Source organism: Pomacea canaliculata, linkage group LG12 (assembly GCF_003073045.1).
Source record: "Pomacea canaliculata isolate SZHN2017 linkage group LG12, ASM307304v1, whole genome shotgun sequence".
In the NCBI taxonomy this organism is placed as follows: domain Eukaryota; kingdom Metazoa; phylum Mollusca; class Gastropoda; order Architaenioglossa; family Ampullariidae; genus Pomacea; species Pomacea canaliculata.
In genome coordinates, this window is record NC_037601.1 from 4,927,367 (window position 1) to 4,997,578 (window position 70,212).

At 40.1% G+C, this 70,212-nt stretch overlaps 7 protein-coding genes and 2 long non-coding RNA genes across 12 annotated transcripts in view; 4 read left to right on the forward strand and 5 right to left on the reverse strand.

Annotated features, from left to right (window-relative positions):
- Positions 1-3,685: 3,685 nt before the first annotated feature.
- On the reverse strand, positions 3,686-14,112 carry LOC112577324 (general transcription factor II-I repeat domain-containing protein 2-like). Its single transcript, XM_025260380.1, has 3 exons — positions 14,052-14,112; positions 13,805-13,928; positions 3,686-4,385 (listed from the first exon to the last, which is right to left on the reverse strand). Exons 1-3 carry the CDS (start codon positions 14,110-14,112, stop codon positions 3,686-3,688), a joined length of 885 nt encoding a protein of 294 aa, XP_025116165.1.
- A 2,913-nt stretch (positions 14,113-17,025) lies between these two features.
- LOC112577214 lies at positions 17,026-19,358 on the forward strand. Its single transcript, XM_025260226.1, has 3 exons — positions 17,026-17,222; positions 18,496-18,618; positions 19,078-19,358. Exons 1-3 carry the CDS (start codon positions 17,151-17,153, stop codon positions 19,219-19,221), a joined length of 339 nt encoding a protein of 112 aa, XP_025116011.1. The 5' UTR covers positions 17,026-17,150; the 3' UTR covers positions 19,222-19,358.
- A 3,860-nt stretch (positions 19,359-23,218) lies between these two features.
- On the forward strand, positions 23,219-27,119 carry LOC112577226. Its single transcript, XM_025260255.1, has 4 exons — positions 23,219-23,360; positions 25,482-25,603; positions 26,048-26,170; positions 26,412-27,119. The coding sequence occupies exons 1-4, from the start codon at positions 23,309-23,311 to the stop codon at positions 26,562-26,564; spliced, it is 450 nt and encodes a 149-aa protein (XP_025116040.1). The 5' UTR covers positions 23,219-23,308; the 3' UTR covers positions 26,565-27,119.
- On the reverse strand, positions 23,891-25,215 carry LOC112577227. The gene is made up of 3 exons (XR_003102028.1): positions 24,928-25,215; positions 24,511-24,598; positions 23,891-24,096 (listed from the first exon to the last, which is right to left on the reverse strand). It is a non-coding gene; the product is annotated as an uncharacterized LOC112577227 (long non-coding RNA).
- A 2,120-nt stretch (positions 27,120-29,239) lies between the features above and the next one.
- On the forward strand, positions 29,240-33,392 carry LOC112577224. Its single transcript, XM_025260254.1, has 4 exons — positions 29,240-29,396; positions 30,503-30,627; positions 31,554-31,676; positions 32,147-33,392. Exons 1-4 carry the CDS (start codon positions 29,345-29,347, stop codon positions 32,306-32,308), a joined length of 462 nt encoding a protein of 153 aa, XP_025116039.1. The 5' UTR covers positions 29,240-29,344; the 3' UTR covers positions 32,309-33,392.
- A 1,421-nt stretch (positions 33,393-34,813) lies between these two features.
- Positions 34,814-44,106, forward strand: LOC112553293. Of its 4 annotated transcripts, none has more exons than XR_003097001.1 (5): positions 34,814-35,109; positions 36,738-36,959; positions 42,723-42,837; positions 43,007-43,373; positions 43,992-44,104. It is a non-coding gene; the product is annotated as an uncharacterized LOC112553293 (long non-coding RNA). The 4 variants fall into 4 exon arrangements; XR_003097003.1 differs by having other exon boundaries at positions 43,058-43,373; XR_003097002.1 differs by lacking the exons at positions 42,723-42,837; positions 43,007-43,373 and having other exon boundaries at positions 34,965-35,109; positions 43,992-44,106.
- On the reverse strand, positions 40,645-43,099 carry LOC112553292 (galactoside 2-alpha-L-fucosyltransferase 2-like). The gene is made up of 2 exons (XM_025220406.1): positions 42,974-43,099; positions 40,645-42,442 (listed from the first exon to the last, which is right to left on the reverse strand). Exons 1-2 carry the CDS (start codon positions 42,996-42,998, stop codon positions 41,265-41,267), a joined length of 1,203 nt encoding a protein of 400 aa, XP_025076191.1. The 5' UTR covers positions 42,999-43,099; the 3' UTR covers positions 40,645-41,264.
- Positions 43,556-47,382, reverse strand: LOC112553290 (beta-1,3-galactosyl-O-glycosyl-glycoprotein beta-1,6-N-acetylglucosaminyltransferase-like). Its single transcript, XM_025220405.1, has 7 exons — positions 47,366-47,382; positions 46,826-46,914; positions 46,260-46,686; positions 45,808-45,987; positions 45,224-45,381; positions 44,714-44,940; positions 43,556-44,319 (listed from the first exon to the last, which is right to left on the reverse strand). The coding sequence occupies exons 2-7, from the start codon at positions 46,852-46,854 to the stop codon at positions 43,982-43,984; spliced, it is 1,359 nt and encodes a 452-aa protein (XP_025076190.1). The 5' UTR covers positions 46,855-46,914; positions 47,366-47,382; the 3' UTR covers positions 43,556-43,981.
- A 12,015-nt stretch (positions 47,383-59,397) lies between these two features.
- The window catches only part of LOC112553234 (tenascin-like), a 14,871-nt gene continuing 4,056 nt past the window's right edge, over positions 59,398-70,212 (reverse strand). Inside the window, exons 6-12 of the mRNA XM_025220323.1 lie at positions 70,128-70,212; positions 69,416-69,562; positions 67,611-67,868; positions 66,704-66,819; positions 65,879-65,989; positions 64,523-64,687; positions 59,398-60,126 (exon numbers count right to left, since the gene is read on the reverse strand). The exon at positions 70,128-70,212 is cut by the window's right edge and continues 62 nt beyond it. Coding sequence (XP_025076108.1) covers positions 64,664-64,687; positions 65,879-65,989; positions 66,704-66,819; positions 67,611-67,868; positions 69,416-69,562; positions 70,128-70,212 — 741 coding nt within the window. The 3' untranslated portion in view covers positions 59,398-60,126; positions 64,523-64,663. The remainder of the gene's footprint in view (positions 60,127-64,522; positions 64,688-65,878; positions 65,990-66,703; positions 66,820-67,610; positions 67,869-69,415; positions 69,563-70,127) is intronic.

Sequence of the window (70,212 nt, forward strand, 5' to 3'; positions counted from 1 at the left end):
ATGCGAGTAACTTTAGAAGCATAAAGATGAAGAACATCGAAAGAAAGATAAAGAAAAGCAGCGATCTTGAACTGAGCCCGACAGTGTGATGGAAGCTAGTAAGTGTCTGATGCGCTCATAATTTGATCTTTGCAAAAACAAAATACAAGTCTAGCCACAGAATTGGAGTCGAATAATAACCAACCCTGGCAAGTTTCCACAAGTTTAGGAAGGTTGTACCACTTAGATGACACGAGACTGAATTGAGTAGGGTCCATTACGAGGCACACCCAAATATTTCATGGAATATTTTATGCTATCATCACCTAAACCCTAAATCACATTGCAGTTCACCAGGTTATGGTGTGATTCATCACCATTCGCCTCTAGTATCACTTCAGTCTTATCCGTGCTCTGATGTTCAGTCAAGAGAGACCATAAATACAACTGTCAACAGTGTGCTGAGTGAGAATGTTTGACAACTCCAGGTCCTCAGCATACTTTGGATAACAACAGCTGTGAGAAAAAACATTTGATAGTGACTGGATACACAACACAGATCTTTACACAGAAGCAAGTAGGAGGAAAGATGAAACAACACAATTATACCGCCACAGCAGGATGTAGACCAGTGGAGGGCAGCACCAGTCCAACCAAACAACTTACCAAGGTGCTCTAACAATTGTAAGAGAGAATATTTAGACGAAAGGCAATTTTAATACAATATTAATATAATAATATTTTAGTAATAATTTTTAATAATTTTTAACACAATTTTAATACAGGCAAAAAAATAAAAATAATAATAATGAACGAATGAGATAGAGATCGGATTAAGCCCCGGTTTACTTAGGAATGGTGTAAGAACAATCTGATTGAAAGCATGAAGAACTCAGGGTTGGGCAGCGAATGATTCACGATCCTGACAATAACAGACAGAAGGTTAACTAGACCTTGTTTGGTGAATGAGGTGGGGATTGAATCAAGACAATCTGTTTTAGATGGCGATTTGACAATCAGAGCATGGATTTCTCTGTCTGACATGGATTGAAGCTGATAGTTCAGATGGAGGTAGACAGATGTGAGAGGACATCTTTGCCAGTCTGCTACACGTTTGTGAAACTGTCACAGAAATCATCAGGAAGATTTTGATATGTTATTCGAAAGTGGAAGTCCTCCATGTTTTATTAATTTAGCAGAAAAATATACCTAAAATGATTGACCTAATAGATGACCTAAAACCCAAGGGAGACCTGTGGATTCCCCGTAAGTCCGTGCATGGTAGTGACTGTAACACTTGTTTCTCGAGAGGGTCATCAAGCACTTAGTGTAGTTCATCTCCACCCAGTCAATAGCAGGGTGTTGCTCTGCTGTTCTGTTGAAGTGAAAATACGAAACAGGGTATATCTACAGATACCTACGTTGTCTGCTAACTGGTCAGAAAGAGTTTTACATTCAAGCCCGGATCCCGCAAGTGACCATGTCCTTCTATTGCCTCCTCACTCGTGTGTGTGTGTGTTTGTGTGTGTGTGCGTGTGTGTGCGTGTGTGTGTGGTTTACTCTTTTACTTGCTCACAACCGCCTACCTTCAAACATTATTAATAAAGTACTATCATAATGTTGTACTGAGAGGTGGAACACCGTCACCATTGTCTTTGAACTGTTTCCTACAGCACCGAAGACGGACTCACCTCCTGGGTGAACAGCATGTTCACACCGGGACCCCACCCCAGTTCATAGGGGTACATACGGCCCAACCCCCTACAATGGGGACCACTGTGGTGGTGAGTTCTTTTCACAAATTTGACATTTTATCTTTATCTTGTTTACAGAAATCAAGAAGTTTTGTTACCTGCGTGTCTGGATCAATTAATTACTATAGAGAAAGTAATATAACTGTTTATAATACATTTTTCAACGAAATGCAAAAAGTAAACAAAAACACAGAAAAGTGCGTATGTTAAATGTCAAAACAACATACCCACAAACACAAGCGCGCGTGCACATAAACACACAGTATAAAAATACGAACAGTTAAACTCGGATTATTTTTCTTTCTCTTTGGCTACTTGGAAAAGGCAGCGAAAATTTGACCTCTTGAGTCCAGCAACCTCTGAACTTTCTTTTACTGTCATGCAGGTGACTCAGCCAGTGGTGACCCAAGTGGAGCCGACACCACGTGTCCTCTGGTGATGTCGGTGCTGACCGTCGTCCTCTGTTTCTCCGTCTGCGGCATGGCTGGCATCTTCGCGCGCTGGAAGGTACATCACGTGACTTTACGCCTACCAATGAAATCTCACAAACATTCTTTGTTTACGTGTTTTATTAGTTATCTGGGGGTGGCGTTAAAAGCTTTTGCTGTTGTTGTTGTTGTTGTTGTTGTTGTTGTTGTTAATGATGATGCTTTAGCTTTTCCTGTAATCGTCTATTGCAATCTAACCACTGCACTTGTATATGGTGTTGTTCTTACGGTATGTTTTCACACATCGTTATATATATATACACACACACATATATATTTAAGTGTAGAACTAGAGCTTGTTCTCTTTTTCCTCTTAGTCTCTTCTATATTTCCTTTTTTTATTACTTGTGTGAATAGTTGTTTCTCCTTCCGTCCTTTTTATTGTGTCCTTGTCTCCTACATGTCTTAAGTGCTGAGAGAACGCTAAACACACGTCGTTGTTGTTGTTGTTGTTGTTGTTGTTGATTGATTGATGATGATGATTGATTGATTGATGATGATGATGATGATGATGATGTGTTCATAGCTATTACAGTTTTATCGTGTTTATGAATCATGTTTGTGTTTACGTGTGCTGCGGACCACGGTGTCTTGTTACTATGCTGTAACCCAGGGGTGGGCAATTGTTTTGGCTCGGGGGCCACATTGTGTCGGCGGAAGTCAGCGGAGGGCCGCACCTTTTTAAAACTGCTCAGTTTATTAAATATTGTCATTTCTTTTCCATTATAGAAACATTAAATAACAATAAACAATAAAGACAGTTCATATCAATTTATTAATCTTATTCTTTAATCAGTTTAATGGGACAAATGCACCCTGTCACAATTTTTCACAATCCATTTAAAGTCTGGATTGAGGTTGCTGGTACATATCCTCAGCTCTGCCTCCAAGTTTGTGTCAGTCAGTGAGCCTCTGTATTTGTTCTTGTTAATTTTCATACACGAAAAGCTTTGCTCGCATATGTACGTGGACCCAAACAGTGAAAACATCTTCATTGCAAATTTCCTCAGGTGAGAAATTTGTCAGCAGACAAAGATTTGTAAAAATCCACTAGTTTCGCAGAACTGAACGCTTCCTTCATGGTGTGATCTGACTGCAAGTCGATCAGCTCCAACTGCAGCTCATCAGGTGCTGCACCCGGATCAGCAGTGAATGGATAAGCCAGAATATTAAATTCTCGCTCAGTGTTACTTAAATCTTGAAATCGTCTTTCCATTTCTTCCTCCAAGCTCTTCAAATAGCCCTTAACTTTGGTTGCTATATTCCCGGCCACTTTCTGTTTCCTAGCAAAGGGAAATGGCAGAACTTGCCTTCACCTGCTTGCTGAGCAAAGGGTCTCAGTTTTAACTTAAAAGCCTTCACATGTGTCCACATTTCATGAGCAAACAAACCCTTTCCCTGAAACGTCACATTCAGATCATTTAATTTCTCGAACATATCAACAGCAAACATGAAGTCGAACCTTCACTCTTCACACACCGTTTTGGTTTTGAATTCACAAGAAATTTCCTTCATGTCAAGGAAAACAAAGATTTCCTCCCTCAATGCCCAGACTCTTTTTAGCACTTTGCCCAGACTCAACCACCTAACATTGTTGTGGTAAAGAACGTCTTCATATTCTGTCTCCATATCCTCCAGCAGAGACTTAAACTGCCGGTGGTTGAGCGCTTTTAATTTAATAATATTCACAACACTTATCACAGGTTCAATCACGTGCTTAATATCCAATGCTGATTTGCACAAACTTTCTTGATGCAAAATACAGTGGAATGATAAAATATCACTGCCTGGATTTTCAGTTGTTAATTTGTCTTTCGAAAGTTTCACCATTCCTATGTTTTTGCCAGTGAATGATTTGGCTCCATGTGTGGTGATACTGGCCATCCTATCCCATGACAATCCTCTTTCTTCCACACAGTCCACTGCACACTCAAACAAGTCCTGACCAGTTGTTGTATTTTTCATTGATTCCATGCTTAACAATTCTTCTGTGATGGTAAAAGTATTGTCAGTTCCACGGATAAAGATGAGCAGTTGTGCGGTGTCTTCATTATCGGTGCTCTCATCTAATGCCAATGAATACCACAGAAAATCACGGCTTGCAGTGTCCAGCTGTTGTGTGAGTTCATCGTTGATGACCTCTATGCGCCGCACGACAGTCCGCCTTGATAATGAAATGTTTTCAAATGTATTTCTGATTTCTGGACACACGACACTTGCGCAATCGACCATGCACTTTTTTATGAACTCCACGTCTGAAAAGAGCTTGTTGCATTTTGCAATATTATATACTACCATGAAACTAGTCTCTATTGCACTATACTGGATGGTTGATTGTTTGGAAAATATAGTCTGTTGTTTCTTGAGCTTTGCAACATACTCCGCGGCTTTTCTTCTTGCATTCTTCTTCCGAAAATTTGCTGCCAAATTCGCGATGTTTCGTTTGATGGTGTCGCTTCAAATTAAACTCCTTGACAACAGCAATCGTTTCGCAACACAGTAAGCACACTACCTTATCGTCCGTTTTACAAAAGAAATATTTGTGTGTCCATTCTTGATTAAACACTCGACATTCCGTATCAACTTTACGTTTTTTTTTTAAGGATTCATGCAGGGCTTCTGCTAAGGCTAAATTCTTTAGAATTCTTTTCAGATTTTTAAGGGGTCCCTGTTCTTTGCCCAAATTTGAAGGGGACCCCATTGACGAAAATGGAAGGGGTCCTCCGAACTTTTAATGCGTACTGTACGCAATTTTTTGCGTAAGCAGAAGCCCTGATTCATGCTTCCACTTATGTCGGCAACGTGTACTGATATGGGGATTTCCGCACTGAGTACGCATGCGCGTTGCCGGCTCTCATGGTAAAACGCATAAAAGTGGGATCATAATTCGCGGCGGCACGAAACAAACCGAGTTTCGGTTGAAAACTGTCAAATTTTGTGAATATTAAAAAAAAATCTTATGTTTTGGCGGGCCGTATGAAATGGCGAGGCGGGCCGGATCCGGCCCGCGGGCCGTATTTTGCCCACCCCTGCTGTAACCTATAATGTGTTGTTAATCGCGATGCTTCTTGTTAACCTTTGTCTTGTTGACGTCTGCCATTGACCCCGTGCGTGTTCACATCTGTTCACAGGCTCGCCTGGACGTCCTGGGAAAGAAGTACGAGCAGGCCAGCCATTCTGTCAAGATCGCCTGGCTTTTCTTCGCCCTCGCCATCTCCTTTTGGCTCCTCCCCGGCATAGTAATTGGCATAGTAATCGCAACAATTTAGGATTAATAGCACAGCCAGCTCTTCATTCTCATCATTTCATGATCCACAGGCAACTGGCATGTCCGCATTTGGCAATGTGTGAACACTCACTAAACTATCACGAGGAAGAAAAGTCATCAATCTTTTCTAAATTGACATAAACAGATTACAAGCACTCAATGAGTTCACGGACATGTACAGAGCATCAATAGAAATAACTCTAGGCACACGAACAGAAGATAACTACTAAACAGAATATATTTTCTTAATGACTTTACGTAAACGAACAGAATATAGATACTAAACAGAAATAATGACTATATTGGAGCCAATCCTTCTCTTTGTATCTTCTTCCGTAGTCTTACAGTGTAGAATATTTTATCTGTTTGATTGACAGAGCGATGTAACAAAGTAACACTATTATGTTTATCTCATAACATTTGTAAAATAAAGTAATCACCGTGTGTAATGAAAGATATTTTTTTCAAGAGAGGTCGTTTTGAAAGCTTTAATCGGGTGGGTGTTCGGTAGTGTCGCCGTTGCCAGAAGCCCCGCCCTCAACATCTGTAGCTGATGTAGAAGTAGAGAAGTAGAGGTGAGCAGTGTGCACACTATTGACTGTCATGAAGCATATCCCAGTCAGGTGTGAAGGAATAACAAATACTCCCATTATACGACTAATAATAATATTAATGTCTACTTGTGTAGTGTCAACAGTGTTGTAGACTTTGACTTATGGTCTTGTCTTATTCATCCGCTTTTATCTTCTCTCTCTTTACTCTCTGTTCTATGTAACATAGCCCTGTGGATCGCAATAAATCGGGTGGCGACCGTTTATGTCGGGTATTTTGTTACCCAATTACATTAAATTAGGCTAACTCTAAGGGGTCCCTTTACAAAGTTGAAAAAAAAACCACCAAGAAATCAACTACTTTGTTCAACTGCCTTTCAGGCACACAAAGGACAAAGCACTGTAATGTCTAGTCAGAAACGGCGAGATGTCTGTGCCACGAAGAGTGCGCAAGCATCTGTGATGAGCTTATGCTCACTGTACTTAGGGTGCTTACTTTCTTTCCGTTTCTGAGATGATGATTTTAACCTCGCTGTCAACATCTTGGAAATAGAAGAAAAAAAAACTCAGTGCAAGGGAAGTAACTCTCACCTTGTAGCAGACGACAATAGACTGGGCTACGATGTCAGACACTATATTTAACTCAGTGCAAGGGAAGTAACTCTCACCTTGTAGCAGACGACAATAGACTGGGCTACGATGTCAGACACTACACTTACCCAATTTTGTATCTGTTCTTCGCCCAAATTTGAAGGGGTCCCCTGGGACACCATTGATGAAAATTGAAGGGGTCCTCCGAACTTTTAATGCGTACTGTACGCAATTTTTGGCGTAAGCAGAAGCCCTGTGTTAATTAATAAGCAATTTAGTGTGAGAGCACGCGGTAAATGATTTGGTAGAGGTATCGAGAGTGTGATAGGCAGAAGGACGGAATCACAACCTCTGATCTGCTCCTACCCAGAGCTCACGACAATCAATACTAAAACGTGAGTGGAAGATTCCTGTAATAAAAAACCGTCGTGACCTAACGACCTTTTAAAATACACGTAATGCCTAATTCAGCAAATTCAAGGAAGGGGAAGTAAGCAATCAAAAGATGTTGTCATGGCGGTTATCTACCTTGAGTCACAGCCGGGTCATCAGCCCGTGCCAGACGCTGCTGTCTTGGATGGAATCAAACAATCAACAGGTTCTGTCATGGAACGTTGAACTGACAGAAACTATATCCACCGATGTGTTGGCTAAACAACTGAGCATCTCCACATGTCCCAGTATTTTATCCACGGGTATACCTCGAGCTAAAGCAACCTCTGGGGTAGTTATCGGGCCGTTAGTCTAAGCTGCCTTCTGATAAGTTGTAAAACAGAGATTAGGGACACAAAGCATTTTTATATATTCCAGTGTGTCTGATAATGACGATGTCGTTGTTGTTATTATTATTTGCTCCAACAAAATTCAAAGGTCATTTCATCTGGAATTGTATTATACATTCAGTCTTAGCTACGGCAAATGTTATTTTTTCACAGATGAAATGTTGCAATATTCTGATGTTGAACTCATTTGTAATAAAGATCAAGATAAGAGACTATGAAAAAAAATGTACAAATGAATTGTAAGCCACACCTTTTCCACAAAAATGGATACGATATCATCAGCTTCTCTTTACAGATTGTGTGTATCAGTGTGTGTTTGTGTGTGTTTGTGTGTGTGTGTGTTGGGGGGGGGGGACTTTTTTTTGTGGCTTCTCATAAAGTAAACTCAAACCGCTGAACAATACTATTGCTTTTTCTCCTTTTTATCTATTACAGCGGATTTGAAAAGAAGTGAGAATGAATTTATATTAGAGATTTACTGCTACTCCTGCTAATTCTTTCCTTGAGAATGATGAAGAAAGAGAGAAGATTACTGTAGATGAAAAGAATTCCTTGCCATTGTGTGTATCGTGATATTAGCATGCTCAATGTGCATTCACCAATTAACGATCTCAAAATACAAATAAAATTTGAAAGGAAGATTTTAGAAAAAAAACTAAACTAAATCAATACCAAGCAACAAAATTAAAACAAGATAAGACAGTAAATACGAACAAAGTACTAAAAATCCAATCAGAAATAAGAAAATGAAATTGCTATAAGTAACAGCTTTACAAGAAATATTTACGAAAGAGAGCTGTTTAATAAATAGGATTTAATGATTTAAGAGATGTAAATCTTGAAGATGTCACTGAATGAAATCCACGACTGCCAGTGACAAAAAATGGGAAGCCGATGTACAACAACAACGTACACACGTTAACGACCTGTGAAGTCCGTAAACAGGTGTTACTAGAAAAAATCTCAGGAAAGATGGAAACAAAAGGACTGGGTTAAAAATTACGATTGACTTTCCATTCACTGACTTCAATGGGTAAGTTAAGTACGTCATCTACACCTGTGTAACAGACAAGCATGATGCATAAAATTGTTGATCATAACGCTTTTCCCAATAAAAGAGGAACATAGTGAGAATTCAAATATGAGCTGCTAGGGAAAGCAATGGTGAGAAACGATGGAATTTTCGTATTAATTTCTTTTCTCTGTTAAGGTAGGCTACCTCTGCCTGCATTTAATAAGAAGTCGCCTGAATAAAAGTAATATAGGGGATGGCTAGTGGAGAATAACTGGCAAGCCCCATCTCATTCAGCCGGAAGTACGTATCAACGGCATCAGGACTCGTTCTCGAGCGGGAAAGTCCGTAAACAGTGCCACTCCACCAGAAACTGCGGGACGGACGACAATATCGCCGGTCAAGAAGATCACGAGTGGACATTCCCACTCATAGCCCTCAATGTCCATCTTAAGCACGGTCAGCTGCTCCTAAACAAACAAGCAGCAACAACAACCAATAACACAGTGCTTCCTCACTGTTTGCAGTGGAGTAACGTACGACAGCGTTTATGTAGAACTTAATTGTAAGTTTTGAAATTAACAAAAATCATAAAGTCAGAAACACAACTGAGACTTTAGATTAAGAAACAGTACTGTAACATTCTTTTGAGTATTTTTTAAATGGTCCATTTACTATTTGATCATAAATTTTACTTTACTTGTTACTAAAAATTTGAATTTTAAATTGTCTGCCTTAAAAAATTGAGTTAAAACGCAAATGCCCGTGTGTTGCTGACATCAGTTGTAAGTGTTATAGATGGCGTCTGAGACACATCGTATCTTGTATTGCCTTACACATCAATATCGCACCAACACTCTTCTTCAAGTGACGTTATGTCTAACCTTTCTGTGACCCAGGAGGTCAAGGATTGTCTGCAGACGTCTCATCGGCCACCGTTGACCGCCGGGCGGTCAATACAATCGACTCTGGGTACAAAACGTCGTTCGTCCTTATCGCTGATGCAATGTTCGATTCTCTTGAAAGAAAACACACGGTCCCCACGCTTGTGATCATCAGTGTCCAGGCATGCTGCAACATGATGTCACAAAACTCTGACAATGCTCTCCGTGTTACCCACTGCATGTATGATGAAAGAAAGTCTGAGACTCTACAAAGTTGCTACTGTTTTGTTGGCATTTTCCTAAAATATATTATAAATTGTAATATATGAAAATAATAGAAATTATATATATAATAACTCATTTCTCAAATAATTTTTTTTGTGATTGTGATTTACCTGGGATCAAAGGAGTAGACGGCTGCATCCTATGGCTGCCATCGCATAGACATTCAAAGCGAAAGTCCATAGTTAATACTGCAAATAAAAGTGTCAGAGACAGAGGGTGTTTTTTCCCATTTTGTGTGTGTATAGAATACTATACTATAGATATACGCGCAAAGAAACACACAAAACACACACACACACTTTAGACTGCGAGCGTGCGTGTGAGTTGGTTTCCATGTGTGTTTGTGTGTATGTGAGAGAGAGACTGGGATCGTGGGTGCGCACTTGAATAAGAACTGTCAAAGAAAAACAGAGGCGTTGGAAGCAGAATTGATAAGATTATTATGAGCTTAGAGCTAGTGATTACATTCTTTGCATAATACGTTAACTATTTTTAAACTATTCTATAACCCTGTAAACCACAAGTGTAATATCCCCTGAAAAGAAAACTAACAGTTTTTAAATCTTGAATACAGACTAATATATTCAATTCATCTAATAGCAATGATAAAAATAAGTTGTTGGTCTGAAATAGGATTTTGTGGGTCTTGCCTTAAATGCCTGATAAAAATAAACGTCTTCTTACAGAAAATAAAATTGGAAGAGATTTTGTAATGTATACGCATTTATCCAAAAAATTATGTTAACATTACCTTGAACGAGTATAAATGAAACAAAATGACTTCAAAAATTATATAGATGGAAAAAGAAATACTTTGGCGGACATAGTTGTGGAGACTTTCTACATAATGTGAGAACTGGTGAAAAGCTTTTCTGATAAGTCAATAATTTCACGAAAATGGAAGGAAAACCATGTTTATTTTCTTCAGAGACTTACCCAAATGAGTACACTAAACAGTTGTTCTGCACAATTATCATCAAAGCAACAGGCCAGTTTTTCCCATTGCTCTTTTGTTTTTTGCAGTTACCTTATTCTTCCCCAGTCACTGAAACAACATTTTTCATCTTATGTAATTTTGTAAGACTAGTTTAGCTATCACAATCATTAAAGGTCACCAAAAAATCAAATTTCATGTGTAATGAGAGACAGGTAATACTTGTTGACTGATTATTCCTGAACCCGCTTTATTCATAACTCCTTGTGACGACTAACCTGTCTAAACTAAACTAAAGCATGTCTAGAAATGTTGTTTTCTGTATGCCCAAATCGATGATGTTGACACTTATTTACTATTTGTAATTCTCCCTGCGAGTCGTTGCTGACCACTGTGTCATTTGTGTCTACTTTGTCTCGTGAATATTGTATTGTATGATACCTTTCCAATATCACAGGCATGCCCCCACATGGCACCCTCGTGAGGACGCGTTTGACGGTCTCACTCTAGAACAGAAATAAATGTTTCGACAGAACGACGGGGCATCTTTGATGATTCATCTAACTATGACAAACCACCTGTATTTTTGTCATCTACGTCTTGTAATGTTGATTATCGTCTGTTCTGTCTGTCTGTCTGTCTGTTCTGTCTGTCTGTCTGTCTAGTCTGTCTTCAGGTCTTTTAAGATTTTTGTATGTTTGCCTGTATGACTGTCTTTCTTTCTGTCTGTGGCTAGGACTCTGAATATTATGTATATTTTCTTATCTCATTAGTCTCACTTATTGAAATCATTGAGGCTCTGGCTTTGTTCCTCACTTCATCGGTACATTCAAGATTCTTAATAAAAATATTATTACTCGTATGGATTACAACTTTCTTACTATTGTGTTACTGTAATACTGACCTCTCCATGTAGAGCAAATGTTACACTGTTTTTTTCAAAAGTAGAAAAGTCTGGCGTGTCATCGAGGGAGACGTTATGAACAACGTAATAAACAACAGACTCTAGTCCAAGATTATTATAAAACACAATGCTCAGCCATGTAAACTTCTTGAAAAATATTCATCGCCATTACTGCAAAGAAAAGCAAACAAAATTTCAGACTATTTTCTTACTTTTAGAATAGAACTACAAATCAAGAAAACTGTTGTGGTGAGATATAAGTGAGGTTTCTGAAAATAGTTAAATTATTAGTTTGCTTATTAAATTGTTTTTAAATTTAAACCTTACAGAATGTTTATAGGCTATGCGCATGACATAATTTTATCAAACTTATATTCGATAAAAAAAAAACAGGCAAACGAATACACTGTTTGTGCTAGAGAATATTTCTTGTATCCGTCCCTGCTCAAACTAGTATTCCCTCATGAAAAAAGACAATTTAAACCAGGTAAAACAAATTCATTATTGATTGTACTTCAGACTAAACCTGTAAAATATTACACAAGTGACTCTAGTGAATGTCAGGCAGAAAATTGCGTCCACAGACATGTTTAAATTTTGTCAAAGTCAGCAGGCAATGCAGGGGGTTACTGAAGAGGCCAAGTCGACAGTAACAAACAACACTTTTGTTTCTTAAAGCGCTTATTTGCTATTTTCTGTTGGTATTGTGGTATGTTGTAGTGGTGATGATGATGGATGATGGGATGATGGATGATGATGGATTGATGATTCCTAAAATCAATGACCATCTGACTCAACATATATCTATATCTCACACCTCCACTATAGTCACAATGTTTTTAACAGTACTGACAGCTTGGTCGAGGCAAGAAATATACTAGTTCGCAGTTAGTTCCAGATACTAAACAACCTACACGAATCACGCATTGTCCAAGCTGTCAGCATCCCACGCATGCTAGGAAAGAACCACTCCTTGAGGTCGGTAGACACACTAGGTCCTCAACCGCCATACTGCTACAGTACTCGAGACCACGTGCCGCCCCGGATTCTTTCACATCAGTACCCGAAAGGTCGCACCCACTGAGTTTCCCACGAAGTTCGCCACAGATGGAGGGATGAGGTGTATGGCCTCGTAGTTTTGGACTAACCTGTTGCCGTGTTAGATGATTGGATTCTGTGGGGACTGAATTAACACTTCTCTACGACATTCCGGCATCATGTGAAGAGGACAATGTACTCCCCAACTACGACCTGTAACTTGCATGTTACTCATTGCCATATGTATCTTTTATCTAACAGTCTATTCATTCTCTCTCAAAACATCATATTCCTCACGCAGAGAGTGACAACCATTTTCCCTCCCAGAGCCTCTTTGATATTATCAATCACATCATGCACGGCAGTCCAAAAACTACTACAAAGGTAAAAAGGTAGAAACATTCAATACCTTTTTGAAGCTGAAGGTTGTGTGGCTTCCGGATGGAGCAACCAGCTGCCAACACGTAGGGACGAAGTCTGACGAAAGTGAAAGAACTTCGCCAGCCCCACGGGTCGTTACTGCAGGATGACTGAGTCGCTCCTGGCAAGTAACCTTCCTTCCTGCTCCTCTACAAGTTATCAGTTCGCTTATCGTATAACAATTTACTGAATTACATCGAATCTGGAGCTATAAACAAGCCCTCCTTTTTGAAGAACTTGTAAAAACATGGATTCTGATCACTAAGTTGTTACTACACTTCTGCAAATGTGAACTTGTAGTAAAGATAATAATAATGATGATGATGCCATGATGATTTTGATTTATAAGAAGCCACTGACCACTGAACAAAGGTGTGTGCATGACGTCAAATTAATGGATACGCGAATGCGTACTGTGTATGACTCAACAGACGATTATGACGTCAAAAGTGCAGGCGAACCACAAAACAATGAATGCAATGAATAATAATAGAAATGAAAACAAAATGAATAATGATACCAAACAATGAGCAAATCTTGAAAGAGAAGCAAAACGCGACATGTCTGTGTGGCACCAAGAGCAGAAGTCATTTCGAGTAACAAAAACAATAACATTCTGATTCTGATTCAGATGGAGGAGAGCGTTTAAGAAAGTGAAATAAAATGGAATCTTTGCTCATTCAGTAAAAATTTGCTGCGAGACAGCTAGCCCATTTTGTCATCTTTCAAAATCTTAAATAACACTATGGATTGTAATACCTCTAATGACATTAAAAAAGGAGAAGAAGAAAAGAAGAAGAATCATCTTGGTAAATCTTAAATAACACTATGGACTGTAATACCTCTAATGACATTAAAAAAGGAGAAGAAGAAAAGAAGAAGAATCATCTCGGTAACACCTTATAAAGTCTCACTCTTCCATCAGGCTGCTCAGTTTTTCTTTAAGATTTGTGATCGCCATCTTTAATTCAGCTTTTGTAGGAGAATCTGGCACAGTTATAGAGCATGCAGGCTCAACTGCAATATCTGCTCGTTCTTCTGCAAACAGATGTATAAAAAAGATGCTTATAATGTACTGGACAATATCACCTATCATCTTATAAATATTTTCTTAATGAATGAAAACTAGCAAGAAGATATATATGATTTAAAAACAATTACCATGCAAGACTACAGCTTTCTGTGAAATCCTGGGCTGCTTTGCAGAGGTAGGTTTGGACATTCTGTCCATTGGTCGCTTTCTTGAAGAAGTTACCTACAAATACAGGTACATGGAAATGTGATTTACAGATTTTGCACCTATTAGCATAATAAAAAGGAGTTAACAGTAGCCAAAATATCCAATATATCTATATGTAGAATCTGTACAAACACACACACACACATTCAAACAGACCTCTTGCAGTGCATACTATGATCATCATTAGCCTTATGTGCCAGTTAGAGTGATCTCTCATGATAAATGTTAATTAAAAAAATAAAATATGACAGAAACAAAGGCCCATGAAATATGGTAAAAGTATGGCTTTGTAACTTGATATATTGAATATATTATCTATTAAAATAGCGTAAGTTATCCAACCTTAGACTTACAGTATAGAAATTTTTGTTGATCGATTGTAACAAAAGAAGAATATTATATTTTAGCTCATAACAATTGTAAAATAAAGAAAAACTGATTATTATGTGTGATTCTAGAGAGAAATATAAGATATATTTCTTCTCTAAGAGAGGTCGTTTTAAAAGTTTTAAAAACAGGTCAGAATATATTTATAAAAAATTGTATACACATTGCATCACATGTACATCAAATTGCATAAAAATAGAAAGAAACGGACAAGGGAGGTAATAAAGAGCAGATTAAAAAAGAAGACCGCGAATGATTATCTCCCGTTTTTCGAATCGTTCCTAGCTCGCGCAAAACTCATTAATACTCGTGTATATTGAAGTAAAAGCTATTGTTTATTTATTGTTCTGTTTTCATTTTTTGTGAACCTGGTACATCAGGACCTGAACGTTAAACCAGGATTAAAGAAGGTTTATCCCGTGGTTTAAAAAAAAGACAGACTAGTCGAGTAGCATGCCTGCCAACTCATGTGCTGCAAGGTTGTTATTATGGGCAGGGCCACACCTTTTCTTAACCAGTTTGCTCCCACAGCTAGTAGACAAACTCTCCTAAACGATAGTAAGAGATGAAAACATTACAATAATAAGAGTTAAAACTTGACAATACTGAGAGCTGATAGTTTAATACTAAGAGCTGATATTACAATAATGAGAGCTGAAAACATTGCAATAATGAAAATGAAATCATTTTAATTAAAAGATTTTAAAATGTTAAAATAATGACGGGTGAAAACATTAAAATACTAAGGGTTAAAATTTTACGATACTGAGAGTTGAAAATATTATATTTATGAGGGATGAAACATTACAGTACTGAGAGTTGAAACCATTACATTCATAAAGGTTGAAAATAGGAGTCAGGACCGAAACTTGTCAAATAAAAAAGAAATTAGTTTCTTTTTCTTTTCCAACTCTGCGCCTTCCTTCACTATAATTAAAATCCTAGACACTACAGGATGCAAGTCTTATTGAAATGCAGATATGAAGGTGAGGAAGAATTCAAGTCCCTCCCATGCGCTGCACCTGGGTGTATTTATAGTAACAGCCATGGAGGTCAGTGGACTGAAGGTGGTTAGTAGTACATGAGGTAGCACGACCTGATCATTTCAGTAAAGTGCGAGCTGTGTGTGTGTGTGGTGAGGTTTGTGTATGTGTGGTGAGGTCTGTGTCTATGTGTCCCTGCTACGGACATGTAGCTTATGGACATACCGGGTAACCTTAATAGGAGATAAAAACAGACCTGAGTAAACACTTCTTAAGGGACACATTGTTTAGTACCCCTTGCAATTCTCCACCCGGAAGGAAATAATGTACATCACCGGAAACTTTGTTATCTTATTGACTAATCTGCATATTATTTAGCCTTAGTTGTATTTAATACATGGAAACAAAAAAATCCAAGTAGTGCACTAGGGCTGTGTTCCTGTATATTTTATCTTGGCAGTACACTTTCTAGTTCTTCCTGTTACAATGCGACATGATTAGTGCTAGAATTACACTAAGGATGAATAGAGTGTAGTGATGTATTTTTAAGTTGTAGTAAATTATAAAATGTGGTGCAGGGGGAGTATTTTTAAACTTATATAGGGGGATATAATCTAGGTTTCTTTAGCGTGAAGTTCCGGGTGGTATATCAGGTGTATGCTCATAGACTCGAGAGGGGGAGCAAATTTAGGGCAACACCGGTTTAGAAGTGTATTGCGCAAGCACCGGGATAAAGATCCGGGAAGACACAACTGTGTGTACAACACTCACCTGTCTTGAGCGAACAGCAACAACATGGCCACCGCTGCTGACTGCAATCTTCCATAGAAGACAAAAGGTGAGAGAAGAGTCTGTAGTTTGTTGTTGATGGGTGATGATAATATTATTTGAAAATTGTGTTTATGAAATTTTCTAGTTTGATATTTTGTTTATACATCTTCTTTTTTTTTCTCTCTCTCTCTCACACACACATGTACGCAGATTAAAACATAAATACGTGCAAAGATACACAAAGCACATAAGTACATATCAGATATAACAGGGCTTCTGCTTACGCAAAAAATTGCGTACAGTACGCATTAAAAATTCGGAGGACCCTTCAAATGGGATCAAATTTGGGCAAAACAGGGACTTAAGAAGAAGGGTCCCTGGGACCCCAAAGAATTTAGCCTTAGCAGAAGCCCTGGATATACATACACAAAACCTAAGGCAGCTCTCTCTCTCACACACACATGGAAGAAAAGGAGATGAAAGAGGGAAGGTGGTTCTGAATTCCTGAATTCTACAATTATTTTTCCATATGCCTGTGATATAAGCCCTGCCCCAGATATCCACTATTATAAAGTAATGATATTATAATATAAGATTATGAGTTATGACGATGTTCCAGAAAAAGATGACATGACTGTATTAGAATAAATGTACATGTTTTGTTCATGAAGAAATGAGACAGCGTCTGAAAATAAGAACTCATGGAGCAAACATTAATATCACCCGGTCTTATTTTCGGGGAAACACGGTAGTATTAGAGAAAATCTTCGATTCCATTTTGCAGTTTTTACTAATGTTAAGAGTGTAAACATTGTGACCACTGTGTCTAACATTTGTTACAGTGTCGATGGCGGACACACAACCCCTCAGTACTACCCGATGCTACATACCCACATCGGAGGCGCACCCATCAACACACACTTCATCGTGAAGCCCCACCCCACAGTCATGGTGAGTTCTTGGAACAACTTCCATATCCTTTCATCATCGAACACAATAGCACCTTTGTGAAAATAACAGGATTGTATTTAATTTTTCTGGAGTTTATGGTAAAACTAATCTTTGTGCCACACACATCTGCATTAATTTTATGTAATTTAGAGGCGTTAGCTTAATTGTTTGCACTCACGGAACACTAATAAAATAAATTAAAACTAATGAAATTAAAATAAATTAAGCTCAAAGAATATGGATGACTTAAGGAACGAGTACTCGTGTGATATCTTGAGACAAGTCCCAATCTTAACGATCTTAATGAGAGGCTTTTAAAATTCAAACCCCTCTTCCCTTAAAAAGATTTTAACATATTACATAGGATTTGTGTTTTTACCCAATTCTGTAATGATAAAAATTTATTTGTGAACAATCATAATACTACTGTTGAAAAATTTATTGGGAAAATCTGAATTATTTGTACTGATAGGCAAACCGAAATAATTTTATTTACTGTTTCGCTGATCTTCAAAATTTAGACTGCATTTGACGAACTTTTTAACAACACCTGGAAACTATGCTAGGATTTATGATGCCAATAAAAAGAGCTATTGTGTTGTTGAAATCCTAGTTCTAAAATATTCTAATCCTGTAATCATCCTACAAATCCATCACAAATCCACGTTTCGCTTTACGTACCCGACCTGTCGGTGTTTTTGTCTCGATGATTAGCTAACAAAAGTAATGAGCTTAGAATTTTCTTTCCCTCGTTTCTTCCTTTTTAAATCAGCACAAAATAATAATTTACCAAATAAGAATTCAAGAAACATGCACATAAATAAAACTACAATACTCCGGTAAGAAGGTAGCAGGCTTGGGGTACAAACACAACCTGAGTCGTCTCAGTCCACAGTTGATCAGATGGTATGGTTTCCAATGTTTTTATTTCATTACTTTTATAATTTGTTTGTTGTCCTTAGAACATGGTAGAACTTTTAAATAAAGACAAAAACAATTACTAAGCTCAACATTTAACAACACTACGTTCACCATTTACATTTTTTTTTTTGCAAATGTTTTAGTTAGATATTATTTGATTATATTCTTTATTAAATTATTTCAATAATTTTTTTCCAATGAACCAGTTAAACCACAGTTTTAACTTTTGTTTTTAGGATAGCAAAACTGCGTTTGTCGCATCTAAAGACACACACATATTACTTGTAAAGCAAGAGGTAAACATGACCATCTGAATCCTGTAACCTATGAACTTCTGTTTTAATTTTGGCAGGTGACTCATCCTGTCGTGACTGTAAGGAAGCCGGCAACCACTTGTTCTCTGGTGATGCCGGCGCTCAGAACCATCTTCTGTTGCTTCGTCTGCGGCATTGCCGGCATCCTCGTCGCCTGTGAGGTACATCACGTGATTTACCCCCACCAATGAAATTTCACAAATATTATGTTTACATATGTTTTACTATTTTTCTGGTGGCGGCTTCGTGCACTTCGATTATTGCTTCTGTTGATGGTGTTGCTGTCATTGTTGTTGATTCTGCCGTTTGTTGCTGAGCACAAGGATGTTTTCACGTGTGTTGTTTAGGGTAACCACAGAATGTTTTACATGTGTTGCGAACCCCGCAATAACCCCGTGTTATTTGCTGTTACAACATGTTATTATGTCGTTAAAAATGACATATCCACGCAGTTTGTTAACCATGTATGTTTACACGTGCCGGGGTAGGTTGTCATGTGGGTTTAAGCTAGATATATTTTTACAAGTGTTTTTAACCACAGCATGCTTTACATCGCTTGTTAACTACTGAATGTCTGACGTCTGCTGCTGACCACAGTCCGTGTTCACATCTGTTCACAGGCCCGCCTGCGAGTCCTGGAGACCAAACTCGATCCAGCCCGCCATTCCAAAAGCATCGTGTGGATTTTCTTGGGCATCGCCCTCTTGCTATGGACTCCTCAACTTGGGACTAGGTGTCTACTACGTAGTTCTCGTTTGGACTAATCGGCCAACTTTTCTTAATATGTAGTCAGCTAGACTACAGCTACTTTTTTTCAAAATGTAGCCGGTTTCACTACAGCTACAATTTTCCAAAAAGTAACCAGCTACTTTTGGCTACTTTTAAAATGTAGTCAGCTGCTTTTGGCGCGGGATGTTATAAAAAGTTAGCTGTAGCAACATACACAAACATCAAACGTAGACACAAAACACTATATTACTTGCTAACACAAGAACTGGTTTTGATATACATTGACCTTTATTCTGATCTGAGACCACCAAAAACTCCATATTAACAACAAAATGCAAAGGTATAAAACAAACTTTTGACTTAGTGCTGATAATTTGTGAATACTGTTAAAACAAATCTACATGCTTTCAGTCCTTCATGGCATTGAACTTGACCAGAACTTTGGCCTCGAAGTTGCTGTCTGTCCCCCTAGTGCGCAGCTTTGTCATGATAAGTCCTGCCAGACTGAACTATCAACCGCAGCACTGCTTGGCAAGACGGTGTTGGTGCGCAGATAGAGTTGTTTGATCGTGGGGTGTTTGTCCAGTTCATTGACATTCTGCGACAATCCAGACATCAGGAAGGTAGTTGTCTCAGGAGTGCCGGTAACTTCTTCATAAATGAATTTTTGTACTTATTTTGATTTGTACGCAAGTGTCACAAGACCAGTGACAGTGAATATTATGTTTTGTTTTTTTAATCAACACCCCCCCCCTGCCCCTGTCAAAAGTTTGTTTATTTATTTACGGATATTTGTATAGCGCTTATTCTCGTGTAATCTGAGCTCTAAGCGCTTCACATTCTTCTCATTCTCAAAAGAACAGTGACACAGAGTAGCTTATAAATGAAGAAAAAATACACTGAAATAACGAAAACTCTCCCTCACCTTGGGTTCGACACAGTTGCAAGCAGGGTGTCTTGGTCCTTATAGGCATCAGCAAATCTGGTCTCCAACCCATTCAGGACAGTAGTAGCCAGGGGACCACAGATTTCTAGCTTGGACTTGTGTTGTTCGATGCGGGTCTTGAGGGTGTTGAGCTGAGGCAGGAGGTGTCCCTGCAAGTAGTCGAGGCATCTGGCAAGAGGCCTCATCACCTGCAACAAACAAATAACAACCAAATGTTGAACCTCATTTTCAAAGGGGGAAAAAAGGGAAGCAACCACATACCTGTGTGTGTTGACATGTAACCCTGAACCAAGGGGAATAATTTGAAAAACGGTATAGCTTAGCTCAATGAAAAATTTTGCTATAAAACATAAAAAAAACTTACCATAACAAACTCTTTCACGAAGAGCTGGTCTCTGGGGTAAACCTTAGGAGCGTGCGAGACACGTGGGTGTCTGGCTGTCAACACACCGAGCAGTGAGAGCAGTGGCTGTCGTCGTCTTGCTGACACGCTGTTGACGAATGGTCGTGAAAGTAGCCAACATGTAGCCAAGCTACGGCTACTTTCTAAAATGTAGCTGCGGCTACAAACTACTTTTTTAATTTGTAGCCGGCTACGCTACAAACTACAAAATTTGTAGCCGGCTACAGTACAGCTACCCTATCCCATCCCTGTTTATCTCTTTACATTTGTAAAATAAAGTGATCACCGTGTGTAATGAAAGATATATTTTTTCGAAGAGAGGTCGTTTTGAAAGCTTTAATCTGGTGGGTCTTTAATCTGGTAATCCTTAATCTATTGTCGCCATTGCCAGAAGCACCGCCCTCAGCATCTGTAGATGATGTAGAAGTAGAGAAGTAGAGGTGAGCAGTGTGCATTGTCCTTTCAACGATGGGCGTCAAGGGCCTCGCACACACCATTGCCTGTCATGAAGCATATCGCAGTCAGGTGTGAAGGAATAACAAATACTCCCATTATACGACTAATAATAATATTAATGTCTACTTGTGTAGTGTCAACAGTGTTGTAGACTTTGACTTATGGTCTTGTGTTTTTCATCCGCTTTTATCTTCTCTGCTCTCCACTCTCTGTTCTATGTAACAAAGCCCCGTGGATCGCAGTAAATCAGGTGGCGACCGTTTATGTCGGGTAGTTTGTTACCCAGTTACATTTCTTTTCTTATTTTCTCTCTCTTTCCTTCTTATTCTGTAACGGAGTTTTTCCCGGTACGACTTGGGGACTTATGGGAACGTCCCTCGTTTGATCGTCACATTATGTTAAGAAAGATTAAACCCCATTAACCACCAACAGAAGGGAACTGAAATGTTAGTGTTCACTTTTAAAATCATTTGTCCTGCGTTCGTGACATTTTTGACTGAATTACAGGTAAGGAGATTCTGACCTTTTGGAGTGCATGGTGGTGTTTGTGAATTAAATCTTAAAACGGAATAAAACAGACCGGAACTTGTCTAAAAATATATTCTTTGTTTTCGCCCCCTTTGTGCCTTCCTTCACTATAATTAAAATCCTAGACACTACAGGATGCAAGTCTTATTGAAATGCAGATATGAAGGGGAGAGAAGAATACCGGGTCCTTCCTGTACGCTGCACCTTGGTGTATTTATAGTAACAGCCATGGAGGTCAGTGGACTGAAGGTGGCTTGTAGTATATGAGGTAGTACGACCTGATCATTTCAGTAAAGTGCAAGCTGTGTGTGTGTGGTGAGGTCTGTGTGTGTGTGTGGTGAGGTGTGTGTGTGTTGGGGGGGGTGAGGTCTGTGTGTGTGTGTGGTGAGGTCTGTGTGTACGTGTGGTGAGGTCTGTGTGTGTGTGAGAGAGTGATGTCCCTTCTCTTAACAGGCTAGAGGGGTTTAGCACTCCCCCGGTTCTCGTTTTTTAATAATCTTGTTTTAAAATAGTAATATATTGTAAAATATGATGCAGAGGAAGTAGTTTTAAAACTTATATGGCGGGATAATGTAGACTTTTCTCGCTGCCAGTAGTACAATAAAAAGATGCCTCGTATTTTTGTTTTGTTTTACTGTTTGTTAGGAAAACGACTTGCTAGGGACCTGTTTTATGACTGTAGTTCTATTGTCATGCTCGGTGACATTAATAAGTAGTAAATCAGTGCATTTACCTAAACGACCAGGAAGTCGTAATGCAAACCGTCTTCAGTTTATGTGCCTCGTCCTTTACGACAGGTGAACAAACTAAAAAAAAAAACCCTCTTAATTCTCCACCTGAATAGGACGGAATTAAACTAGTATGCGGACAGGGAAGGGGTAACCGGTGTTTTACTCAGATCCAGGAACTAAGGCTACATCACTGTAAAGCACCCAGCCTTGTATAAAGACATCACATGCTCAGAAAGAGCAGTATGCCCGAGGTAAGAACCCAGGTTAGCAAACGCTAACTCTATTGGTGACAGGTGCTACAGCCGTGGCACCACCAGACCTCCCCATATGGAAGATGTGTGTGGGGTGGGGGACTAGAGAGGACCTATGTCTGATCTTGTGGTACAAGGGAATTGACTCCAGAGGGAATAGACTCCTGAGGTGTTAAATCCAAGAGATGTCCAGGAAGTGATGCTTCCTGCTGAATGTAGACGACAGGTCACGGGTCAGCTATATGATATACTCCATAGATTATATCACACGGGGAAGATATACAAGGGATGAAGTAGCATTCGGCATTACACTTATACATAAATATAAAAAGAAGTCTTATCCAAATCCTTTAAGCTATTAAAGGATTTGTTACACGTATAGTTAAAAGTTAAAGACTTTCGTACAACAATTTAAAAATTTTCTGTAAATGATACTGTTAAAACGTTCTACCAGAGGTTACATAGTTCCATTCGGAGGCCGCGGCGTGACTGTACCTATTGCTTGAGGATCGGAACTCTGAATGTCTATATTCTACAGTTGTCACTTTCGAATGAACACAGTCCTCACTCGTTTGAGTACATTCCTCGACCATAACATTCTTACACACACTGCATTTATTCCTTCAAATAAAAAATAACAATGGCTAAAGTGAAATGCAGTCAATTCAAGACAGGGTATAGATGAGAGGGGGAGTAATTTCCAGGAATTACACCGGTTGATATAAAGGTGTTACTCAAGTACAGAGGTATAAAACCTGGTGGGAACTGTCTGTATACCACACTCACCTGTCTCGATCAGGCAATGACATGGCCACCACTGCAGATTTCGGTCTTGAACACACGCCCAAAGATTCCAACGGTAGGGTATGCGCTTCCTGTTTGTCGACTGTAGTGGTAATAATAACATTTTGCATATTGTTTTGCTGTTTTAAAGTTATTTGAAATTGTTTCTTTGATTTTCTCACTTTTTATGTTTTTAAAACTTCTCGTATAGTACATTATTTGCGTACAACGATTGAGTTTCAATAATCACGCGACGAGGTCACTGTATGAAATACAACTCTAGCCGTACAATCCGGAGTCAAATAAAAACTAATACTTTCATGATTTGGAATCTTAGGAAGATTGCACAACAAAGTTGACACTGCATGGAGCATGTTCAACTAAGATTCACACCAAAGAAGTTTTTGCAATATTTCAAGCTATCATCACCCATGACCCACAAAATCACACTGCAGTCCACCAGATTATGGTGATTCATCACCATTCGCATTAGTTCAGTCTTATCAGTGTTCTGTTTATCTGATTGGTGCTCATCCAGGATAGACCATAAATACATCTGTGAACAGTGTTCAGAGTGAAAACTTTTGACAGCTCAGTGTCATCACAATACTTCTGATTAGGACAACACCAGTAAAAAACCAAAAGACTTACCAAGGTTCTCGAACTACATACCATGGTCAAGACAGACAATAGCTGTGCTAAGATCAAGAAACATATGCATTGGCACAAACAGCTCATCCTCTTTTGAAAGTAGATTGTTGAAAACGCATGTGATGGCAATTTTAGTGTGCTTTGATTCTTTTGTGAGCTGACTGAAAAATAAGAAAAATGATTTTGAGAGAAATGATTTTCCAATTAAGTCAGTTTTCCCAACAATGTTGAAACGAATTAAAGTTTACAAGAGGCCAAAAATAGATGAACTCATTCGGATTAAGCCATGAAATCATTAGTAATGATGTAAGAACATCCTGATTGAAACCATGAAAAACTGTGCAATAGGAAAGTGAAATAATTCTCAGTCTTAAAAATAACAGGCAGAAGGTTAACCAGACCTTGTTTAGTGAGTGACTTGGGGATTGAATCAAGACAATCTCTTTTAAATGATTTGACAATCAGATCATGGATTTCTCTGTCCGACACGGATTGAAACTGACAGTTCAGATGGTTTTACAATCAAATGTGAAAAAAATCTGCCTGTAAACAGGTAACTGGGACAACCTCCTCACCTTGTTCACCCAGGGAGTAGGCAGAGAATCATTTACGCTCCTGGATCTTCACAGGACAAGATGATCAAGAACCTCAGGAACACCACAACTATAAACAGACACAAGAACTGACTCATGACATAGGAGAGAGTTTAAATAAACACACTAAAACTAAAAATTGTGAGAGTCAAAAGCTTTCTTGACATCAAGACGCAATCAATATTATTGTTTAGCTGAGGGCTTAAAAATCTTAAACTGGAGAAAATGGTTCATTGATCGCCAAGGATACTACTACTACAACTTCTTCTTCTACTACTACTTCTACTATAGGCACACTAAGCAACATAAAGCTTGGGTACAAGAGCAGAACGTGAAGCAATGGATAAAGGTATGAAAGGATATAAAACAAAATCTGAGTGATAGTGGACAACTACTCACTGTAGAATGTGTCCATTATTGTGGGTTAAGGCCCCGACAAGCTGTAGACATCCCTGGTCTTGCAACAATGTCTTGACTACATTCCTGTCAAAGCTAGGATACAACTAAAAGTTGATGTCACGAAGGACTACAACATCGCAATGCAAATCTGAATGGCTAGAAAAATATTTGGAAAATATCGCTACTTTCAATTTGTTACAATAATACGTTCTAAACTTTTAGTAACTTAGTAGAAAAACCCACTTAATGACCTAAGGACTGACTTACTAACCCAAGGAAGAGCTGTGATTTTCCTGCACGTCTGTGCATGCTACTGATTGTCACAATTGTTTCTCGAGAACACAGGGTATCAAGCACTCAGCACAGTTCACTTCCTCCTAGTCATTATTAGGGTGTTGCTCTTGACCTTTAACCTCTGCTTGTGGAAGTAAATAATTGGGTGCAGGCTGTATCTATAACTAACGATTTCTATAATAGCGGTTGGTGTAGAAATGCGATCTGTTGGACTGAGAGGCTGAAGACCGTTGTCATTGTCTTTGAAATGTTTTCTACAGTACCCAGGACTGACTCACCTCCTGGATACTACACAGTGTCAGAGCATGTTCACACCGGGACCACACCCCCGTTCATAGGGATGCATGGGACCCAACCCAGTACAATGGGGACCTCTGTGGTGGTGAGTTCTTTTTACAAATTTGACATTTTATCTTTATCCTTTTAACAGAAACGCTTCTGTGCAACAAGAAGGATATGTTTTTTAAATTACCGAGATGTTCAAAGCAAATCATTGCTGGGTTGTAAGCTAAACTTTGTTCACTGCGTGTGTGGATTGGTTTGATATACTATAGAGAAGCTAATTGATCTGCTTACACTAACTTATTTTAAATAAATTAAACGATATCAAAACAAGTGCAGAAAACAAGTGCACAGGCAAAACTTGAAGACAAATCCCAATGAAGGAGATTTGTTTTTTAAATACCTCCCCTCGTCCACAAATAAAAAACCATCAATCAAAAACAAGAGAACATTTCTTTAATTAGTTTATTCTGTAACGTAAAATTTAATTCTGAAAATTGATTGAGTCTAGCAAACTGCGAACCACTCTCTCGTATTTCGGCAGATGATTCAACCAGTGATGACCGGACCGGAGCCGAGGACCACGTGCTCTCTGGTGATGTCGGTGCTGAGCACCATCTTCTGCTGCTTCATCTGCGGCATGGCTGGCATCCTCGTCGCCTGGAAGGTACATCACGGTTGGTTTTCCCGTGTGTTGTTAGTCACATTATGTTATTTGTTGATACCTTGTTTTATTATGTTTTCGAATCATATGTGTGCAGTGGACGATGATATGTTGTTATGAAGGTTTTGTAAGCTGTCTATGTTTTGACATGTGTTGTTACCAACGGTATGTTTGTCCTCACTCGTCAACCTCTGCGTGTTTGACGTCTGCTGCTGACCACAGTAGTGTTCACATCTGTTCACAGGCCCGTCTGTATGTCCTGGAGAAGAAGTACGAGCAGGCCCGCCATTCTGTCAAAGTCGTCTGGATCTTCTTCGGCCTCGCCGTCTTCTTCGGAGTTATTTTCATCTTTTCCTGCTTTACTCCCATCTGGTATGTGGTATTCGGCATTCGCTAGACCCTCACCAGTATCCACGAGGAACAAAAGTCATCCATCTTATCTAGATCATCAACCTACGGACATGAACAGAATATCAATGGAAATAACTCCAGGCAGATGAACAGAGTATAAATAATAACCAGAAATAATGACTACATTTGAGCCATTCCTTCTCTTTATATCTTGTTCCGTAGACTTTCAGTATAGAATACTTTGTTGGATCGATGTAACGATGTTTTAGCTCATAACAATTGTAAAATAAAGAAAACTGATTATTATGTGTGATTCTAGAGAGAAATGTGAAATATATTTTTTGCTCTAAGAGAGGTCGTTTTAAAAGTTTTCAAAAACAGGTCAGATATATTTATTAAAAAAATTGTAATAGCAATACACATTGGACCACATGTACATCAAATTGCATAAAAATAGACAGAAACGGGCAAGGGAGGTAATAAAGGACAGATTTAAAAAGAAGACCGCGAAGTGATTATCTCCCGTTTTTCGAATCGTTCCTAGCTCGCGCAAAACTCATTAATACTCGTGTATATCGAAGTAAAAGCTATTGTTTATTTATTGTTCTGTTTTCATTCTTTGTGAACCTGGTACATCAGGACCTGGACGTTAAACCAGGATTAAAGAAGGTTTATCCCGAGGTTTAAAAAAGAGACAGACTAGTCGAGTAGCATGCCTGCCAACTCATGTGCTGCAAGGTTGTTATTATGGGCAGGGCCACACCTTTTCATAACCAGTTCGCTACCACAGACAAACCCTCCTAAACGATAGTAAGAGATGAAAACATTACAATAATAAGAGTTAAAACTTGACAATACTGAGAGCTGATAGTTTAATACTAAGAGCTGATATTACAATAATGAGAGCTGAAAACATTGCAACATGAAAATGAAATCATTTTAATGAGATTTAAAAATGTTAAAATAATGACGGATGAAAACATTAAAATAATAAGGGTTAAAATTTTACAATACTGAGAGTTGAAAATATTACATTTATGATGGATGAAACATTACAGTACTGAGAGTTGAAACCATTGCATTCATAAAGGTTGAAAATAGGAGTCAGGACCGAAACTTGTCTAATAAAAAAGAAATTAGATTCTTTGTGTTTTCCAACTCTGCGCCTTCCTTCATAATAATGAAAACCCTAGACACTACAGGATGCAAGTCTTATTGAAATGCAGATATGAAGGCGAGAGAATAATTCAAGTCCCTCCCTGCACCTTGGTGTATTTATAGTAACAGCCATGGAGGTCAGTGGACTGAAGGTGGTTAGTAGTACATGAGGTAGCACGACCTGATCATTTCAGTAACGTGCGAGCTGTGTGTGTGGTAAGGTCTGTGTGTGTGTGGTGAGGTCTGTGTGTGTGCGTGGTGAGGTCTGTATGTGTGTAGTGAGGTCTGTATGTGTGTGACACAAGATGATATACTAGACAAGGTCACCTAAGTGTCGCTTAAGACGGCTGTAAGTCTGGTGTACCTACACATACATGACAATAAACATGCAGGTAGAGGTGAGTCATCAAAGAGGATGGCAGTCATTTCCATAAAATAAACGTTTGGAGGCGATAGTGAAGTGCCATTGGCATCCTAGATCAGCCCCCATGATAACAAAGCTAAAGTGCCATTTGAGGTCTTATCTAACACCCAGCCCCGGGAGACATTCTGACTTAAGTAAGAGGGCAATAAAATCAGATGTAAAGAAAGAGGAAGTAGTTTTGGTGTGTGGGGTGTCTCCATACTTATTATATTTGTCACGTGATGCTTTCGTTTTTACAAAACCTCTTTTTGCCCAGTCTACATGTTGACATCAATTATAAAGCTTTTCTACCTATTCTCAAAGAACCACCCTTTCTTCTGTCTTCTGCTTCTTCAACTTCTTATAGGAGTTAATAACTAAAACCCGAATGTATCCTCTAGGTTAAGGTTTAGAAATGTAGAAGAAGATCATGTATGTTCGTGGTTACAAAAGAAGGTTAAAGACTGGATGCTGAGTTGTTATTAGGGGCCGGCAAGCCAAACCTCAGTTGTCATTGTCACTCCACTGCCACTGGCACCATAATAACCTGCCAAGTATTTTGTTTTAGGCTTGGTGCGGATATGTAACTCTGTCCTCATTCTAGGTAACTGTAATCAGGAATAAAAGCAGAGCACACCCAAACAGCCACGTAGACGTAGTCCAGCACTCCCTGCTACGGACATGTAGCTCTATGGACATGCTGATAACCTTAATAGGAGATAAAAACAGGCCTGAGTAAACACTTCTCAAAGAACACATTGTTTAGTACCCCTTTCAATTCTCCACCCGGAAGGAAATCATGTATATCACCGGAAACTTTGTTATCTTATTGACTAATCTGCATATTACTTAGCCTTAGCAGTGTTTAATACATGGAAACAAAACAATCCAAGTAGTGCACTAGGACTGCGTTTATATATATATTCTATCTTTGGCAGTATACTTTCTATTTCTTCCTGTTACAATGCGACATGATTAGTGCTAGAATTACACTAAGGATGAATAGAGTGTAGTGATGTATTTTTAAATTGTAGTAAATTGTAAAATGTGGTGCAGGAGGGGTAGTTTTAAACTTATATGGTTATATAATCTAGGTTTCTCTATCGTGAAGTTCCGGTAGGTATATCAGGTTCATAGACTCCAGAGGGGGAATAAATTTAGGGCAACACCGGTTTAGAAGTGTATTGCGCAAGCACCGGGATAAAGATCCGGGTACGACACAACTGTGTACAACACTCACTTGTCGTTGATCGAACAGCAACAACATGGCCACCGCTGCTGACTCCAATCTTCCACAGGCTAACAGAGAGACAAAAGGTGAGAGAAGAGTCTGTAGTTTGTTGTTGATGGGTGATGATAATACTAACATTATCAAACAGCATATCTTTGTTGTAACACTATTTGAAAATTGTGTTCATGAAATATTCTAGTTTGATATTTTGTTTAGACATTTCTTTTTTCTCACACACACACACACATGTACGCAGATTAACACATAAATACATGCAAACATACACAAAGCACACAAGTACATATCAGATATAGATACACAAAACCTAAGGCAGCTTTCTCTCTCTCTCACACACACACATGGAAGAAAAGGAGATATAAGATGGAAGGTGCTTCTGAATTCCTTCACGCTTGAATGCAAAATGCACCACACACGGTCGCTGGTTCTCCGGGCGCACTAACATCTATTTTTAGGTCGATAAAAGCCGAGGTTAAAGGTCAGCAATATAACACCCTGTTGACATCGGTACTCGCTGCACTTATCTGTCTTTGAAAAACAAGTGCACAGAAGTGACAATGAACTGAAAGTAGAAGGAAAAGATTTACGATTGTGAGTTTAAACTGTTAACTTGTCGGGTACCGAATCCCATGTTTGAATCGGGTGTGTCTCAAAGTAAACATTTCGACAACGTGTTTACAAATGTCACTTGTGCTTTGTTTATTTGTTTATTTCTTAGTGACAGAGTGACTGTTCCCACTGAAGATTCACATGTTTCCAAATCACGGGTACCTTGTATAATGGGAAAGTCTGTAGTTCTGTGTTTCACAAAAAAAAAAGAAAAAAAAATACCCAACCCAAAAATAAGCCCTACAATTATTTTTCCAGATTCTCGTGATATAAGCCCTGCCTCAGATATCCACCATCATAAAGTAATGATATTATGATAGAAATAAATAAGATTATGAGTTATGAAGATGTTCCAGAAGAAGATGAGACAACTGTATTAAAATAAATGTACATAAAGAAATGAGAGCCTCTGAAAATAAGACCTTGTGAAAGAAACATTAATATCACCCGGTCTTATTTTCGGGCAACACGGTAGTATTAGAGAAAACCTTCGATTCCTTTTCACAGTTTTTACTAATGTTAAGAGTCGAAAGATTGTTACCACTGTGTCTAACATTTCTTACAGTGTCGATGGCGGACACGCCACCCCCTCAGTACTACCCGATGGCCCATCCCCACACCGGAGGCGCACCCATCAACACACACAACTTCATGGGAATGCACGTGGTGCAGCCCCACCCCACAGTCATGGTGAGTTCTTGGAACAACTTCCACATCCTGTCATCATAGAGCACAATAGCACCTTTGTGACAATAACAGGATTGTATTGAATTTTTCTGGAGTTTATGAGAACATTAATCTTTGTGCCACAAACACAGGCCTGACGAGAGGGGGGGGGACAGGGGGGTCTGGTGTACCCGGGCCCGCATGTGTAATGCTTGGGTGTTCTGTCCTTAGACCTTTCTTTAAAAGAAAAAGAAAAGGAGAAGAAGAAAAAAAAAATCCACTGCACACACATCTGCATTAATTTGATGTACTTTAGAGACTTTAGCTTAATTGTTTGCACTCACGGAACACTAATAAAATTAATTAAAACTAATGAAATTAAAATAAATTAAGCTCAAAGAATATGGATGACTTAAGAAACGAGTACTAGTGTGATGTCTAGAGACAAGTCCCAATCCTAATGATCTTAATGAGAGGCTTTTAAAATTCAAACTCCCTCTTCCCTTAATTAAAAAGCTTTTTATCATATTACATAACATTTTTGTTTTCACCCAATTCTGTAATGATAAAAATGTATACCCGGAGTCGTCTCAGTTCACAATTAATCAGATAGTATGGTTTCCATGTTTTTATTTCATTACTTTTACAGTTTGGGTGTTGTCCTTAGAACATTGTAAAACTTTAAATTAAGGCATAAACGATTACTAAGCTCAACATTTAACAATACTACGCTCATTACTAACATTTTCTTTTTACAAATGTTCCAGTCAGATATTATTTTATTATATTCTTTATTAAATTATTTCAATAATTTTTCTCCAATAAAGCACAGTTTTAAGTTTTGTTTTTAAGTTGTTTTTTTTTGCATCTAAACACACACATAGGGGAATGAGAAAACATGACCACCTGAATCCTTTAACCTATGAACTTCTTTATTTTCATTGTGGCAGGTGACTCAGCCTGTCGTGACTGTAACGAAGCCAGCAACCACTTGTTCTCTGGTGATGTCGGTTCTCAGCACCATCTTCTGTTGCTTCGTCTGTGGCATTGCCGGCATCCTCGTCGCCTGGAAGGTACATCACGTGATTTACCCCCACCAATGAAATTTCCCAAATATTATGTTTACATATGTTTTATTATTTTTCTGGTGGCTGCTTCGTGCACTTCGATTATTGCTTCTGTTGACGGTGTTGCTGTCATTGTTGTTGATTCTGCCGTTTGTTGATGATTATAAGGAAATTTTCACGTGTGTTGTTCTGGGTAAATTTAGCCACAGAATGTTTTAATGTGTTGCTAACCCCGGAATGCTTTCACGTGTTATTTGCTGTCACCACATGTTGTTATTATGTCGTTAAAAATGTCATATCCACGAAGTTTGTTAACCATGTATGTTTTCACGTGTCTGGGTAGGTTGTCATGTGGGTTTAAGCTAGGATATATTTTTACAAGTGTTTTTAACCACAGCATGCTTTACATCGCGTGTTAACCACTGAATGTCTGACGTCTGCTGCTGACCACAGTCCGTGTTCACATCTGTTCACAGGCCCGCCTGCACGTCCTGGAGAACAAGTTCGATCAGGCCCGCCATTCCATCAGCATCGTGTGGATTTTCTTCGGCCTCGCCCTCTTCTTTGGACTCCTCACCTGGGGACTAAGTGTCTACTACATAGTTCTCATTACTAGTTTTTCTCGATATAACAAGTAGTAACCTCGCCCCGTCCAGTGGAGTCACGTGGACCAATGAGGTCGACTTGGACTTCTTGTCGAACGAATCTCTCGCCTCTGTCATGCAACTGTAGCGACAATTTTTAGTGATATAACTCTGTGATTTTAAGGCTAAGTGGTGGTAGTTTCATTAAAGCATATTTAAAAAAAAATTAAATAAGAATAATGAAGTAGACTTGTACAACGTAGAACACCTGCACGTGGCTGGTTCTTCGCGATTTACGTTTCATTATTTACACTAAAAATGTAACTAATCACTGCATTTAGTGTCACTAATGATGTGTTGATACAGTAATATTTAAGAACAGCTTAAACAATTTTCCACAAGATGATAATGGCAAAACGGAATATTGTTATACTGTTTGACAGTTGCTATTTATGTTACACCCACAGTAATCATGTTTAGTTTACACCAGTTTGCGTGGATTTTAACTCTGTTACTCTCCACAGGTCTGACATTTCTCACTTCAAACATACATTTGAATCGTCTGGTATTTATTATTTTTTATTTTATTATTTTATTATTTTTCTTCATATTAATATTGAGCTACGTGGCTTACGTTTAGTATACAAGCACAAGTTGTCGTTCTTGAGCAGAAGTAAAATAAATTTTAAAAATAATTAAGTCCCTTTATTTCACCCATATCCCAGCCTTATGAGCAGACTCATAATGCTTTACAAATAATTATCATTATTAAAGGCAGAAACTGAAGAAACCAACCACAATGACAGAAGAAATAAATCATTAATATTTTGTATCAGCTTTATGACTTACATGAACATAATATAAATACTAACCAACAGGAATGAACACATTTGTACATTTTAAATCATTTCTTTACTTTACGTACTTCAACACAACATAAATATTAAGCAGAAATAATGACTACGTTTGTACATTTTGAATCATTTGTTCTCTTTATATTTTGCACCTTTTTGTTTGTTTTTGATATAATTTTCAATACCTTTTTTTCTTTTGAGCGCTAGTTGGATGTTTAAAAAAACAGTTTTACTTTTTCTCATAGCGTTTGGGAAATAAAGAAAAGTCATCGTGGGATTCTACTGAGTGATCGAAAGTGAAATTTCTTTCTAAGGGGTTTGTTTATGAAGTTTGAATTTGGTGAGAGATAGTTAAAGTTACATCCCTCCATCGCCATAAACATCATCACCCCGCAGCTCTGTAGACAGGGCATTGATGATGTCTTGAGAACTCGTGTTTCTCTCTCTTTATCATTTTCACTCACACACCACACACACTGCTCACCTCTCTCTCTTACACACACAATCAGGCCCCGTTAGCTGATTTATTTTTCGCAAAAGTCGCAATGAAGGGAAAAACTTCGGGAACCTTCGGGAAGCGTGACGTCAGCGAGCTGGGTAGACTGCTCGAAGTAAAAACATTTCGCTTCAATCTTTGGAAGCTACGAAACTTGTTCTGGGGCTAATTCAACTTTAAACACTATGAAAGGCTTCATAAAGTTAATTGCGACAGGCAAAATAGCCTGTGTTCAGTCAAAGGTTGTGTTTAATTCGTTACATTATTACACTGATAACCCTATCTATCTATTCCTCTTCATGCATCAGGTTGCACATAAATCCTCAACTAGAGTCCGCCACCGATGTCGATCGGCTGAAACCCGCTCCAGGTGACCCCATGTCCAGTCCTTTCCCTTCATCTCCCTTTCCATTGTTTTTCTCCAAGCTTCCTTTGGACGGCCTTGTTTTCCTCGGTCGTCTGGAGTCCATCCTAGGGCGACTCTGGAGAGGTCTGCTGTCTGCTGGCGGAGCACATGGCGTGACTGCTTTCCCCTGGTATCGTAGACAATAAACAACTAGAATAAGAAAAATAACATTCGCCGTGATCGCGAATCGTTACAAGGTGAGGTGTCCACTTTAGTCGCCTTTTACATGCCTGGCTGGATGGCAGGGACCCTAATCTTACAATGCTCACTAGGCAAGCATACCCTGGGGTCCCACAGGGACTTGTCTGCTTGAGTCACGTGATTTACCCGCCAAACTGTGTGAGTTCTAGTCCGACTCCTAGTCTTAGAGCAAATCAAGGAGGCCAACTCCCGTCAATACATACTTTTTAGGTGGTAACAAGTGGAACAGGAAAATATCCATAATTAAAGTCTGCACCAAAAACTGACCAGGGTTCCCTTAAAACTAAAAAGGCTTGTGTACAAGTGTTTAGAGAGCATTACAGAAGGAAGACAGCCTTGTGTTCATTAGCATCATCCAATGAACTATAACGGATCAACAGAAACATTAGAGTTTTGTACAACCAGCTACCCTGAGTTCAAAACTGTCAAGCAAAGAAATCTGTAATAAGCAGCATCTCCTCTTTTCTGCCCCAAAACATGAGAAAAAAAATCAGGATTTGTGTAAACTAAATGTTTCTTTTTGGTCAAAAGATCTGTATTAAATTTAATAACTGCAAGCAAAGAGCAGTTTCTAATAATATTTGTATATGACGCACGTGCAGTGTAGGGTCGGAGCCACGTGACAGGTGAACTTTGACGCACACGGCTCCGCCCTCTTTGATGTAATTAATTACGACGAACGTGCATTGTAGAGGAGGACTTGTTAGCACGTGACACGAGTCTTGTTGTTGCGGCTTGACAACGTCATATTCACCAGCCTCTCTATGAATTCTTTTATTCTTGAGAATGACGTTGTCCGAATGACGCACAGAGTCTGGTGACGAAGTGCACGAGAAGATTTGTGGTGAGGTCAGCAGACAGTCGTCTGCAGCAATGAAGACTAAACTGCGATTTCCTGGTGAGTCATGTTTGTACTCCAGTGTTCCTCTCTCTCTCTCTCTCGTGTGTGTGTGTGTCTACGCATTGCTGCCATCATATTACTGTTGTTACAAACTCTGTGATGTAACCATCTAAAGGTTGTACCAAAGGTCGTTACCAAGCAACGCGATGCCATGCAGTGTCGCCTTCCTTCAGCTCCAGCAGTCAGTTGTCTACTGTAGTGTCGCCCACAGACATGCGATGCCAGGCTTTTCCCGGAGCTCTGAAATGCGCTGTATTTTTAATAATGTAAAATTAAGGACTTCAGTTATATCGGTTTATACAGACAAACGTTAACTGATTAGTGGGAGACCGAAAACACCTTCGAATTCTCTCCTACAAAGTGTGTATGCATTCACTTTTGCAAACTGCGAGGTATGTTTCCAGACCTATCTCTGTCACCGGCACGGTACCTACAGTGGCCCAGCCATTTCTTGGGGTCATCTTTGACCGCCAACTGTCTCGTGCCCTGATCCGCTCCAAGGTAAACTTTTGCTCCATCATCTGTGGCTGTGAGAGTCCTACCTCAACGTTCTTGATCCCATTCATCATCATGGACTCCTCATCTGTGCCTTTCGCACCACTCGTGTACACAGTTTGTACAAAGAAGCTGATGAGCCCCACTTTGTCCTCGCCGTCTGAAGCTCATTCTATCCCATGTTTGTCGTTTAAAAGCTCATCCTGGACACTCTACCTACCGTGCTGTTTCATTCTCAGCCAAAGAGCCAAAACTATTATCCCTCCGTGCTGCACCTCACTTACAAACTGCTGGAGTAAATGTTCAACAGGTAGAGCCTCTCCCTCTCCTGCCAGCTTCTCCTTGAACTCTTCCTTCTCCTGCGATTTGTCTTGATCTTGCAGACCTCATCTTTCTACAACGCCTTCAGGAAATTCTCTCTCAGCATCCTCGATTCTGAAAGGCCTGTAAATGTATATAAACAAAAACTTTTACTAGTAAGTCTGTTTAGTGAACCATAACCCTGGTGGCATGGAATGTCTGCAAGTGATTTCTTGAAGATAAGGCGAGATTTTATGAGAAATGTGTGTCCGTGTGTGTTTGTGAGTTTTTATTTATTTCCATTTGTGTTACATAAATATTCTGTATTTGATTATTACTATTTGACTACTGTTTAGTTATAGTGAGATCTCAAATAATATAATAACAGAATAATATAATAATCAACAATAATATAATTTCCAAATCTTACAGGTGTAGAGCATATAAAACATGTTTGTTCTCTGTCATTACCCGAGCATTACACAGCGTTACACAGCATTACGCATCACGGTATTTATTTATTGCTCATATTATAAAATGAGTTCTGTTGACTGCAGTGTGTAAGCTGTGTTAGAAAGCATCTGCTGCAGCAGCAACAACAACAACGACGACGACGACGACGATGATGATATGTAGATAGCGATGTCATACACTTACTGTGAAGAAGTCAAAGACAGTCACAAAGGACCAGTCAGCTTGAATATTACTTGCTACACACACAGACCCGTTGTCTCCCCTAAATCACTGTACACGACCTTCACATAGTCTTCGTCATTGTCACTTCCCCATTTTAATGAGATTTTTTTAAATTCTTTTTTTCATGTTTGCAGTTTTAATCCCCTGCATCGTACTTCTTGTTCTTACCTGGAATGTGTTTAGAAGACGCCATCATCTTCTGGAGCTCACCTTTCCTAGCCTTGTGAACAGCAGCAAGAGCATCCAGTCGAGAGGAACAGCCCACGACCATGATTCTTCGACAACCTTGTACCCGACAACTTCCATCCATCATATGTCCTCAAAGCCCGAAGATACATCTCTAAGCAAGAGAAATTGTGAGCGCTTATTGTGTGTGCAAATGCTCATTGTGTGTGGGAGTGAGCGCTCATTGTGTGTATATTTGAAAGCTTATTGTGGTATATGAACGCTCATTGTGTATGTATGAGCGCTCATTGCGTCTGTAAGTGCTCATTGTGAGTGAACGCTCACTGTATATATGTGTGAGCGCGCGCGGAAGGCACAAGTGTCTGTCACTGTAGAGGGCTTATCATCAGGGTTGTCATCAGTTCCCCCTGTGGTTGTTGAAAGTGCTGATCAGACAAGTGACTCTCTCACCTTCTGCTATGAACTGATACAATGATGCTCGTGCTTTCATTTGTCTTCCTTTATATCTCATTGCTTCCCCCGATGACTTTATTGAATTAGTCAAGTTCACGGTTTCTTTAGAGATTATTTGTCATCATCACAACTTTGTGCTTTTGCACCCATGCATTCTGCTGCGGCTAATGGGATTTTGTAATAAACTTTACTGCTCATTAAACACTTTCAAATTTCTGTTCGTTTACTCACTTGTGCCTCAGTAGCCGGTAGTAGTAAGACATAAGAGGTAAAACAATCACCAGTAAAAACCACCAACACTGTCTGCCTTGTCATCAACTCACCCTGATAGCAGTCACTGTGGTGCTCCAGATACTTCAGTGCTACAGAGACAGGGAGATTTGTCACTAAAATCAAATAGACAACAAGTGAACAAGTTTATCAGCAGCGTAGTAACTGATTTATTCAGTACCTATAACACTGGAGAAAGCGACCCACGTCGATTCGACGATTCGATTGCTGCTTCAATTTCACTAGGGGTATCTATCGTTTGTCTGACGGGTGGCCTACCTAGAGGATCTGAGACTGTTTCCCCCAACAATTGGCGGTCTTCGTGAGGCGGCCAGAAGTTGTGTTTAAGTCATTTATTGTTAGAAAACAACCTTTTGCAATCCGATTTTTTTTTTTTGTTTTTACTTGAACAAAAGTGCAGCCAGGGAGGAGTTACCTCCCCAGTTTTAGCAACTTTTCTCTCTTAAAGTTGTACTTTTTCATCAAGATTGACCCATCCATCTCTCGCACTTACAGTAAGACCGCCACAATAATTCGCGTGGACAAACTTGCAAAATGTTGAATTCTCGTCCATCCATGCGTGTTTTTTAAAACAGAAATTATCATCATAGTCGTCGTCCTCAGCAGCAGCTATAAGCATACCAAACTCTTTGTGATGTCACTCACAGCAGGACAACAAAGCAAGACCTCCGTGGTATGTCTTTACTCACCAGCTCCAGGGTTAAGGTCAGTTTTTATAGTTAGAGATACTCGTGTATAACAATTGTATAGCGCATACTCACACTTAGGACAGGGACAGCACACGAGGGACCAAGGACATATATATTAATATATATATAGGGTTGTTAGCTCGTGGTGGGACAGAAGAATAAGCAATAGTAGTACTAACGACGCACAGTCCTGCTGAAGTAAGTGTGGATTGTGTGAGGAGTGATGCTCAAGGAAAAGGTGCATTTTCAGTACAGACTTGAAGGATTCAATTGTAGTCTACAAGTACTGAGGGTATTAGTGTATTATGTATAAGTACTGGGGTATTAGTGTCTAGTCTACAGGTACTGAGGGAATAAGTGTATTATGTATTAAGTACTGAGGGTATTAGTGTCTAGTCTACAAGTACTGAGGCTATTAGTGTATTATATATACGTACTGAGTGTATTAGTGTCTAGTCTACAAGTACTGAGGGTATTAGTGTATTATGTATAAGTACTGAGGGTATTAGTGTATTATGTATAAGTACTGGGGGTATTAGTGTAGTATGTATAAGTACTGGGGGTATTAGTGTAGTATGTATAAGTACTGGGGGTATTCGTGTATTATGTATAAGTACTGGGGGTATTAGTGTAGTATGTATAAGTACTGGGGGTATTCGTGTATTATGTATAAGTACTGGGGGTATTAGTGTATTATGTATAAGTACTGGGGGTATTAGTGTAGTATGTATTAAGTACTGAGTATATTATTGTCTAGTCCACAAGTACTGAGGGTATTAGTGTATTATGTATAAGTACTGGGGTATTAGTGTCTAGTCTACAAGTACTGAGGGTATAAGTATATTATTTATAAGTAATGAGGGTATTAGTGTATTATTTATAAGTACTGAGGGTATTAGTGTCTAGTCTACAAGTACTGAAGGTATTAGATAGTGTATTATATATAAGAACTGAGGGTATTTGCGTCTAGTCTACAATTACTGAGTGTTTTAGTGCAGTATGTATAAGTACTGAGGGCATTAGTGTATTATGTATACGTACTGAGGGCATTAGTGTATTATGTATAGGTACTGAGGGTATTTGTCATGTCTGGAGCTTTGCTTACCTTGAGCTTCGTAGGATCAATGGCATTCGTCATCATCTCACCCCTGATACAACTCAAACCTTCAATCTGTGCCTTCGTGCTCTCGACGAGTGACGAGAGTGTGTGTGCCTGTGTGTGTGTGTGCCTGTGTGTGTGAGTTCTCTGCGTGCGTTGTTTCTTTTGACTATTTTATTGCCATGTCTAGCGCTCACAGTAGTTTACCCAAGCGCCTGAACTAGTTTCATTCTCACTTTCACAAAATAGCGACACAGTGATATCGAGGTCAGGGGTCATGTTTGTTTTTATACTGTGGAAGTAAGGCAGGAAACTGTAGAGATGGTTGTACTGACCTCATATGTGTGTGCAGTATTTATGTAGCAGTGGAGTGGGATGTCTTGCTCATTGGAATGTCTGTATTTTGGTTTTGTTACTATGTCGCCAGTTAACCATTATCCACAAATAATAATGGTTTCACATTAAACCCTGCCCCTCCTTCTGTCTGTCTCCACCATCTTTCTCTCTTTACCTTATTTTTCCTTGTGTGCGCTTGTAAAGGTTTCATCAACAAAGTCATCGAAGATTGATTTAATTGAATTTCATATTGATGCTACATTCTTTCCCTCGGTGAATATTAATGCACACAACATTTACAGCTTTCCACACACGTCTGCCTACCTTGTCGTGACATATAAAGGAAGCAAGAAATGAAGGTAAAAAAGTGATGGTTGGTTGGTCTATCTAGTAGGAAAGTGCTTCCACCTTGCAGCGAGTTGGGGGGGTGAGGAAACCAGAGTACCCTTGTGGACATTTCTTATCTTTATCAGCAGTTCTTATTCCTTTTTGTAATATTTAACTTATTATAAAAATTGTATTTATGTCTGCATGAAGACACACAGACACACGGGTAGGTTAACAATCCCCCTTACATCTACCAGTCTCCCCCCTCTGCCCACCAGCTGTTTGTCTAACATCTTACTTTCTACATTTCATCTCTAGTAGCAAAGAGGCCAATAAACCCGTTTATTTGTTTGGTACACACTGACTAAGCTTAGCCAATGTCCTTGTTTGTTTATTGATTACGTGAGACACAAGACACCGATGACAACAGGTTCAACATCGATGTTGTGTGCATGTGTTGACGTGGAGACACATCTCCCTGTCTCTGTAGCACTGAAGTATCTGGAGCACCACAGTGACTGCTATCAGGGTGAGTTGATGACAAGGTAGACAGTGTTGGTGGTTTTTACTGAGGATTGTTTGACCTCTTATGTCTTACTACCACTGGCTACTGAGGCACAAGTGAGTAAACAAACAGAAATTTAAAAGTGTTTAATGAGCAGTAAAGTTTATTACAAAATCCCATTAGACGCAGCAGAATGCATGGGACAAAAGCACAAAGTTGTGATGATGACAAATAATCTCTAAACAAACCGTCAACTTGATTAATTCAATAAAGTCATCGGGGGAAGCAATGAGATATAAAGGAAGACAAATGAAAGCACGAGCATCATTGTATCAGTTCCTTGATGTAATTTTCTTGATGGTTTCTATCAGAGAAATATATGTTTGTATCACCTGTATACATTTGTAAGTCCTCTGTTCATAGCAGAAGGTGAGAGTGACTTGTCTGATCAGCACTTTCAACAACCACAGGGGGAGCTGATGACAACCATGATGATAAACTCTCTACAGTGACAGACACGTGTGCCTTCAGCGCGCGCTCACACATATATACAGTGAGCGTTCACACACAATGAGCGCTCACACGTGCAGAAGTCTATTTATAGCGCACTAGTACCTCCTACCCTGGCCGCTCATTTCTCTAAAACTTACCAACATCAGCACCGGCGACAGTCCCACAGACCTGACTCTACGCTGTGACTGTCTCACCACCACACAACACATTCAAGTAAACACACACCTGTTGTCAACACTACCGATGACGATGACGCTGTCATTCACGACAAAGAAATCCACACTGGACAGTAGTGGTCCGTTCCACTTGGGCTGAACTGCTTTGATAGAGGTGTACCCGGATGTACAAAGTCTCGGTAGTAGACGGTGACCCCAGGGTTCAGAAAACTAGCCCACCACCCGTACGTGCCCACCGTCATGATCATGTGATCCAGTGACGCCAGAGTCATCATGTCAACAGCAGGCGTTGAATTGGCCGACAGCACAGTGACGTCACTTGTGTTTGCAAACTGTTCCTGGCACCATGGGACGTCATTCGAGGAGACAACAAAAGTGACGTCACCGAACCGTTTTCGGACGTAATCCATGGCGTGCAAAAGATATTCTAAAGGAGCTGCCTTATATCCATGACCCTTTGTCAGATAGTCTCCCCTTCGTACGTGGACGCCTGTCAGCGTGCGGTTGTATTTCTGTCGGAGGCTGTCAACCACCTTCCGAGCCTGGGACACTACAGAGTCCTTGAACTTCAGCGCTTCGCGTATTTCCGCTTCGTGTTCAAAGAAGTATCGCCACGACTGGAGGAAGGTTCCAATCCTATAATTCTTGTTTGGATCCAGCTCGAAGAACCGCGGAAAAAATTTGCAACATACGGGCTCCAATATGGAGTTCTCGTTGCACTGATTTGAGTATTTGAGAGAATTGTCAATTATCGAGGTATTACGCAGCACATCGTATAAAAGAGAAGAAGTCTTCAAAAAGACCGGTATCCTATTGGTTTTGAGGGCAATGCCTAAAAGAGAAGCATACTGAAACATCTGATTTCCCAGCCTGTAGGAGAAGGATCCGCAGATCACCTTGGACCCGTTGAGGCTGTTCAACGAAGCGAAAGTTGTCGAGTTGTTTGTGACAGGGGAAATAGTAGATGAGCTTTGGAATTCCCAGCCTCCAGCACATGAACTAGGGGGGTTAGACACAGTGGTCGGCTGATCCGAATTTCTCTTGCTTAGAGATGTATCTTCGGGCTTGGAGGACATATGATGGATGGAAGTTGTCGGGTACAAGGTGGTGGAAGAATCATGGTCGTGGGCTGTTCGTCTTGACTGGATGCTTTTGCTGCTGCTCTCAAGGCTAGGAAAGGTAGAGACCGCGAGCTCCAGAAGATGATGGTGACTTCTAAACACATTCCAGGTAAGAACAAGAAGTACGATGCAGAGGATTAAAACTGCAAACATAAAAAAAGAATTTTAAAAAATCTCATGAAAATGAGGAAGAGACGATGACGAAGACTATGTGATGGTCTGCAAATGCTAAATTTTAAATAGACTGTGGTTAACAAGTGGAGTACTGTTTGCTAAAGTCCTGGAACATTTGCTGGCAATATGTCATGCATTTATTTCCATGGAGTCGCTGCTTGTGCGCATGTCCGGCTAATCACATGTTAACGTTTGTCTGTATAAACCGATATAACTGAAGTCCTTAATTTTACATTATTAAAAATACAGCGCATTTCGGAGCTCCGGGAAAAGCCTAGCATCGCATGTCTGTGGGCGACACTACAGTAGACAACTGACTGCTGGAGCTGAAGGAAGGCGACACTGCATGGCATCGCGTTGCTTGGTAACGACATTTTGTACAACCGTTGGATGGTTACATAACACAGTTTGTAACAACAGTAATATTATGGCAGCAATGCGTAGACACACACACACGAGAGAGAGAGAGAGAGGAACACTGGAGTACAAACATGACTTACCATGTAATCTCAGTTTAGTCTTCATTGCTGCAGACGACTGTCTGCTGACCTCACCACAAATCTTCTCGTGCACTTCGTCACCAGACTCTGTGCGTCATTCGGACGTCATTCTCAAGAATAAAAGACGTCACAGAGAGGCTGGTGAATATGACGTTGTCAAGCCGCAACAACAAGACTCGTGTCACGTGCTCACAAGTCCTCCTCTGCAATGCACGTTCGTCGTAATTAAATACATCAAAGAGGGCGGAGCCGTGTGCGTCAAAGTTCACCTGTCACGTGGCTCCGACCCTGCACTGCACGTGCGTCATATTAAAGTCCCGCGAGCTGTTCAGATAAACTACATTCACGATGTACAGCAATGGCAGAGTATTGCGACAGCAAAGGGTTGATCCGATATAGAGTGAGACTGGTTTTGTGCTTTATACATAAATTATTTTTTTAAAATTATGCCAGTGTCAAGGGAGGTAACATCTGAGCTTCATCAAAGAACTGTCTAAATGCACCCACCACTGCACACATACACAGAAACATGCTGCAAATGCTAACTACTTGGGTAAATGTTGCAAATTTGGAAAGTCTTGGTGCAATGCGATACAATTTATTAATTCTACTCAGCACCATGCTGCTCATTATCTAAAGTGCTCAGGGTTAGAAGTATTCAAAGGAAATATGCACATGCAGAAAGAAACAAAATGAAGTTTTCTTAGCATAGACAAACACTGCTCACTTGCTGCAAAAGGCAGACAACATAGTGAGCCCGCAGACTTTGGTGTGAGAGCAAAGATGTCAAGATCATGTTTTACACTTTTGTTTGTTTTACCTCCACAAGCCTCAATCCTGCATCTGAGGTCAATGTGACACAAAGTTGTGAGTTATGAAGTTTGTTGCCTTTGACAGTGTTTCATCTCCAGAGGCCTTTCCTTGTGTTCAGCTAGTATATTCGGCGAAATTGGTATGTAAATTAAATTTTTAATAGTCTTTAACCTCACCACACACTTTCTGTCTCTCTCACTCCCAGATCTTGACGGGTCCGTTGTAACGTTTCGTCACAATCGTCGACATCTGGTATGGCGTGAGGTTCAGTGCCGGCGCCTGCCCCACGTTCTCCAGGTGAACCTTGTGCCAGTACCATTCCTCCACACAGTCGTAGGCCAGCGGCATGTAGTCGTAGGAAAACTTGTTGGCGAACAGGTGAGGGGAGACAACCATGCGGGGGACGTCACCCACCCCGAAGTGACAGATATTCCGCACAGCTTTGCCGTCGCACACACCCGTGTAGTTCTTAACACCGTATAGCCAGACTTTGTAACGTTGAAAATGTCTTCTCGTCTTGTTATCAACATCACCTTTCATAAAAAAAATAAAACCAAAATAAGTACCAAGGTATTGTCATGCTCAAAGATTCACTTGCACTCTTAGCAATAAATCTTTGTCTACATCAAGTTCATATTTGAGAAGTCATTATAGTAGACGCAAAATCTTGTCTGTGTGAGTGTGTGTGGTGGGGGGGGGGTGTAGTGGAAATATAAAGATATTACTTTGTGTGTGCATACACACTGATACTAATGTCCCAGCAAACACGCAAGATTCAGCTTGGCCCAAGCTTGGTCCAAGCTTGGCTGAATCTTGCATGTTTGTTTGGGTATAACTTCTCCCGTACAGGGAAAGTTGAGAACCTGATGTTAAAACATTTACAACTGTGAAAAAGATCGAGTGCTCTAGCACAATACCTTTACCCACCCGTGTGTGATCCTGGAACGCCTAGTTGCGGGTTGTAGTTCATGGTACTGAAGAATGTTTCGTCGGGAATATGGGTCGGGGCGACCCACTTGTAAAAGTCACGTGCTACACGACTATTGATGACGAAGTCCACATACTCTCGTGACGCAACGATGTGTACGGAGCCTTTGCTTACTGATAAATTATAGGGTGTCGGGAGAAACCTCCGCCAACGGCTGTCGAACTTTCTGAAAAGCACGAGGTCAAGGAGGTCAAGAAGATGACAGTTAAAACGTTAAAGTATGACTAACAATGTTCCTAAAATGTGTTTAGCAACTGCCAATGTTCATTTTATGTCTGGCTTATTACTGTTTTCTTTTTCTTTATAATTATTGTCTAAGCTCATGCCAAACTTCTACACAGATAGCCGGATATTTCGGTGGGCCTGTACTTTCAAAATCCAAACTTCGACTTATTACAGGCTGGAACCCGCCGACCTTTTTAAAAGCAGCTCGAGGAAGATTATCTCACTTATCGTGACACCCGGCGATGTCATTCGCACCCTGGAAGGTTTGAAGAATGCGAACGATCTCCTTGTTGGTCTTCAGAGGAAACTCTTGACCAGTTAAGTTGATAAAATATCGCCACTTGCGAGGATGTCGCCACAGCAGTCGCATGCACTCGACATCCTGTAAAGCAAGGGTCACACATGGATAATATATTATAATCTTTTTATACGCAATCTATGATTGCAAACTTCTTGCGAATTATTTGGGTATGTCAATGCATTTCTAGCACTAGTCACGTGTACCACACAACAGTTTTTGAGAAGACATCCTAGAGTGTGACTTGTCCTTTGACTAAATGGTGGAGCAAGAAGTTTCTCTTTCCATTATGGGAAATTGATAAAAGTTCACATGGTAGATATTGAAAAGTGTGCTTTACTTTGTCAAGCGTTTATCTATGCCTTCAGGTTCAAAATGACACTTGTGCTAAAATAACTCTCAACTGTATTCAAAATGAACTCCCTGTCATCCATCAATCACAATGTTAACAGCAATATTGCTGGACTGTCTTCAGACGACAGAAACAGTAGGTTGCCCAACATTGCTTACCGCCTGTAACACGGAGTATTTGCCCCACTCCACACTCAGGGGGCGCTCGACGATGTTGACGTTGGGAAGACAACCGGCGATGAAGCGCAGACTGGAGTGGAAGTCGTCGCTGGACTTGTTGTCGGGGTGGATGCAATACACGTTGTGTGGGCAGTACACTGCCCGTAACAGCCGCTCCACCTGACATCGACAGTAGGTGCAGCGTTAAAATGATGATGATGAGGATGATGATGATGACGACGACGACGATGATGATTGAATATATTACTCTTACTCTATTCACTAATAGGTAGAGGTATACCCCTATTTTTTCTCTCTCTACACACATACACACACATTTGGTTTTGATGAGGAGGACGACGACAAATGACGACGACAGACGACGACGACGATATTAATTTTAGTAATTAATGAAAAATCGCAGTGGACACCCCTTTTGTTAACAGACACACCTGCTCGACATTAGAGTGCACAATCAGGCTAAATGCCAGAGGGAAAGACAACTCGTTCTCGTCAACCGACGCTGACAGGAAGCCTCCATTGAGGAGATAACTCGTGCAGTTCGCTGTCTCCTGTAAGTAATGGCGGACATTCTTGGTGGGTTGTCGCCCGTGAGACTGTTGGTAGTCGTGAGCAGCTCTCAGTTCCTGTTCGTCGTTTCTCCAGATCTTGGTGCAGTTGACAGCATCCACCTTCGGGATAGGGACGGTTCTTTTAGTGTGCACAAAATTCTTCGTCCATTCGTTTTGTTCTTGTGTTTTCTTCCCGAGGATGTCAAACGGAAACAGGTTATTTTTCTTGACAGCAAAGAGCAGCAAAACTACGCAAAGACTGACGATGGCCACTAATAACACGAATGCTTTCCTCAACATTTCCAACCTGCAATAAAAATGTTCCGATGAAAGTCGATTTTCGTATTGACTATTATCCTCCATTTGTATTTCATTTAACCTTTAAAATGTGAATCAAACTAAGTTATTTCTGTTTCTATTTGTCAATATACTTCTTGTTCTCTTACCTTCCAATATTGTAAAGCATCCCCCTCATTAAGTGTGTTGATATCTAGCCTGGGCAGCGGTCATAACTTCGTTTTAACAACCGTGAGTCCTTTTTGAAGAAGGCAAAATAAATAAATAAAAATCAAACAAACAAACAAAATTACACTTGTGGACACAGATCTGAGGCGGAATGTCATGGACGCCAGAGACAAGAGGGTTACAAAGTTTTGGCATCATGGATGGCGAAAGGCCGTCTGCCCCCAAAAGTGAATCATTTATCAATAAAAATGTTGCAATAATTATACTTTTAAGCTAAACTGTGTTTTGTTAACTGAAAATGTTGATAACCTAGGCTTACATACTATATACATGGTATGACTAACAAATTAAATGTATGAAGGACAACATTGATGCTGGATCTCAGTGAAAACAAAGATTTGTTGGAATCTAACATTAGTGAAAACAAAGATGTTTACTTTACTTATGTTGCAGTTGTAGTGCGTGCCTTATTGTTATTATTATTTTTGTTGTTTTGTCTAGCCTTCTACTAGTCAACTCACTGTGTCTCCGGTCGTAGGGTGAATTGAATTGACGTCACACGTGACGCAACCTCCACAGACTATTTTATTTTCGTCGGCGATGACGCAACTGACGCATTGAAACACACAAAACATGTAAACAACAACAGAAAGCCATTATTATTATTATTATTATTATTATTATTATTATTATTATTATTATTATTATTATTATTATTATTACTGAAACCTTCATTCATCCATTGATGTAGTTTGAGGTTCAACCAAGAAAAAATTAACACGTAAGCAGTTTGAGTCCGACTGTATGGTGCTGCTGATGATGATGTCTATTTGTAATGCGCAGGTATCCATTCAGATCGTTATAAGCCTCCGACCTAACTTTCGTTAGTAAGGACATTTCAAATTTAAGATCATTCAACTGTGTGCACCTTATCAGTGCTAGAACAATAGTGACAAAGCTCTGCGGTACGGGCATTGAACTCGCCTCAAAATAACCAATGGAAAGCACTATATATAGATATTGAACTATACCCATTTATAGAATCGGGTGCATAAGAACTAATGTACAAACATATTAAAAGTCGATTGTAAGACAGTATCCGCTGTTGTTTCTCGCTTAGTTCATTTCGGCACAGCCCATTTTTCAGATATATTTTACACTGTAGGTCAGTTCACTGATAAATTTTTACATCACGTTTCAGTTCACTTGTGTCCACAGTCCTTAATCGACAGAAATTAGCAAGGCAGACACGTACACGGACAATCAAACACAAGCTTTAAGGTCCCTTTCACCTCCGCAAGCGGTCAGAAGAGTCAGGTTTCTGGCTGTGAGATTAATGAGTTAAAAGCTCAATCTATCATTTTCTCTGTTTTCCTTTGTTTGTTTGTTATTTTTGTTTGTTTGTTTGTCCAGTCATGCTAATCTGATGTGACTCTTCATTAACTGTGATAGATGTATCGCTACCCTTCTCTACAAAGCTATGGACTGGTATCTCCGTTAGCGCTTTCAACCTTTCTCGCCTCTTTCTCACCTCACGGGTGAACTGTCAGGTGAGGTCCAACCCACCAGATATTTGCTGCTTTGAGGAAGAAAACTGGTTTTTTATTCCAATCTAATGTAACGTACACACAGGCAGCAATGATGTCATCAAAACAGTCATCAACTGTACGAAAATTATCCTTTTCGTTTCAGTCAATAAAATTAGTTTAAAACATATTTACTCTTTCCACAAAAAAATCTTCTGCTTTTACTAGATTTCTGCGGCCTTCTGATAGGTCCTGCGTCAGCGGCGCTGCTTTGCTTTGGTCCACTGAGGTGTGTGCGTGCGTGTGTGTGTGTGCGCGTGTGCGTGCGTGCGTGCGTGCGTGCGTGTGTGCGCGCGCTTCACATGTTGGGCTTAGCTGCAGTGAAGTTCTTATCAGTAAGAGCCTCGAACCGCGAGGACAGCACTCCAATTATTGTGCAAGTCTGCCATTGATGACATCTAACAGGTGCCAAACGTAGGTAACTTGCTCATTTCGGATAATTTCATCCCAAGCTTCGCCCCTAGACAGAAGCAGCGCAACGGCACAACGGGATAAAAGAACATCAATGCCAGTTGCATGTAGTTTGGTGGTTACTGCTGCTGGTGATGATGACGTCAGTGTTTACGATCTGCCACACAAGGCAGGAACCTGAGACCATCACCAGAGTTAGCTTCATCATCTCAGCAGCGTGTCGCGACGCCCGTGAGCGATGACCCTTACGACCTTCGGACCTTTTGCACACAAGCGCCATCTTGAAATCAGAACGAGGCCTGATATGAGTATTGATCTCTGTATCGATATGGAATCCACGTTCCTACAGTTGTGATTAAAGAAATATTAAAACAGAGTCCACTCAATGCGCTTTACAAAACAAGTAATTTCAAAATACAGATTAAAACAACAACAAATCCCACCTTTAGACACACACCAAACTTATTAACAAACAGTTATAAAGAAGCTGCAACAAACAAAAAGAAAAGAAAAAAGTGCTGCACACGAGGATGAACATCACGAGGACGACAACAGTAACAACTCACGACGCCAACTGTATGGACGAATACATGTCTACACGACGACATAGACAGGTATACACGTGACTACCCATGTCCAGCATTCACATTCACATCTGCTTATATATATGCATTAGTTCACACACAAACATTTGACTGAACAGCACGACAGTTGCAGCTGGCACTAAGATTGTGCCATATCTATACCAGCTCTCCGTGGCAGTGCTTCTCCCAATCCCTATGTCTGTCCTTAATTGGAAGAGAAGAGATTCTTAACATCGAACTCGATTGTAGAGGGCAGAGAAAAGCCCATGCATGACCTGTAACGAGTGATGGAAGGGAAATAAAATTTGTTATGAAACAGAGCAGCATGACCAGTATATCCTGTAGGCCATCGTCTCACGTACGTTTTGATGATAGACAGTTAATATAGTTCCCTCTTTACAAGAATAATCCATCCCCACCCCCACCCCACCTCTAAGATCGCTGTGTATATAATAGCTGTGTGCCTTGATGAAATGGTGGACACAGAATTGTTCATATTAGGGAAAGAGTAAACAAACAAAACAAAAGAAAAATACATGAAAAATTAGTTCCACCTAGATTTTAACACTGTCGATCATGTCAAACAAATGGTCGCTTGTAACCACTAGATTATTTTATGGTTTCGCTTGACAAAAAAAAACAAAAAAAAAACAAAAAACAAACAAAAACAAACAAACAAAAATAAAAAATCAACCCAAGATTTGAACACAAAAACTGTCAATCTTCAGACTTTGTTCGTATCCACTACTCTACAGAGCCGTTGCTTGCGATGATGACTAATGTAACCTACTTGTAGTAAATATTGTCTGGTTGTTTGGCCCTCATTTATTTTACCTTTACCTGTCATCAGTTGTAGGCCTTGAGCTAGTTTGCCTGTCGCAATTAACTTTATGCCTCCCTTCATAGTGTTTAAAAGTTGTAGAACTAGCCCCAGAACAAGTTTCATAGCTGGCAAAGATTGAAGGGAAGGGTTTGTCTGAGCGCGGTCTGCCAAGGTCGCTGACGTCCCGCTTCCGAAGTCTTCCGAAGTTTTTCCCTTCAGTGAGACCTTTAGCCCGCTTTAGGGAACAAAAATCAGCGTACCGAAGTGAAACTCACGTGGTCTAGAGGTGGTACGCCACTGGCCGCCATGGTTGTAGAGTTTAGGCGTGTTGACGATATTCACGATGAATCTTCAAATAAATAAGTATTTTGCGATAGACAAATATATAGGGTGACAAAGAAGTGTGTTAAAAGTTCAGATTTCATCATCGTGTCTTTCTAGAGATGGTAGATGAATTTGCCTTCGACCTGGAAACTTCCAATCGGGACCACAACAACAGAAAGTCTACTCGTCGTTTGTTTTTACGCGATATGCTTATGTCAGTGTGAGTGTCGATAGTATAAGTGTTTCCCAGCATACAGCTTATTGGACTAATTATATTGGGACACATAGCATTGCATCATATGGAAAACTGATGAATATATTTACAAGCCAACAGTTTCTTTTTGTGGATTTTCCAACGGCTGCGTCAGTGAACTGCACGTAAGAATGACTTCAGTATTTACAAATGTATATACTATTTTGATTGAAGGAGACTGATATATATATAACAGCAGTGCTGTATATAGATATTCAGTATTAGACTGCTATTCTCTTATCTAAGGCTGCATCATAATGGTTCTCAGAACATGTGATTCCCTACTTTTAAGTGTTCTCAAATAGTAAAAACTATGCTTTATACTGCTGAATATCACTATGCAATTTGTTGTACATAGCTAAGAAAATAAAATTTGCACAATTGCAAGCCCTTTACTACAGCCTTATTTTTTCTAGTAGTTTCATTTTATTAGTTTTATGAACATTTGTTTATAAGCACTTTAAAAAAGCCAATAAGAGAAAGGAATAGTTATAAATTTCCATTTATGTCAACAGGCTGTCTACAGTGCTGACTCTATGGCCTGGCTGTTCCCAAAATATTCACATTTTGCTACACTCTGATGAATCTGCTGCTTTAAAGTCAACCCATTGCAAGGCATAATGCGTGGATACAGAGGATATATGATAGGAATAAAGAAAGTGGCTGATGATATCCTTTTTAACTAAAACCACTAAACCAGAAAGAAACTGTACAATGCAGCACACAGCTTTGCATCTGCATTCTTCTGATAATTGAGAGAGCTTGGGTAATGAACACAATGATGAAAATAATAAAGATCAAAGATGAACATGCTTAATGAGAAGGTGCTATTGTCCTTTTTTTAAACTCCATATCATTGTGTTTTTAGGTCTGTTATGGAAACATCAACTCTTTGCTTTAGAACAGGGATGCACAACCTACGGCCCGCGGGCCATATCCGGCCCGCGATGCGGTGCCATCCGGCCCGCGAAACTTCTGCCCACAGTGCAGGAAATCGGCATGTTAGTAATAAAAGAAGACATTAAAAAAACGAAAAAAAGAAAGAAGAATTATTTATCCCTATGTAGGGGCGTCTCTCAATCTTTTTTTCGATGGACGAACATTTCGATTCAGTGCTCCGACTTGGTGTCTCTACGGACATTCAGAAGTTGGTTTCGGGAAAACAACTTCAAATATCCCACTAATTACTACATAATTAATGGTAAGTACACCTTGTATCTAATAAAAAATGGTATCTGCTCTATTTTTTGGTAATTTTGCGGTGAAGTGGCCCGCGACACGGCTGTCCGAAATGGATATGGCCTGCAGGCCGAAAAAGGTTGGGCATCACTGCTTTAGAACACTGAGTGTTTGTTTTGGGTCAGATGGTTAGATTTAAGGTAAATGTGTCAAGAAATATGGCTTCCCTTGATAAACTACACTGTGGTACATTACAGTAGTTATAAGCTGGCACTGTGTAAGAGAATCCTCACTGAGCAATTTATAAAAAAAGAAAGCATGTTACTTGTCAGCTGAGCATGTATAATGAACTTAAAAGATCCTAATGATGAAGACCACAACAAACTTCAAGATTCTTTGTTCTGTCACCCTCTAAGGGATATTGAGATATTAAAAATATATCCATACATGTTCATGAATATTCCTATCTTTATAAATAGTGTCTGTTATTCACTGGTTGGTTTATGGCAGCTAATGAAAAAACTCAAAAGCAGCTACAACAACGAAAAAAGGAAAACTTGGTATCATACGCTCATTCTTTCCTTCGTCCAGACTCCTCGTGTATACCTGCATACACAGTCTAGTAAATTAAGAAGCAACTAAGAATTGTTATGCCACTGTAGTTATTTAGATCACTTTGTTTTTAAAAGTGGTGTTGTAATACCTGAGGCCCATTCTGTGAGCACTTGACTGGAACCCTCAGGTGAAGAGGAGAGTTGGGAGACTAAAGCAAACTTGGAAAAAACAGTAGAGAGCAAGGCAAGGGGCATCGGAACCTCATGGGCCCAACTAATAGGGACTGTCCTTTTCTGGGTCCACTGGGGAGGTGTTGTGGCCATATGCTCCTCGAGGAGTAACAAGAACTAAACTAAGCATTCTGTGAGGGCATGACCTGTTGCTATTGAATAGAGTCAGGGTCTTTGTTTGTGAGAATTTTAAAAATTCATTTATGATACTATCATTTCCTTGAGCTGTGCTTTCTTTAAGTTTTAGGCAATTGGCAACCTCACTCTCAGATACTTCAGTGTTCAGATAGTTATTGCTAGTTTCAGGTATGTCCACAGGTAGATCAGTCTCAAATGTATCATTACAAGAGTGGTTTATCTTCTTGAACTGCTCTAAGAATTCATTGCAGGTTGGGATTTCCTTTCTTTTTTCACTGTTATTCTTGTTTAGAGTGTTCCAAAATGCCTTTAGGTCCTTACATCTTAAATACCTAATTTTCATAAACCATTTTTTGCTGCTTTCTTGTTTCTCTTTTATAGTCATGTCCAGCTGTAATCATGCATGATTTGGAATCCGGGTTGTTACAGGATTATACATGTCACCTAGCTTTAAAAAAATTCATGTCTCTTCATGCGGCAGCTGGAGTTTTAAACCATGGTTTAGTTTTGACTAGAGACATGATATTTCTTATGGGCCTTACAGCCCTGATGTGTAGCTCACCTAAAGGTCTTTGTGGAGAACCAATGATCTCATTGGCACTCTTGACCACCCTCGTTAAACAAGCTTTATCTTTGACAGAGAGAACGCCAAACCACATCGGTATATTAAATGTTATGATGCTCTCGATTAGGCTGCGATATACTAACTCGAGAACAGGGCTACTGACACCAAAATTCCGCAATTGCCTCAGCAGGAACAGGCGCTGATGTGCTTTCCTGGAAATAACGCTGGTGTTTTCCTGAAAGGACAGTTTGTTGTCTAGCACTGTGCCGAGGTACCGAAAACTTTGCACTGTTCTATTACCTCATTATCAATAATTATGTTGGTGTGGAGAGGTTGATATTTTCTTCTGTCAAGGACCACTTCCTTAGTTTTGGAGACATTGAGCACCAGGAAGTTTTCTTCAAACCATGAGTGGAATTTCTGAACCTGGAGGAAATAGCTTGCCAGTGACTCCTCATCCTTGAGCCTAGCAACCAATGCCATATCGTCTGCAAACTTAATCAATGATAGGGAACAATTTGAGAATTCCGTCCTGACTTCACTAGTATAAACAGAGAACAGTATCGGGGACAGAACGCAGCCCTGTGGGGCTCCAATATTGACGATCAGAGTATTCGAGATTGTGCCTCCCAAGCTGACCCTTTGTGGCCGGTCCCGGAGAAACTCCCTCATCCAGAGCACTAGGGTTGAGTTAACGCAGGGGTGGGCAATAAATTTTCCCAATGGGCCGCATGAGAAATTGGGATGGTTTTAGAGGGCCGGACTAATATAGTTAACTCAGTTTTACCCAATACTGTATATATAGTATATATACTGACGGGCGGGTGGGCCGGTCAGAGACAGGAGGCGGGACGGATCCGGCCCGCGGGCCGGCCTTTGCCCATGTCTGAGTTAACGTTTAGTGCTAGGAGACGTTGTAAAAGCAAGTGTGGCTGAATGGTATTAAATGCAGATGAAAAGTCCATGAATAGAACACGGGCGTATGTACCAGTGCCATCCAGGTGGCTTGCTACCAGGTTCTAGAGAGTCAAACAGGCGTCATCCACTCCTCTTTTCACTCTATACGCAAACTGGTAGGGGTCGAGTTGATCAGCAATGGCAGTGATTAATTGGTGGCAAACAACTCTCTCCATGCACTTAGCAAGAATAGGAGTCAAGGCCACTGGTCGGAAGTCATTTAGTTCTTTGGCATGTGATTTTTTTGGCACTGGAATAATAGTTGAGGTCTTCCATAGCTTGGGAAAGAACTGACTGTTCAGGAACAGGTGAAACAGATGTGAGACCATTGGGCTTGCTTACATGGTCTGTGTTCTCTTTGTTCCTTGTGTGGAGATACTGTAGGACACAGTCAGTAAGCTCATCAGAATTATTTCTTTTTTTTTTTTTGCTTTTTACACAGTTTTGTTCTAATCTTTCTGTTTCTTGGCCTACTCAGAGTATTACAGCTGCTTTCGAAATATATTTTTATTCTCTACCGGTGTTTCGCTGTCGCTGGTACTGTGTCTTTAGAATGCCATCTTCTTTTCACAATTGTTGTCATTTGGCTCGTTCCTAGAGAAAGTGCTTCTAGCCAGCGGTGATTTAATTAATTATCACTATAAAGAAGATTTGTTAGGATGTGAATCATCTTGTTAAAAATAAATTCTTGTTTTTAGTGAGGCTGTAGTGGTGGTTATTGGAGTTGTATCTATCTAGGCGGGCCTCTCACTTGTGCGGTACAGAGATAATGGATCACTATTGCTGTCATCATTAATCATTCAAATGCAAATTAATCAGAAGTTTTCTCGCTAGATTATTTCCCCATATATTATTTAATTTAGACACGCTTCTACTAAATGTGCAATTTTGAACGTGTCGAAAGTAATGCAAGTATTCTGTCACACTAAGAACTGTCCGGCTTGCTTGTTTCATTTTAAGACCTTTATTATTTTACTTTGTTATGCTTTTTGCATTAGGACAGATTAGTGATCTCTATTGCTTAGGTGTGTCATACGCCGAGCGAGCTCTTCATCGTCTTTGTCACCCGGGGTAGAAGTCTCTTAAACATTGTTTTGCGGCCACTTGACGAGCTCCAGAGACTTTAGCTCCTGTCTCTTCACCATCTGAGTTGTTATGGTAGCACAGTTATATTCTCTGTAACATGCCAGGCCTTTTCCCTCTTGCGATTGGCAGTAAGACGACACACAGTACATATTATCAACCAGGTCAAAGGTTATCTCTGATGGGACATTTCAAAACTGCGAATGATAAACGAAAGCGTTATACCAGCGGTTCTCAACCTGTGGGGCGCGACCCCCTGCCTACAAGGGGGTCGCGAAGGTGGTCATTTTTTTTAAAAAGTTTCTTATACTGGTATTAGTGAAATTAGCTTAGATTGTGTAACCGAGTGGTGAAGGGGCTCAAACTCCAAATCTCTTCTCCCTATTCAAGTACACTGTCTCGGCATGCAGTGACTTCTCACTTCCAAAACTCAAAACACAATCCCCCTCTCAACAATTAAGCCTCCAATCTCCCTCCTCTCACCTTTTGCCCTCTCTCTTCCCCAATCTCTCATCGCTGACTCCCCTCTCCCTCTCCAGTCACACCTCTCTTTTTTTTTTTTAAACATCTAAAAGGCAGGCATTCAGGAAACGTCCATCATTCACACCCTTTCATTCGCACGTGCTCAGTCCTAGTACTCTAGGTCCCTGACAGAAGGCCATGACCAGACAATGCGCTGCGACTGGATAAAGACAGCAGTTTTAATCCAAATTTTGGATGCAAGTACACGTGTTTGTTCCGAAGAAGATAGCCATGGATAAATTTGTGCTACGAAAAGGAACTGATTGCGGTGTTTTTTTTAAAAGAAAAAGTGAAGAAACGAGCGATGTGCAAGTTTTGGGTGCTGGAGCCGATGAAAAACCAGAAAGGCCTGCTACGAAAGTAAGAAAGTATGACAATGAATACTTGAAAACTAGTTTTACAAACATTATTGTTGATGGTAAAGAACGGCCACAGTGTGTTGTTTGCCTCGCAATATTAGCTCCAGAGAGTATGAAGCCAAACAAACTACGGCGCCATTTGGAAACTCGGCATGCGGAGTTAGCTTGCAAACCTCTCGAAAATTGCAAGAATACAAAAGAGACAAAAAAATTGCCTCACATTCATCAATTCCTAAGAAAGCTTTGATGGCTTCGTATCAAGTTTCCTATCGCATTGCTCAAAACAAAAAAGCACATACGACCGGAGAGTCATTAATACTGCCTGCAGCAATGGACATTGTACGGACCATGATAGGAGAAGATGCTGCTACGCAACTGCAAGCCATTCCTCTGTCAAATGACACAGTTCGCCGAAGAATAACTGAGATATCTGAAGATGTGTCTGATCAGTTGATCAGTCGTATAAAAAGCCAAAATTTTGCTTTGCAGCTAGATGAAGCTACTGACACTGCAGGTCACTCACATTTGATTGCTTACATTCGTTACGTGTGGGAAAATAATCTTCTGAAAGACTTTTTATTTTGCAAGAAAATTGAACGCAGAGCAACAGCCCAAGATTTTTTTGGGATTGTCGATGACTTCCTTAAGGACCAAGGCATTTCCTGGAGTTCCTGCGTCGGCTTGTGCACAGATGACGCCCCTGCAATGGCTGGAAAGAAACAAGGGTTGCAATCTCTTATTAAAAAGGTTGCTCCAGACGTAGTTTGGACTCACTGCATGATCCAGCGTGAAGTTCTAGCTTCCAAAGATTTGAGTGTTGAGTTGAACACAGTGCTAACAGATGTCATAAAAATGGTAAACTTTGTGAAGAACAGTTCTGCCAGATCTCGCCTGTTTTCTCTGATATGTCAAGACATGGGAGCCGACTATGACACCTTGCTCTATTACTGCGAATCAAGGTGGTTGTCGCGTGGAAAAGCTCTCGCAAGAGTCTTTGAATTGCGGGAAGAATTGTGGGTGTTTCTGAAGGAGAACTCTTTCAACAAGGCTGACCTGCTTAAGAACGACCGATGACTGCTGCTAATGGCATATTTATCGGACATATTTGAGAAGCTGAACGTTGTGAATACTTCTATGCAAGGGAAGGACACCACCATATTACAAACAACTGACAAGATGAATGCTTTCGTCCGAAAAATTTTGTTGTGGACGCAAAAGATACGCCAAGAAAATATTTTTGATATGTTTCCGTGCTTGTGTAAGTGCAAGGCTGACAACTTGAATCTTGATCAGGTGAAGAATGTAATTATTGCCCATCTAAACGGACTGCAAGAAAGGTTTCAGCATTACTTCGCTGAAATTGATGTGACTAAATACGATTGGATTCGTAATCCATTTCTGGCTGATCCTAGCACAAGCGGGTTGTCCATGCAAGAAGAAGAGCAGCTCATCAACCTTTCGAGTGACCAATCCCTGAAAATGGTCTTCCAAACAACACCAGTGCCAACATTCTGGATTAGCATCAACGGTGAATATCCTCTCCTTTCTGAGAAAGCAATGAAAGTTCTTCTGCCATTTTCAACTTCGTTTATGTGTGAGCAAGGATTTTCAGCATTGGCAGCACTGAAGTCGAAATACAGAAATCGTGTGGACGCAGAGGCTGAGCTGTGAATAGCAGTGGGTACGAACATCGCACACAGGTTCGCTTCTCTGTGCAACAGCAAGCAGGCTCAACCTTCTCATTAATCAAAGTGAGTGTCCAATAAAGTAATATTTATTAGCACCACAGAATTTGCTTTAGTAAAATTTCATTAGCAGTTATACTTCTTGCAGACACGAACTTTGTTCTTCCGTTGTTGATTTCCTCGACGCGGCGTTCGAGGTTAGCTAAGGCTCCCCCCCACCCCCGCTCTTCCACCGACCTAGCTGGCTAAGGGGGGTCGCGGACGTACCGGTGTTCGTCAGGGGGGTCGTCACATGTAAAAGGTTGAGAACCGCTGCGTTATACCAAGCTGGAACATCGAGTGCACGCTTGACAACTTCACTGATGTTTGAAATACTTTTCTTTAACTAAACACTATTCCTCCCTGCTTTAGAACATTAGAGAATGTTCTTGTGCCCTAGAAATCCACGGTGATGTTGCTAAGTGATGACAGATTTGTTTATTTAACTCCCCTATGATCGCGGTGAATGTTTACAAACATGTTTAATGAACTCTGATCAGTCTGTAAGGAAGCGTGTGTACACGGCACGACACCCTGTCGAAGACTGTCCTTCCAGGCACCTTGGAGGGTTGCCGGCATCCCGGTGGCCAGAGGAAGAACTGACTAACGAACCTCTGAGTTTCTTTCTTCCCGTGTATCAAAGTCACGTGTTTGTAGAGGAAACAAGTAGAAGTCAGATAAATAAATAAAGAGCAGTAGAACAACTGCACACCTAATTAAACTTCAGCAAGGACGGGTTTGGTTGTACAGGTTATAGAAATATTCTTTTCTTAAAAACTGTATATTAAGACTAAAGAGTGTGTGATGAGTGAAGAAAAAGGTATAAAGGAATCGAAAGACGGAAAAAGTCAGTAAGCGCAGAAAGAGAGAGAGAAAATACACAGGTATGGTGAGGTGTGTGTCGCCATTTTGCTAGCGGTTGCTGTTAAAGCTCTTCAGTGTAGAACAAATATTAAAATAGTTTATTTGTTTCGTACAATTGAGTAACAGACGTGATGTATCAACTACCGTTATCGTTATTTTAAAGGGGAAGTAATATTGAGTACATAGTGATGTTATCACGTTTAGTCAAATGGGCAAATACGAACAATACTACTTATAATTTTAATTGCTTTCATGAAATTGTTCATTCTTCGCAATAGTTATTTATATTTGTTTTTACGAAAAGTATGCTTCGCTCATAGCTTTGTGAGAATGTCAGTTTTGGCTTTAATATGGAAAACTCAAGCATACAGTAAAGTTTAACAACATAATACAAAATAAACTTCAACTGTTTTTAATACCAAACCATTAAAGACTGTAACAATCTGAGTCATGTTCATTTCGTCAGTAAGGAAATAATCAACAGCAGTGTTTGATATAATCAGTATCCGTGTTTTTGCATAATTTTGAAAAGGAAACTCTCGGATGATTGTTATTTTTTTCACACTGAGTCAACTACCATTGCATAAACTATTCGGTGTATAGCGACAGTTCATTACTCGTTTTCTACAATCCAGGCACAATTAATGCTAAATTAATTAGTTAAACTTAGACTTTAAGTTCTTAAACATGTTAGTTTATCCAAGCAAATCCAAATCTGAAAGAAATAATACAACACATGTATATTAGAATCACTAGGCAATATAATCAAAGTAAACAATGAAAGTACAGTAGTCTGCACTAGGTTCAGATGCTAGAGTATTGCGAAAGGTTAATCTACACTGAGCATCATAAGTGGAACATGTAGTGAACAGTGAACAGTAGACTGGCGGTGTAAGCAGTGGGTACAGGAGACAAGTTGGTGCTACTGTGGCATTATCTCCATCCTCGAAAACCTCACGCGGCCAATGCCCCTCCAATAATTGTTCCCTTTAACAGGACTGTTGAGATGCGCGTGGCCACAGTCTTCCGGGTACCACCAGGCGCCTGCATGATTGTTGGTACAGCCGTACGGGTCTCGGTCATAGGTTGAAAACTCGTATCCGTTACTTTTGCTCATCTGATCTCCTGTAAACACACAAACACACACACACTTATATACTATTAGACACACAAAGTCCTATGCACAAATATATTATCACTACTAAACATCTACAGAAACTCTTATTATTAAATGTGTTATTTCTGTGTTGTTCATAACAAAGCCAAACACCACGCAACACAAATACAAAACGAGTTTTTCTTTAAATTTCCAATGATGCTTAACCCAGCATATCATCAAGAACATAAGAGTGAAGAGAACTGTTTTTAAACAGAAGAAAGCCTCAGCTAAAATATTTAAAAATGAATGAGTATAATTAACTCTCCCCTGTGGGACCCCGGGGTATGCTTGCCTAGCGAGCATTGTAAGAATAGGGTCCCTGCCATCCAGTTAACAACCCCACCATGTGAAAAAGCCTGTTACTGAAACAATACCAAAGAATTCATCACGGATGGCGAAGGTAATGAAGCACACCAGGAGACTGGACTAATGACGGACGACAGCCAAACCCGAGAGGGAGCTGGCGCCCCGACAGTGGATTTACTGAAGCCGAGGCAAAAGTTGAGGGTGGGGTGCTGGAACGTCCAGACCTTGTACCAGACTGGCAGGATGCTCCAATTAGTCAAGGAGTTTGACAACTACAACTTGGACATCCTGGGAGTCAGTGAGGTCAGATGGACCGGCACCGGAAAGAGGAGACTAGCGTCAGGACATACCATCTTGTTCTCAGAAAGATCAGACGCTCAGCACTCTGAAGGAGTAGCTCTACTCCTCAACAAGAAAACGGAAAAGGCACTGCTGGAATGGAAGCCTTATGGACCCAGGCTTTCGAGAGCAAGATTCCATTCAAAGTACACCAAGCTGACAGTGCTAGCTTGCTATGCACCAACAGAAGACTCTGAGGCAGAAGACAAGGATGCTTTTTACGATCAGCTCCAGGCAGCCTCAGAAAGCGTTCCAGCCCACGACATGTTGCTCATCATCGGCGATCTCAATGCCAAGGTGGGAAGTGACAACACCTGCAGGGAGCATGTCATGGGCAAACATGGAATCGGAACCATCAATGACAACGGACAGAGACTGGCAGACTTTTGTGAAGAAAACAACCTTCTGATTGGAGGCACACTCTTCCAACACAAAGACATCCACAAGGCAACATGGACATCACCAGATGGGATCACAAAGAACCAGATAGACCATCTCATCATCAACCGAAGATGGAGGAGCTCACTTCAAGATGTTAGAGCCTACAGGGGAGCAGACGTTTCCAGTGACCACACTCTTGTGATAGCCACAGTTTCTCTGAAGCTACGTCGATCGCGAGGAAAACAGGCACGTCAGCAGAGAGTGGACTCCGGCAAACTAAAAAATCCAGCCACCGAAAGGGCCTTTGCTATGGAAGTGAAGAACAGGTTCCAGGCTCTAGGAGACCAGCAAGAGATGACCTTAGACGACTTCAATCGAGTTTTACAGGAAACAGAAGAGAAAATACTGGGCTTCCAACGGAAGAAGAAAGAAGAGTGGATAAGAGAAGAGACATGGAAGAAGATAGACGAGAGAAATTCAGCCAAAAAAATCAACAGCACGAGATCTGAACGCCTGAAGGAACAACACAGACAAAGATATACAAAAATAAACAAAGAGGTAAAGAGGATGGCAAAAACCGACAAAAGAGACTACATAGAGAAACTGGCAGATGAAGCAGAAAAAGCAGCAAGGAAAAATAACATGAAGACACTGTACAAGATAAACAAACAGCTAAACAACGGGTTTAAGAACAGTGATGTGCCAGTGAAAGACGTGAACGGTAATGTCATCGAGGGAGAGGCAGAAAAACTACAGCGCTGGAGAGAGCATTTTGAGTCAGTTCTGAACAGAGCAGACCTCCCTCAGCTTGCAGACATCCAGCCAGCAGCTATAGACCTTGACATCTGCACAGACCCGCCAAGCCTAGAAGAAGTGACAGCAATCAAGACAATGAAGAGCGGAAAAGCTCCAGGGGCAGATGGAATAACAACAGCAGAGATGTTGAAAGCAGATGTCAATGTGACAGCTCCCAAGATGACTGAAATCTTCAGGCAAATTTAGGAATCGGGACAGCTTCTTGATGCATGGAAGACAGGGCTCATCTTCAAGTTACCCAAGAAAGGAGATCTTGGAGACTGCAATAATTGGAGGGGCATAACACTTCTTTCGTTCACCAGCAAGGTCTTCAGCAAGATTGTTTTGTCAAGACTGACGGCAACTCTTGAGAAAGACCTCCGACCACAACAAGACTTCGCCCTGGGCGATCCTGCTCCGAACACATCTTCATTCTGCGACAGATTCTGGAGCAGAGCAACGAATGGAACGAACCGCTGTACATCAATTTCATCGACCTGGAGAAGCCTTTTCACAGCATCCACCGCGAGTCCTTATGGAAGATCCTGAGGCATTACGGAGTCCCTGCAAAACTTGTTCAGGTCATTGCAATGCTGTACGGCGATTTCAAATCCCAGGTTGTCTGTGACACGGAGCTCACAGACATCCTTCAATTTCAGTACTGGGGTGAAGCAGGGCTGCATTCTGTCGCCGTTCCTCTTCATCCTGGCCATGGACTGGAGCATGAAGACTTCCACCCACAGTGAGAGGAGAGGGATCAGATGGACCATGACTATGACAGCAACAACAACGCTGGAAAACTTGTACTTTGCTGATGACATTGCCCTTTTGTCACACCACCACCAAGACATGCAGCAAAAAACAAATGACTTCTCAGAAACAGCTGGAAACCTTGGCTTGAAGGTCCGTGCAAGGAAAACGAAAAGTATGAGTATGAGTCCAAGACAGCATCAAACTAAATGGAGAAGATACTGAGGAAGTCAACAGTTTCACCTATCTTTTGTTCAAAATGTCAAACACCGGGGGTGAGGAGGTGGAGATTCGGTCCCGACTGGCGAAAGCCAGTCACGCCTTCGCCTCACTCAGGGGCACATGGAAGGCAAAAAACATCAGCCAGAAGATCAAGCTGAGAATCTTCAAGTCAAATGTGATCAGCACCCTCCTTTACGGATCAGAATCCTGGAAGATGACCAAAACCATCAGTAACAAGCTTGACGTCTTCCAAAACAGATGCCTCAGGCGCATACTTAACATCTTTTGGCCAAATACCATCACCAACGAAGAACTCCACCGAAGAACTGAAACCGAGTCCATCACCACGCAGGTTCAACAAAGGCGTTGGCGATGGATTGGACATCCCCCAGAAGACAGCAATGTTTTGTAATGTTTTTTTGGAAAAGTGAAACAAATGAAGTTCACAATACTGATAAAATATTCGCCACCTGCCATGACGACATGGAGTCGTAAGTGGCACACACCAGGCTCGTACTCCAGGCCCCGGACAGTGATTCCAGTCAATTTGGTGCAGTCTGACTCTTCTTGAAAGTTTAACCAGTTCTCCAAGTATTTTGGTATGTCAACCATGCAGTTTTCTTCATTTTTTTTTTTTACTCATTTCCCAACTCATTTTTAGCTCACTAGTAGATAATGTTTGAGTATTCTGCTGTTTTTGTGAGTGTGCATGCTGAGTAGATTGCAGTAACAATTGTCTTTCATTTCTGTTTATTTTGCTAACAGGGAAATGTTCTAAAAGCACTCACATATTCATGTCTATGTACCTTTTATTACCTGAAATGATGTAGCGTGCTCTATTTTATCATCATGCAAAATTTAGCACAGTGTCAATAATTAAGAGTATCCGATGTTTAGGAAAAACATGGTGGGTTTGCTCAAAATCTTTGAACCTGCTTTTCTCAATAAGGCGACCACCGTACTTCCACGCTTCAAAGCTTTATAACTCAATTTTAGGACTAGAAGAATAACTTTGTATCAAATAAAGAGCAAAACCATGTACATTTCCAAAATATGAAATTTGTAAAATCTCAAATTTCTGACTTGACTCATTTCGTCGTGGCTTGTAACATTTCACAATTAATAATTTGCATGCAGTCAAAGCCTGACAGACTCAAAACAGATTAAAGACAACACAATGACTAAAACTCACTAAAAGCGATTTAAGATAATGAAATTACTCTTTAAACAAGTCTGGTCAGGACTTTACAATACAGCCCTGAAGAAAACGGTCAGAAGCTCATAAGAAGGCAAAAAGAAAGAAAAAAAGAAAAAAAAATCCCAGATAAGAAAGAAATCCGCGGAAATCTCTTTTCCCTCCTCTTTTTCCCTGATCATTTCACTTGTTTTTTTCAAGTTACATCAAAAGAAACTCACGGGATAGGAGACGCTGTCACCCACGCACACAGGCACGCAAACCTACACACTCACAAATCTAGTGATCCACTTATTTCTTAACCAGCCAGACAGGCAGCCTGCCAGCTAACCTGCGTCTCACTCTTTCTTACTGCTCAGTGATCACGTACGTACCTGCGGTACCCGAGTAGCCGGAGACAGTAAGTTTGTAGTTTGTCTCAGGACCGCCCACACGGAATGTCGAGTACACAGCACCGTACACTATTCCTTTTTCATTTTCCATGAACACTGACAAGCGCCATGATCCATATGATGTCAGTGTGTGAAGCGTGGACAAGCCTGAGACAAGACATGGCAATCATCTCATGTCAACAGATAAGTCCAGCAGTGAAATATTTGTGTTCATCTTGCTCAAGAGTTCTCATGAACCACAGAAGTGTCGCTGATCATTACCTCTACTATGATGTTATAAAAATATTGACATTATTCTTAGACTTTAGATGATAAAAAGGTAAGTCACAAACTTATTGATATTTTAGCGTTGTTGTGTTATTACTACTAATAATAAAGCACATTTTCCATGTAAATAATAGGTCAACGCGTTGCATACAAAAAACAACAAATCTACAGTCAACCATACAGAAACATTAGGAAAAGCATCATGAAGCATACATCAACATAAATTGTACAACAGATAACACCAGCACTGGAAGAAGAATTAATTAGTGGGTAGAACTGTAATCCTGATTTGAAAATATGTTTGTGAAAGAGAAAGGCTTTAAGGAAGTATTTGAAGGCTTCGGATGTAGGCGCAAGGCGAATAGAGGGAGAACATGTCAAGCAGTGTGGCATGAGAAGGGAAAGGAGAGTCTACTGTCTGACACAGAGAAGAGAGCAACAAACTAGAGTGGTAAGGTGTCAGTACACACACACACGTGCAAACTCAGATACATAGAGTTGTATTTACACAGAGCGATATATATCTTTAAAAAGGTATGAAACTACAATCATGACACATATACACAGGTGGTTATAAGACCATCTTCACAAACTAGATGTAGACAAATATATATATATAGATTGCTTGAAGGACATTTTTACACCCAATATCCTTATCACAACAAAACAAAATTATAGACTATAATACAACTGCTCGAAATATTTTAGCTACTGTGCATTAATAAAGTTCTGAACCTATCCACACCATGCAATCAGATAATCATACAGAAAACAAAACAGCAAAAAATAAAAAAACAAAACAAAAACAAACCACATGATATGCAGCAGGATGCTAAGCATGCTAAGGAAATAGTACACAAAATATTGAGCAATATGAATCGTAAAACAAAAATATAATAAAGCAACATAAACAACCTTTGTATTAACCAGTATACATCACACAAACAACACAATAAAACAGAATACCTGATTACAGACTAACTTTGACTGTAAAACTAAATGTCGAGGTTACAATTATGCAGGAGGAGCGAGTAATGCCAGAGAATGAAAGAGATATGTACAACATCTTACCCAGCCAAACATCGTCAGAGTTGTGACCAATAGAGGGTTTACCAAACCTTGTTCATATTCTGTCCAGTTCCGGTCAAAGTCAGCGTCTCTGTCAAAACGTCTCTGGAAAATCTGCACATCACACAAGTTCACAGGTCGTTACTATGGGTACCAAAGGGCAGCATGCTCGACAGAATTCAACACTAATCACAGTTTAATGAGTTGACAAAGGATGAGTCATAATTGACAAAATATAACAGCTTACGACTTTTATTAGCTGTGATCATGACAACACTTCACGGTTACGATAAACTATGTGAACCTGGTATAATGGCATAATAGTGACATTCATGTAAACATAATATACACTTTGCTGGCTGTAAATGTGTGACATCAAGTGGTTGTGATCAATCATATGGGAACATAATAAACCTAACAAATGCATGATACACGCCGCGATTACAAAAGCATTTTTTCAACTCCTTATCAAACCTACAGTCCCAGATCATAAAGCAGGAATGGATGCAAGAGGTTACAGGATGCGACTACAGACAACCGACACACGCACACCAACACACTAAATGTAGGCCTGTCTAGAACAACCCTCAACCCACGGAGTCTACCTGAGACATAGACAAACTGTTGGAAACAGAAGGTGAACAAGCATACTCTCCTGCCTCCTGCTGAAAATGTCGAAAGATATCAAAGAAAAATTATTCGTTGATACTATGAGCTGTACGTATGTGACCCTGGGTATAAGTGGTGTCGCACTTTTACGAGCAGTATACAGTGTGCAGGAGAGATGCTACATGAGCCATACACACTGACAAACACGACCACACTTACCAGCCAGCCACCATTGTTCATGATACACCCCACTCTCAGATGTCCCTTGTTGTATGGAAGCTGAATTGTGTACACACCGCTCTTGGCTCCTGTTCCACGCCAGTGTAGACATGACACTATTTTTACACAAACAAATCATTCCGCCCATAAGGAAATGTTATAAAGGGCGCAATGGAACTTCGTACAATGACAGAAACAATCGAGGATAAGTACGGTAATAACCATGACAACTTTAATAGCTGATCATACAACAGTCAAGGAAAAGACTGAGTCCCTCGGGAACAAATGTTTCTATGTGCATGCAGCACACAGTTCAGACTGCTCTGATACAAGACAGTCATACTTGCTGACAGGCGGTAACACTAGCCACCCCACCCCCCCAATTCTATCTCTATGTCTACGAGTATTGACTGCAACGTGTACATATTCTTAGTCCTCCTCTTTAATGTCACTTCTACCTCCTCATCTTTGTAGCCACTTCCTCCTCTAACCTTTACAATCAGATTTTTTATGGAATAATAAAGTGACAGTTAGTAACGACTTTCAATTACAGTCTCGACAACAAAGATATGGGGTAGTGGCAGCTGTAATGTTCTTCATCGATACATTCCCCTCTGTGGTGCACTAGTGCATTAACCCTTAAACCAATGTGTCTGAGGTTAATTGCCATCTTACAATGATTAGAAAGGAAGAAAATCATTAGCTCGTGGACATAAATAAACAGTGAATGTTAAACTTTTTAAATCCGAAATATTATGTCAACATTGAGATGACAGTTGTTTGATGAAAATAATTACTGTAAACAGCTTACTAGAGTATGTTTACTGTAAGAAACAGACAAACTGACGGTACACAACGTGTGGGGACAAGCTGAGTACTACACATAGTTCTACTGCTTCTCACTTACTTGGAGCACGACACTTCTTCTCGGTTTTATTAAACTTGAAGCCTGAATGGCAGGTACATCTGCCCGACAAACAATCGCTGTTGGGGTCATGACAGTCCATCTTGCTGTGACACAGTAAGTTGTACCAGTTATCGTGTGATGCAAAAGTGGACTTGCATGATCTCTGGTAGTGGGTCCAGCCTTTACTCCCCTTAGGAGACCAGCCTGAGGGAGACTCACGAGCGGTCACATTATGAAGTCGACACCGACCTCCATAGGCTGGCACGGGAGAGAGAGAGACAGAGAGACATAACTGACCATGATGCAAAACATTATGATTCTGAGTGTCCAGAGCTGCAAGGCGTGCTAAGGAGGTCTGGGCACTTATCTATGATTAGCGATGAGAATACATTTTCCACAAATGACAGTGCATTTTCCCAGATCGTATTCTCTTTAAAAATATGAGATAAGTGTGACAGGATAACCACTATCCAAGCTCAGTATATTTCTAGTTCTTTGGATTTGAGCTAAAGACTTTCAAAAAGTCACGATACTTGTTTCTTTGTAACATAAATCACTTGTCTCTCAATGCTCATGCAAGAACAACTGTATGCAAGGAGTGCTAAGATAGATAAACCTTAGTTGCAAAGTTGCTTAAGTAAGAATAAACAATTATAAATATGTGATTTCCAAAGCTCATACTCCCGCTCCTAAGACGCGTGGTCTTAGCGATTGACAGAAGAAGGAGACAAGGACAGCAAAGGAACAGAATGATGAACAGGACTGATGACTCATAAAAACAACTGTAGGAAATGCAAGGAGAAATCAGAGAACAAGAACTAAGAGTGTCGGTATTCAGCAGACGAGGACGAGTAGGGAAGAAGCAATAAACGGAAAAAGCGGAGAAAGGAGTGGTTGAAAAAGGACAAGCATGATGTGGACTGTGTGAGTATTGCTCAAGGATGAGGTGTGTCTTCAGTGCTAATTGAAAAGATTCAATAATGGATAGGTGGCGGAAGTAGAATAGAAGAGAGTTGTATTGTTTAGCTGCACACTAAGTAAACATTCCTTGACCTTAAGAAGGAAAAGCAACTGATTGTGTGCAGGGCTTAGTACCACAAACTGTGCAGGAATCAGTTTATATTAGCATCGGTTCGTACCATTGTTATTTATTTCTTTAAGCTAGTGCTCCTGCAAATGTTTGAACATCATTTCAGGCCAGTACACCAAAGAAAACAAGTTTATTGGTGGACAATTGAGCTATTCTTCAATTTCTTACTTTTATTCAGTCATAATTAAAGTGGAAGTCTGTAGTAAATACAGGAGTTTATCTCTGTATATGTGGTGTAGTAGATTCACACTCCACTGCAGTAGTAACTAGATAGTCGTGGGTTCAGTGTGATTTTACCTTTACACTTTCTTCCTTAACAAAGACAATAGCTATCAAAAGTTAATTAGCACACGACCAATTTTATAATTCCATGCAATTTCACAGACTTTGTTTTATCCTAACTAAATGTATTAAGTACCTTTTGCATTCAAAAATGTTTGTAGATTATGGCGAGTTCAGTAGGCTGTGAAAAAACGTTTCTTGTAGTGTTTATGTAGGCGTCTACAAATGGTAAACATATCAAGAGACTAAATATTTCAACAGTGTTCCCATTTTTTACGGGTTTCTGTTGATTTTCTTGAGAAAGCGTGCTATTAATAGAACACAGTGCAGGACACAGGAAGCAGACTTTAGCAGTTCTAGAGTACACAGGAATCTTCCATCTTTAAGATCATTTTAGTATAGCAATGTTCCAAAGCATTTTACTCATACAAACCTCTGAAGTCAAAGGTGAGGCAACGCTTGTCAGCCAGGCACCTGTCCTTGCAGTCTTCCAGACTGACTCCATTCGAGTACAAGTCTCCACGTAGAGCGGTGTTTGGATACTCAGTAAAGGTGTCCTGCAACTCGTCTGTGCTGCATGCTAATACAAACAACTCTTGTAAGCAATCAATTACATTGGTTTTCTTTAAGTTGAAGATAATTGTTCTACATTTTGACGCATTTCGTACAACATCCATAATCAAGTGAAGAAATTTCTAATGTTTTTTCAGCCCACGTGTTTTCTTTCACTCTTTCTTCCTTTTTTTCAGTCTATCTAAACGCGGCTATATTGTTTTACAATTAATTCCTCTAAGAATGAGAAAGTCACATGTGACCCTCCACGACGAAATGAGTCTTAAGTCGCGCGGAGCAGTTTTGTGCTAGAGACCCCGAAAAGTGATAGGCGACAGTTGTGTGCAGTTTGACTTTAAAAAGGGATTCCTTGGTTATTAAGATTAGAAGAACAACTTGTGTATCAAAAGAAAGGTCAGAACCTGTACTTTTTAAAAGTATACAGCTTGGCACTTCTCAAATTTCCGACTTAAGACTCATTTCGTCCTTGAGGGTCACATATAAAAGCTCTTCCGTCCCTAGCTGTAACAAGCCGAGAACAAAGTTCAGTTTCTTGCGGTCAAGCATACCACACAAAACAATTTTCTACTCACTGCCAGAGCAGATATCATAAGGTGTTGTAAAGAAGAACCCAGGGTCACACCGACACTGGTCTTCATAGCACACGGCGTGTGGCTG

What these genes read in the sequence shown, in the direction of transcription:
- LOC112553290 (XM_025220405.1), bottom strand. Translation starts at nt 46,854, where the DNA reads ATGAGGGGGATGCTTTACAATATTGGAAG. An exon ending in TGCACTCTAATGTCGAGCAG is followed by an intron (nt 45,988 to 46,259) that starts GTGTGTCTGTTA and finishes TGTCGATGTCAG; the next exon opens with GTGGAGCGGCTGTTACGGGC. An exon ending in ATCGCCGGGTGTCACGATAA is followed by an intron (nt 44,941 to 45,223) that starts GTGAGATAATCT and finishes CGTGCTTTTCAG; the next exon opens with AAAGTTCGACAGCCGTTGGC.
- LOC112577224 (XM_025260254.1), top strand. Translation starts at nt 29,345, where the DNA reads ATGGCCACCGCTGCTGACTCCAATCTTCCACAGGCTAACAGAGAGACA. An exon ending in AGCCCCACCCCACAGTCATG is followed by an intron (nt 30,628 to 31,553) that starts GTGAGTTCTTGG and finishes TCATTGTGGCAG; the next exon opens with GTGACTCAGCCTGTCGTGAC. An exon ending in GCATCCTCGTCGCCTGGAAG is followed by an intron (nt 31,677 to 32,146) that starts GTACATCACGTG and finishes ATCTGTTCACAG; the next exon opens with GCCCGCCTGCACGTCCTGGA.
- LOC112577214 (XM_025260226.1), top strand. Translation starts at nt 17,151, where the DNA reads ATGCTACATACCCACATCGGAGGCGCACCCATCAACACACACTTCATC. An exon ending in AGCCCCACCCCACAGTCATG is followed by an intron (nt 17,223 to 18,495) that starts GTGAGTTCTTGG and finishes TAATTTTGGCAG; the next exon opens with GTGACTCATCCTGTCGTGAC. An exon ending in GCATCCTCGTCGCCTGTGAG is followed by an intron (nt 18,619 to 19,077) that starts GTACATCACGTG and finishes ATCTGTTCACAG; the next exon opens with GCCCGCCTGCGAGTCCTGGA.
- LOC112553292 (XM_025220406.1), bottom strand. Translation starts at nt 42,998, where the DNA reads ATGAAGACTAAACTGAGATTACATG. An exon ending in GACTAAACTGAGATTACATG is followed by an intron (nt 42,443 to 42,973) that starts GTAAGTCATGTT and finishes TTATGTTTGCAG; the next exon opens with TTTTAATCCTCTGCATCGTA.
- LOC112577324 (XM_025260380.1), bottom strand. Translation starts at nt 14,112, where the DNA reads ATGTCCAAACCTACCTCTGCAAAGCAGCCCAGGATTTCACAGAAAGCT. An exon ending in GAAAGCTGTAGTCTTGCATG is followed by an intron (nt 13,929 to 14,051) that starts GTAATTGTTTTT and finishes ATCTGTTTGCAG; the next exon opens with AAGAACGAGCAGATATTGCA. An exon ending in CTGAGCAGCCTGATGGAAGA is followed by an intron (nt 4,386 to 13,804) that starts GTGAGACTTTAT and finishes TTCATTATCAAG; the next exon opens with GCGGACTGTCGTGCGGCGCA.
- LOC112577226 (XM_025260255.1), top strand. Translation starts at nt 23,309, where the DNA reads ATGGCCACCACTGCAGATTTCGGTCTTGAACACACGCCCAAAGATTCC. An exon ending in CACGCCCAAAGATTCCAACG is followed by an intron (nt 23,361 to 25,481) that starts GTAGGGTATGCG and finishes TGTTTTCTACAG; the next exon opens with TACCCAGGACTGACTCACCT. An exon ending in GCATCCTCGTCGCCTGGAAG is followed by an intron (nt 26,171 to 26,411) that starts GTACATCACGGT and finishes ATCTGTTCACAG; the next exon opens with GCCCGTCTGTATGTCCTGGA.